The following is a 72,089-nucleotide window of genomic DNA, read 5'->3' as shown; positions in this document are numbered from 1 at the left end:
ATCCTCAACATCGCCTACATCCTCAGAACCTGGACGTACATCAATGCCCTACACGATATTCCAGAAGCCCTTTGACACAAGAACATGTTGCATCATGTAAGCCTACATAGGATAATTGTCCCCATCCAATGTATCCTCAGCAGCAAACATCTTGAACACATCTGTGTTGTTAGCCATGGAAAATGTACGCACTTGATGTGAAAACTGCCCGAAATGAGGAGAAACTGAGTGAGACTAGCACGTGCTATATAGCACAACCCGCAGTAGACTGTATGGGACCTTTACGCAGTAATTGGCATAGAGAAAAATTCTGCACTAGACAAAATTGCCTGTGCAGACCTAGCTGTAGTGGAAATGAAGGTCGAAATGAGCCCGAATAAGAAATCTGAGCAGATTGAGCTCTACGAGGCCTAGCCAAATTTTTGTCGACTTGCGAACGCTCGCCAAAGCTCACAAAAATTGGAGAAAGTGAGTAGGCGTGTGTTGGAGCTGCTGGCGACTAAGCCCGGGAGGACGCAACCTGCTCTGATACCAATTGTTGGAATAAGGGTTGCAAAGAAACGCACACAGTTGGAGAAGACGAAGGAAGCTCAAGGCACACAACTGAGAGTGTATTACTTAGTGTGCAATGGAAAGATGGATAGCCCTAGAGTGATGGGCGTATATACAATGCATGGGGGAAAAAAACCTCCTAAAGAGGGAAAAAGTGCCCCGGCGGTCCTCGTGTGTTCACACACATCACTACCACATGTATATGGTAACACGCCATGATGGACGTCTGCAACATAGCTTTTTGTACTAACATAATGTCAATATGCAAGGAAGTGACTCGGGATGGGGGGCACTGAGACTTAATGAGAGTATCAATCTCACCAAAGTGAGCTCAGAGGGCTATAATTCATACTACGACAAAAGCAAATCAACCACTTCCTAATCAGAAAATCAGTTTATGTTCGATCTCACCGCTCTAGGTCATCATGCCTTTTCGGCATCCAAACGAATTTGGAATGCAACGAAACTTAAGGAGAGGTATTACAACACCTAAGGATACAATCCTACCAAGTTCTGCAATCATCCGGGAAGGTACAAAAATCACGATCCATCACAAAGAAATGTGTAGAAAATTGAAGCAGAAGTACACGGAAAGGTCCTCTTTAAGCATAGAAACACTTATCCAAGGTCAAAACATAAAAAAACAACCATTAAAGACCTCAAATCAATGCATTTAGCTCACAAAAAAGACTTAGTGAACCACAACAGAATCGAGAATGATTACACTTAGATTGTAGAGCAAGAGACAAGGAATACAATGTACTATTTGAAATTGAATTCTGATTACAAGAGAAGGAGAAAAGCAGATTACAAGTTGTAGCAGCAAGAATCTCTCACAGTCGACGTCCAATGCTTATTCAAGCTAATGATTATGTGTTTTTTTTAAAACTAAGGGTTTTCACTTAAGAACTAAGTGGACTTCCCCACAGCCATACGGCCATTTACAAGGTGTGTAGACACAGAGAGGCTAAGAGGGCATGACAAAATATATTACAGTTGAGAATCCTCATTAGCAGAATTACATCGCTTCTTTTGAAAAAATGAGCAAATACAACAAGGTTTAGTGTACATCCACCTTTTACGTGTCAGTCCGCTGTGTCCACCAAACGTTCCCCCCTTCCTATTCATTGCACGTCCTTGTGCATTTGTCTTTGACTAGCTTCTAGTAGTTCATGAGTCTCTTTTGTATCGGCCCAGTGAGGTGCCTGAACTTTTGTGCCCTTGCCTCAATCTCCACTTTTGTCGCTAGCTCTCTGAAGGGATTATTGCTGAGAGTGCACTGATAGGCTATGTGTCGGGCTGGCAGATCTTTGGTCATGGCATTAAATATGGAGTAGTCTACCTCAAAGAATCTTGTCATGAATGCCTCCTTGAAGATCTGCATGTAGTGGGAGGGCAGGAACTTGACTCTCGCATATAATCCCATGATGACATTTTTGCTTGGGATTTCTGTCTCCATATTCCAGCTGAGCCCTCTTGTGCCTTCCACAAAACTTGTCAGGGATGCTCCATTGCCTCTATATCATTGAGCACCATTATGTAGGTGATTAGCATCTTGGCAATTTTCACGCGCATCTGGCATGCGAGATCTGGTATCTCCTTATCATGTTGATGACCCCCTTAAGCGTCTGAACCATATACCTTTTTGATGGGGGATTGTTATTGATTGGCTTTGTTATGACGGGGTAATTCAACACTATAGGTCTTTTGCTTTGCCATGAGTAAAAGCTTTCCTAGGATCGTCGTCTATTGATGGGACAGTAAGTTGGGTCGATCCTGAGATGCGGCGGATCATTCTTAGAGTATGTTTCATCTATTGGTCACTGCTCAAACCATTTCTTTTGCCAGAGGGATTGAGTGTCAATGATAGTCTGAATTTATAGTGCAGTGATAGGAACATCCCTGTAATTCCCTCTTTTGTTTGGCTCAAGGGCAGGTAGCATTTTCTGTTTCCATAATAGGGCCTCCTGTCACATCAGTGGTAGGGCGATCATCTCATGCCTGAGGTTTTTCACCACTTCATTTGGAGTGATCATGAGCAGGGCTACTGACTCCAACACTTTGAGCTCATATTGCAGATACTCCTTGTGTGAAGGGTCTTTGACTTGTGAGATCCAGCACCGGATTTGTTCTTTTATTGTATCCGGAATGGATGTCGTGGTTGAATATTTAGATTCTGTGTTGCTTTTCATGTGCTTGTACTTGGCATATTCGTTTGGTGAGCTTCGAAAGTGAATGCTCAAGTCCTCCTGTTTGCTCAAAATCCACTGAGGCTATTTGTTCATGTTGTGCTTGTGTTACCCTTAGAGCATCCAAATCTCCCTATGCCTTTGCCAACTGCTTTCTCAAATTTTCAATCTCTTCGTCTTTTGCTTTCTACAATGCTCTACGCCCCGTTGTCATGATTTGTCTGTTGTATTTCTCTTGAGCAAGGGCCTCGTTTAGATCTTGGACCTCTTTGTTCAGTGAGGCCGATCTAGCTGTCATGCTTGAGGAGCTTGGCTTCTCCTACAAGGTTAAAAGCTTGGTCAGAGTCTTACTAACCACCGCATAGGACTCTCGCAGCTTTTCACTCTGCTCTCTTTCTCTGACCAGCTCTTCCTCTAGTCGTTGTTGCTCAACCTGTAGAGTAGTGTTGGCCTCATTAAACTGCTGGACTTTCGTGTAGTAATAGGCAACGTTCTCTTGTTCCCTTTGTAACTCTGACTGAAGTTGCAACTGGACTTTTTGCAACTCCTTTATTTTGTTTTGTAACTGCAGTGTGTTTTCAGCTGCTTGCGCTGCCTCTTTCTTGGTGTCCTCCAGCTCTAGTTTGCGCAAGTTATAGAGAGCTCTTTGACATTGGAACTGGAGCTTGATTTGGTCTAAATGTGCATCAATGTCGAACAACCTGATCATTTACCACCGCTTGCGAGCGAGGTGATCTTGGCTTTCTCTGACTTGTTTGGCAATGATCCGAGGTTCCAACCTCATCCATCGTTCTTTCCTTTGTTTTCAGTACTTCAACGGTATCCAAAGCTGTAGTGGTTTCCAACAGTGCTGTCTCTTTTTCTTGATCTGCCTTCTTTTGTGACGTCACTTTGTTTGCCACTTGTTCTGGAAGATCTACAACTTCTTCTCTTTTTTTTTGTTCTAGTCTTTGAAGGTAACTCTTTGTCTTTTGGTGATTCAAAATCATATTCTCGCTGGTCAAGCGTGTCCTACTCACCCTTCTCTTCTTGGTTTTCATCTTTTTCCTTGGCCTTGGTAGATTTGTTGGATGATTCAAGATCATCGACGTGTGGCCGCTTTGTATCCTCTCTTTCTCTTTGCTCCATTTTTCATTTGAGCTCACTTTGAATCCGTTGCGGCATTTCATTGGCAATGTTCAGATTCTCCTCCGCTTCAAGTCTTTTGCATTGCTTGATCCGTCCTAGGGCTGCTGATTTTCTGCACAATAAAGGTACATCTTCTTCTTCTTCTTCTTCTTTTTCATCATCCAATTTTATTCCCTTTCTTCTTTCTTCCTCGTGTTTCTATTCGTGGATTTTCTTTCTTTGCGCATGTGCTTCTTCCATTGTTCTTTTGGCTTGGGTTACTGGGATATCATGAGTTTATTCCGATATCTACGCTGTCTTCGAGGATTTTGGTTTGGAAAATCATAGTAGATCACTTCTCGATCCTTCCGTTTGATGTCTAGATCTGAACTACTAGAAAGCTCGTCGTCTGCGCTGTCCTCTAATAGCTTATCTATGGATTCCTGGAATGTTTCCTCATAAGTTTGATCAAGGTCCCAAGTACTAAGACCTCATCCACTATGCGTCGGTAATCTGCAACCCCTTCCCTATCAGGGACTTCCTATTTTGATTTTGGATTTTGGATGACACTCATCATCTGGAATGGAATGACAACATATCCTTCCTTATCACAGAATTTGGTCAGGGTCACCTCATTCCTGCACACATCAAGAGTGGCCAGTATCTGCTGTCATCCAAAGGGTTCAAACCTCTCTTCTGAAAATGGCTTTGGTACATATGCACATATGCCTCGTCTTGTGTTGACCTATCATGAATGCAATCCTCTTTTTTCAAACTATCACCCTCAGAAGCTTCACTTGTCCAATTGTGAGCTTTGTTTTGTAGCCAAGCTGGCATTTCTCCTTCTTGGTCAGTTGTGGAGTTTAGTTCTTCCCCTGGGGTTCGTTCCACATCTCTATAACTATGGTTAGCGACACTGATTTTTGTAGTGACATCCTTGTTTCTTAGGTAGATATGGTCATAACCCCAATCTTGTATCATTTTGAGCTAACACATAATTGGTCTGCTCAAAATGATATTGAAATTGTTGCTCTCATTGAAATTCATAATAGCAAAGGTGTGTTCATATGTGATTCTGCAAGAGATGACTACAATTTGCTCCAAAATGCCAATAGGTCTCTCTAGGTACCCATCCGCTAGTTGAAGTTTCATTCTAGTTTTTAAGAGAGCAGGCTTCCCTCATTTTTCCCACATTGCTTTGGTGGCTATGGCAATTCCGGATCCACTATCCAATATTGCTACCGATTTTACCTCCTTGTGCTCCACAGGCAAGGTCGTGTTTCCTTTTTCACCTTTGCAATAGTCTCCTACCTTGTTCACTGGCACTGGCTCATGTTTAGTTTGTTTCGAGGTTTGGTTGTTTATTGTTTTTGGAGAAAAATTTGGTGGCAGAATTACCATCCCTATTTTCTCCAATTTTTTTTCTACCTCTTCCCAAAGATGAGGTCTTATTTGTAGTAACTCAGTAGAGTTAGCATACAACGGATAGGGGACGACATCAGCTCATGAAGAGTTTTGGTATCCATCATCTTAGAATTAGCCTTCCATTGAGATGGTACTTTCTTTACCTCTGATATGGTTTCATGGTTGCCAATAAATGAAGGTAACGTCTTCAACAACTGAGGGTTGATGTCTTCTGATATCTCCGTACCTGCATCACCATACTGTGATTGGATATCATTTGGGTAGAACTCATGCTCGACGTAAATCTCCATGATCGGTGCTGACTGAAGCATTGCGCTTCCATCTTTTCTGTTTTGGATATGTACCCACAAATCTTGTGGCGATTGCTCCTCCACCTCAGGAATTGGCACAGGTGCTTGCGAATACCTTCCATCTGTTGTATTGGTTGCCATCCTCGTATCCAAGGGTGTTTCCTTTACAAAATCTTTTTGATCTTCCTCTTCGATCCCTCTCTCCTTTAACTCTTGAATTTTTTCGCAGATTAACACTCAACTTTTAGTGAAGTCGGAACTGGTGGTTCCACAAGGGCTTGAGCGGATTGGATGAGCTCCTTGCACATCTTTAACCTCTCTTTTTCATACCCTGGGTGAGGGTACGTTAGCCACCTATCCTCCTGGGTTTGGTCAGGATTTAACCTAGCATTGTAAGCTTTTAAGATCGCGTCCAAGGGTTCAAAGACCTTGTTCACCAAGACAGATCCTCCCGACGGTATTCTTGATGGCTTTGTTACATCGCCTTTTTCCTTAAGGTCTCTTTCCATCCTCAATTGTTCCTATGTTTCCAGTAATTTGGTTTCCAAAGCCATTTTTTATTTCTCTCTTTTGGCTTTTATCTTGTCTTGTTTTGCCTTCCAGGATTTCCTAGGGGTTTTGACAAACAAATTTTTTATCTCTGTTTGGCTGGCTGGGGCGTTCCTTGAAGCCTCATGTGCTTGGGCTCTCATTACCGAATTTGTCAGAATGGTTGGTTCTATTTTCCATCCACTTGAGCTTGGCACGATTCCAATTTTGTTCAAGGTTTCTTTCCCTTTGTTATCAGGGTTTTTTGGACAATGTGGAATGAGATGGTCATTTGTACACCCCTCACAGAACCCAGAAAGTTTGATTCTTTCTCCTTTGTGTGGAAAAATCCTTGCCCAATGATCACCGCCGCATTCATAGCATGGTCCTACAGGGGGTGGAGAAGCTTGTGGTTCCCCCATTGGTCGTCTTGTTCTACGAGGATATTTCCCAGGTTTGTCGTTCTGGTTTGCCATGAACATAAGCATAATTTCATCAACCAAGTAATGGTTTTTTGTTGGTTGTGCTATGTATGAGGAATCTGGTATCTCTTCAGGAACCATCCATGAATTTGTCCATCCGAAGCATATGCATTTCCGTCAAACCCCCCCTCATAGGTATTGTCTAAATCTTCTTGGTATGAAACTACCTAGACCATACTTTGATCAGAAGGTGCTTCTATGGTATCTTGGAGGGGGTGGTAATTGTTGCCCTCCATGTGGACCGTATTGTCTCTCTCTAACATAGTTTCTATTATAGAAACATTCGTGGGTTTCATGGTTTGTCCATTTTTGTTCAGTAGCACACCATTTCAATACACGTGGTACATTTACTCGTGGCCTCTATTGAAGGTTGCACCACTGAGTTGGATGATCTCCTTCACAGATGTCACATTTTTGGGTGGGCATTTGTTGTGTGTTTGGGTTCGTCTTGTTTCCTTGATTCATCCTTCTGATCACTTCCTCGATCATTTGATCAACATCCGACCCAGTTGGGTTTTGCCAGCCCAGTTTCATTGTGAACTCACTAGTGGTTGAAGAGGTGCTACTCATCCCTTGGTCTGTGTCTTCTATGTTTGGGTTCGTCTTGTTTCCTTGGTTCATCCTTGTGATCACTTCCTCGATCATTTGATCAACATCCGACACAGTTGGGTTTTGCCCGCCCAGTTTCATTGTGGACTCACTAGTGGTTGAAGAGGTGCTACTCATCCCTTGGTCTGTGTCTTCTATCAGCTCTTCATATGCCTTGTAAATGTCTACCAGATACAACGCCTCTTTCATGACTTGCTCAAAAGTAAAACATGCCTTTAAGTGCAAGTCTTTATTGAGAGTGTCATTTCACAATCCTTTTATGAAAAGGACTGACAGTCTGTCATCCTGAGATAGTTCTCTAGCAGGGCATCTTTCTATGTATTGCTTGAATCGAAGCGAGGCTTCCTTCACCTTTTCCTTCTCCTTTTGTTTAAACACATAAACCTGGGAGGTAGTATTATGCTTAATTCCTCTCTTTAAGAATTCCTCAGTGAATTCTCGGAGAAGCTGCTAAGTACTTGGGAATTCTAGGTTGTTTAAGGGTTGAAACCAGGTCAAAGAAGTTCCTTCTAGAGTCAACCCAAAACCTTCATATTGAGTATGGAAATCAGCTACATGTTCCGCCCTCAAGACTTGTTTGAAGATTGAAACATGAGCATACAAATCTCCCGACCCACTATACTTTTTGGGTACACACTTCACCACTTGAGATGGTCACATGCGTATGGATTCCGCAACCATCCTCACCACCCCTTGTGTGGTCTCTCTAGGTTCATATTCTCCTCTTGGCATTGTAATTGGTATCCTATCCGCCATACGTTCATCAAGTCCATCTCGTGTAAAAGTCGGAGGGATTCTAATTGTGTAAGTCACGTCAGGTGTCGCACTGCCCCTCTACGTATTCATAGAAGCCCTAGACCCCGTTAATCCCATAGGCCCCGTGTTCGAAAACCGTTGATGTCCAAAAGAATCTTCCACTTTGGTTCTTACTGGACTTATATTCCCAGTTTCTGGTGTGTGAGTAGTCATGGTTTTCACTTCTTCTGAATTTACATATAGTATTAGTGGAGTGGTCCCCCAAAATATGTATATCGTTCTAACTCCTTATGGTCCATAGGAGAGAATTTTTGGCCATTCTTATCCATTATGACCACCTGAATACTTCTCCCCTCTATGTAAGTAAAAACGTATAGTTTTTTGCGGTCAGTCTGTTCCTTGATGTGGGGTTCATCACATCTATAATAGAGTGTTTGTTCTCCATTATTGAATTTATATAGCCCCATGTAAGTGTTGTTTCTATTAAGATTCTCTCTCTTATTGGTGCATCTGAGCATCGCGTTTTGCTTATCCATTTTGGGTGGTTCATCTGCTAGCTCTTCATCTACCTTGTCCTTGGTGTGCCAGTCATCCCCCATTTGTCCACAATAAAGGGGTTGTGAATCACTAGGTACATCATTCCCTCTCTGTCAAAGTATCTGCCTCCGTCATAATCCACATCTACAAGGTCCTTGAACTTGTTTGGCTTATTCTCCAACTTAACATAGTAGCGGTCCATTCCATCTTTATAGATTTTGGTCTTAAGCACATTTTCAAATTGAAATTGTAAATACAACAATTTCACGTTAGATGCAGGTTGGGAAGGACCTGTCCCCATGGAAGTTGTTTCCTTAGGGTTCAACTTGTTGGACTCCTCAGTCATTAGGCTGTATGATCTTTCTAACGAGGTGTCAGAAAAGCTTTCCTCTACAATGGCTTCTAAAGGATGCAGTGGTCTTTGATTCACGCTACTTCAGTTGAATCACTGCTCACTTGGTCTATGATGTTGGGATTCCTATTCTGGTACAATCTTTTTGATTGTAAATACATGAAGAATTGATATTGCAAAATCCAAACCAGGTTACCTCATTAGCTATCCTGAATTCCCCTCTCTGATCTTACTTGTTGAGTAGTATTCTCTAGCACTTGCAACCTGTCAAAAAATGCTTGATAGCTGGGGAGTTTACAGCCGTTCGTGTTAGTTCTAGGTCCTATGGTATCAATTTTTTTGGAAATGGACCTCTGGATTGAAAATTAGGTCAATTCTGACCCTTTACCAGAGTACTTGGCAGTTTTGGGCTTTTGATCTGGTTTTTTATATCCAAATTCAGTTTTTGATCGCGATCCATGTACCTCAATGCTAGAATATACTAAAACTTGGCACATAGCCAGTCCTTGGTCTACTGATGCTAGCTATATGGTTTTTTTGTGTGATTTGGAGTTTTTTAGGTCATTCAACATTCAATTTTAGGGTTTGTTCCAGTGGTTTCCCCCTTGATCTATTTCATGCCCTTTGGCCTACCTTTTGACCTTTTTTGATAACAGTTCTTTGGGAGAAAGTACTTTAAAGTGTTATCACTTTTCTACATGTCAAATATCAGCTCAAAGTTCCAAAAAGGTACATGGATCACGATCCATGTTTGACAAGATTTTGGCATGACCTTTTGGTGAGTTTGTGACAGAGGGTGTGGTGATGCCCTTCCCCAAATCTTTTTGAATTTGATCCACTTTTTCCAGGTCAAAAGCAAGATTTTGTGTTTGCTTTGCGATTTTTTGCAAACAGCTCCTTTTTTGGTATTTTGATTAAGTTTTTTTACTTTTTTGTTGTGGCTCCTTTTGGAAAAGTTATTCCCTTAGTTCTCAGGATTGCATTGGTCAAATTCCCTCACAAATGTCTACCAGGAACATGGATCGCGATCCATGTTTGGAAGCATCTGGTCATGATTTTTTGTCATGCTGGTTCCTTGTTTTTAGTTGAACCCAATTCTCACCCCTTTTTGAATTTGGACAAATAAAAGTTTAGTTTTTCCCAGATTTTCTCAATTTTCAAGGTTTTTCTCAGTTTAATCCAGTTTCTTGTTTTGGATGTTCTTTTAGCACTCTATTTCTGACCAAACTCAAGATTCTAATGTCTGAGAGTCTGTTCTAAGCAAAGGAAACAATTTTTGCTTACTTGGTCTGAAAGGAACATGGATCGCGATCCATGTTGGACAAAAAAAATTTGCTGGGTTTAGTTCAACTTTGAACCTCTGACCATCAATTTGCCAAATTTTTTAGAGTTATGATCTTTGACACCAAAATAAGGTTTTGGATAGTTTTTACCCTGATCCTTTTGGCCCTAATTGATGGTGGAAATTGTTACTTAACCTACTCCTATAAATTGAAATGATGCACAAACATAAATGAAATTAACAATTAAAAAACGACAATGAAGTGTATGATGAAACAGTCCTCTTCAAGCATGGGAAAATCGAAGAATGAAATACTCTTTTGTACTTCACTCACAACTTTCTTTGCTCATAAGGAGTAGCATTGGCTAAACTTGGACTCCAGTCTCTACTAAGCACTAAATACGTCTAGCTGCTTTACTGTCTATATGTAAACGGAATGGGTGTCAAAAGCTTTGGAAGGGATTTTTTGTACAACTGAGTCACTCACCACCTAAGGATCGACTTCCCCGGCAGCAGTGCCAATGTTAGCGGGTCGCCGCGATGGACGTCTGCAACATAGCTTTTTGTACTAACATAATGTCAATATGCAAGGAAGTGACTCGAGATGGGGCACAAACACTTAATGAGAGTGTCAATCTCACCAAAGTGAACTCAGAGGGCTATTTATACTATGACAAAAGCAAATCAACCACTTCCTAGTTAGAAAATCAGTCTATGTCCGATCTCACCGCTCTATGTCATCATGCCTTTTCGGCATCCAAACAAATTAGGAATGCAACGAAACTTAAGGAAAGGTATTACAACACCTAAGGGTACAATCCTACCAAGTTCTGCAGTCATCTGGGAAGGTATATAAATCACGATCCATCAGAAAAAATGTGCAAAAAAACTGAAAAAGAACTACACGAAAAGGTCCTCCTTAGGCATAGAAACACTTATCCAAGGTCAAAACATCAAAAAACAACAATTTAAGACCTCAAATCAATGCATTTAACTCACAAACAAGACGTCATGAACCACAACAGAATTGAGAATGATTACACTTAGATTGTAGAGCAAGAGACAAGGAACACAAGGTGCTATTTGGAATTGAATTCTGATTACCAAACAAGGAGAAAAGCGGATTACAAGTTGTAGCAGCAAGAAGCTCTAACAGGTCCAATACTTCTTCAAGCTAATGATTATGTATTTTTTGTTTAAACTAAGGGTTTTGACTTAAGAGCTAAGGGAAATTTCCCACAGCCATACACCCATTTACAAGGTGTGTAGACTCAGAGAGGCTAAGAGGGCATGACAAAATATATTACAATTGAGAATCCTCATTAGCAGAATTACATCGCTTCTTTTGAAAAAATGAAGGAGTACAATGAGGTTTGGTGTACATACATCCCCCTTTTACGTGTCAGTCCAGTGTGTCCCAAACAACCACTATGGATTCAACCTCTTAAACCATGCATGAAATATAGCAAATAACACTTTGTTGATAAAGGGTTTTTGGGAAATCAAGCAATTCCACTATGGATTCCTCTTAAACCATGCATGAAATTAAGAGTTAATGCAAAGCTTCTGCCTGACACTTGCACAGAGGGTCACCAAACCCTGTTACACAATCTACTGCATGACGGCTGCATCGGCTCCTCGCTGGGTGGGGGCCCCTATCAAAGGGCTATTTGTGGGTTATGCTTTGCTCTCTGAACTGGTTCAAAGTTTTATGCTTGCATTGTTGCTCAGGGTGAGGGTTGGCTTCTGGCGGGTGGGTCAAGGTCTACTCCGGGAGGGGGGTGACCGGCTACCCCATCCCTCTCCGTTAGTGTTTGGTGGTGCAGTTTCTCACAAATTTTTTAAGCTGGGGGAGACCTTCCCTCCCTCTTACCTTTGGGAAGGAAACAAAGGCTAGTTGTGCATGTGGGCGGTTCGACAGGGTTCTAGTTCGTGGTAGGTATGGCTTCTTTGGTGGCACCGAACGGCAGTGGGTGCGGCGACGGTGGTTTCCCTAGTGTCTGTTGGTAGTTTTTTCTCTGCGGCAATTCGAAGGTACTTGGTTCATCTTGAGAGCATGTGGTTTTTGATGGTTGTCAACAAGCGATGATGGTGTAGAGACCTTATTTGGCATCTGGGTTTGGGGATGGCAAACATTACAATGGAATGTTCTTTGGACACACTTGATGGTAGTGGCATGGCTTTCGGCTGTGGTGGCAACCAAGCAATGCGGCATGTTTTGACCTCTTCATCGGCGATACTAGTTCTTTCTTCTGCGGCTTTCAGTCTCTCTGGATCTTCGTAGCTATTACTTGGCCAGGGCATGGCAACCCTTGTGGGAGAAGGTATGTCATGGTGGCACCCCATGTGAGTGGTATCATTCTCTATTATAAGCTCTATTGCAATCGGAATTATGCACTTGATGTATCATTTTCAAGGTTCCTTGTAAAAAGCTCACTTATGGACTTGTATTATGGATGTATGTTGTTGTGTGGTTTGCTATTGTCCTCCATGGCTTGGTTGGAGCATGGAGCTGTAGTCAATTTTTGGTGATTTTAATATTATATACACTCACTCTTGTTGATATGAGTTTCGATTAAAAAAAAAACCCATGCACGAACTTTAGTGGCTTAAAATTACATGAAAACTCTTGTATATGTACATATGGTTTTAATTCAAGGTATTCCTTGTACATGTTGTGTGGCCTTTGCTATTCTCTTGTCCATCTCTCTTGATTCTTTCTTGTAAGCTATCTCTAATCATAACATTTTAGTTGTATTTTGGCTTTATTTTGGCACAAATATAAATAAGTGGTAGCCATAAACTAGAGACAAAAAGAGAAGGTCGTAAATCAAATCAACTTGATTCAAAAAGCTACCAAGCCAACATGACTAATGAGCGCTTACACACATATATAAATGTCCTAGCCCCAATAAAGGGAACCAAGGACCTAATTCACCTCACATTAGGTAGCTCAACCCAAATGCTTGACTGCACAAAACCTCCTATAGGGCCATCCAAAGGTTCAACAAAGTCAAGACTCATTGCTATAAATGGCCACATTGTTTTGTATTGCTAATTTACCCAAACTTCAAACATAGAACATAATATGGCAACGGTAGCAGCAACAACATGCACAAGCAGACTCTAAGCCAATGCATGAAGCAAACTTGCTATAAGACTCTATGGAAACTCCCACTTGATGCAAATTTACCTCAAAGTTTCATGTATGGAAAATGACACGTAAAGTGACATACACTTACCATAAACTTAATATTCATCTAATCAATCCAAGATGACTCAACAAATTCCATAAACCATTTCCGGCATAATCAAATTGTAAAAGGAGTGTGTATGCACAATTGCTGTTGGGAGATCAAGAAAGCAGGTGCTAGAAATCTTCAAATTTTTTTTTCGCTCTCTCTCTCTCTTTCGCGCGCGCGCGCGCGCACACACACACACACACACACACACACACACACACACACGCGTACACCCATCAAACCTCTCACCATCTCTTCCTTAACCTAGTACATACACAAGTAGGCAAGGAAACACCATAACCATACATGCACAGAAGAATAGCTATGATAGTGACAGCCTATACGAGAGGAAGATGTTGACACAATAACTACACAACATAGCATAAGAGAAGAGAGAAGGAATCTTGCAAGAGAATGACCTAAAGTGGTAGTGACCAGACTCCACAACACCTCTTGTGGAGTTGAGTATTTAATTTCTTTATTGACTAAGTTGATTAAAGGCCCCTCTTTACACTTGAGTCTATGTGTGGTCCTATCACTTATTGCACGACCTTTTATAGTAGGGTCTTACTAACTTTGTACAACGGAGTCATATGGGTTTATTGAAAAAATAATTATATTACTTATGCAAAATTAAATGATCAACAAGTATCATTGGTTTTATTGTCGACGCCTTCACCTTAGTCCCAAAGTTTCAATCTACACAACATTAACTCACTAAATAAAGACAACAAGTAATTGACCATTATACTCAACTATCCCAATTGTAATGCTAACCACGTACAACATGAGGGTGTCCAATATCATACACGCACATACATACAAGAATAGCTATGGTAGTGATAGTCTGTAAGAGAGAAAGATGTTGACACAATTACTACATATAGCATAACATAAGAGAAGAGAGAAAAAATCTTGCAAGAGGATAGCCTAAAGTGGTTGCCCCCAAACTTCAAAGCACCTTTTGTGGAGTTGGGTATTTAATTTCTTTATTGAATAAGTTGGTGCCAAAAATTAGAGGCCTCTTTTTACACTTGAGTTCATAGGTGGTACCTATCACTTATTGTATGACTCTCCACAAGGTAGGTTCTCACTAATTGTGTACAATAGAGCCATATGGGCTAATTGAAAAAATAACTACAATAATTTTGCAAAAATAAATGTTCGAGAAGTTTTCTATTATTATTATTGATGACTCCTCCCCAGTTCTAGTGTCCCAATCTACACATCATCAACTCACTATTACTGAAAAATAAAAACAATACAGTAATTAAGCATTACATGCTAGCTACCACAACTGCAATTCTAACCTCATATAACAGAAGGGTGCCCAATATCATGAAAATTGCCATTGACAAAATAATCTAAATCAAGGAATATTGCCATATAGAAGCAACATAGACATAAGATGCATACAAGTTTCAATCACCTTCAAATATCAAGTTGATGAAGCAATTACTCACATAGAGTAATTAGAAGAGCGAACACATCAAATATGCATACCGAATATCAAGTTGATGAAGCAATTACTCACATAGAGTATCTAGAAGAGCAAACACATCAAGTATGCATACCAAAATTGAGCATGAATATACCACAAAAAAGCATTTACATGTGTATAGATCAAAGTGTATATCCAAAATTAGCACTTGTATACATAGATGCAAGCAAAAAAAGATCTCAAAGAGAACCACAATGTCTTGTATATTGCTATATATGGGAGCGTAGCAGCCATGCAAATACCCAAAAAGCACTACAAGAAAGAGAGAAAAGTAGGAATCGTACCTTCAATGGCAACTACACACGTAAAGAGAGAGAGAGATAGATAGATAGATAGATAGATCTATTATCGTCCTGGGAGGTCAAATATGACCTATGGGACCAAATGAACATGTCACGTGGTGTGAGTGGAGTTCATAAGTGACTCTCGATGCTCAAAAATGGCTGAAATGAGCGTCGCAATAGAGAGTCCACATCGTGGTTGGGAGAGGAAGGTATGTAGGGAGAGATCATGGCTGAATATATGGGGAAAAGAGGACCTAATGTGGTCAAAAGCTGAGCACTCAAGTAGTGTGTGGTACTCACTCTCTCGCACTTGACGAGGGCATAAGGTGCAAAGTCGATGACACTCCTCGCCAGTGCCCCAACGTCCTGTCTCGCAGCGTAGAGAATGGGAGCTAAGACGAATGGAGGCAATGGTGCGGATCGCACTCAACGGGATGGGCTCAAGGATGTAGGAATGGGTTCGGTTACCTCGTTCCGAGAAGAAGAGAGATTTGTAGTTTGGGGCAACGTGTGTGGTGTAATGGCTGAAGCGAGAACCTCCGGATTTCTCCCAAGCCGTGATACATTGGCGTTGTAAGAAGGCCTCATTAACTTGGGAGTCGATCGACGCATCCTTGACCAAGTGACATGCATCCCATCTTCCAAACCATTTCTTGATATCAAGCATCCACCCCGAACTTAGTATTTTGCTCTTGCATGTCTTTTGAACCATTTGACTTGCTTCATATGCGATTCTAGGAAGTCGATGCAAAGGGCTACGTTGTGTCTTACGCATGTACTCCACAACCCTTTGCATGCCCAAGACCTCAATGGGAAGCAATCCGGACTCAAGAAGTAAGAGCATGTAGGGTGTTTGTGTCTTGACTTGGAGAAAGTTGGTGAGAAAACGCTTTTGGACATTCTCAAACTCTTTCCAAGTAGACTTCCCGATGCTTCCACCCCACACCTCCACTCCATAAAGAAGCACCGGTGTCACCAATGTGTCAAAGAGGTACTTTTTGAGAGCCCAACACTTGATCTCTCCTGCATTGCACATGTTCTCAAATGCATAATAGGCCCTCTTTCCGGCTTCCAAGCGACGCATTGCACAATCCTTCCATTTATGATTGGATGGAACCTCAAGGCCAAGGTACTTGAAGTGATCTACCACTTCAAGTTTCTCATTGTTATATACAATGTATGGATTTTCATCATTGAGGGTCTTTACAAGCATAACCTTGGTTTTGGATCCATTCACGATCAGCCCGCTATGTAGGCAAAAGCGTTCCAAGACACTCATAAGCTTTTGTGCATCTTCTAAGGTATGTGCCAAGAGCACTACATCATCGGCATAAAGCAAAAGCATGATCACTGCATTTCCAATCTTAACCTCTTCTATGCCTTCTTGCTGCATAAAGTCAAGAACCATGCATTCCAATTCATCAATGAGTAGCCCAAAGAGGGTTGGGGAAAGTGGGCATCCTTGTTTGACACCAATAGTGCTTGCAAAAAATTCTGAAATTCCATCTCCCATACGTAATCGACATATCACTTTTTGGTAGATGCGAAAGACTGCATGCATAAATTCTCTCGGCACTTGAAGGCTTTGCATACGTCTCCAAAGATTTCCTCGCGGTACCATGTCAAAAGCTTTCTTGAAATCCACAAAGCAACAATACAACTTTTTTCCTTTCAATCGAGACACTTCCATAAGAACTCGAAGAGTGACAAGGTGATCAATAGTGCTATGATGCTTTCAAAAACCTGCTTGGCCAAGTGCACGTTTGCCATTCTTTTCAGCCCATTCACTTATCTTCATCTCCATGATACATCCAAATAACTTTGCCATTAAAGAACCAACCATTATAGTGCGATAGTTGTTCACATTGTTTACATCTCCTCCTTTGTGCAAAGGTTTGATCCAATTTGCACTCCAATCATGAGGCATGCCATACTGAAGTGCAAGGTTAAACATATCGCATATCCAATATCGTGTTTTCTTGCTTGTCCATTTAATCATTTCAGCCTTGACACCTTGAAGGTCACCTGCCTTACGAGTAGCAAGTTTCTCAAGCGCGCGGCATACATCTTCAATGGTAAAGAAGGGAGACATAAACGGAAGGGAGCTACAACACTCCATCTTATCAACATTGGGTTGCTCATAGAGATTCTTACAATGCATATACATATTCTCAAGAGTCGAGTCACCAAAGCTCTCAACGCGCTTGCCTTTTAGATTTTGCCAAAACTTGCCACATGCATGTGCTTTCTCTTGTGCTAAAAGAAGTTGTTTTTCGACTTCCCACCTTCTCCTCTTCTTTTGAACAAGTGCTTTGTATGTGTGTGAACTTTCCAAGTAAACTTCTTTGTCTTTGATTGCATCCAATCTTAGCAAGTGTTTTTGGGCTTGACTACATTCCATGTCAAACCATTTCTTCTTGGTGCTACCCTTCTTAGACCTTTTGCAAGACATGTGTTTCACCGAAAAGCATTCCTTCGCACAAGAGAAAATTACTTCTTTGAAAACTTTCCACTTGCATTCTAATGTTGGGCTCTCTTGATGCTCTATCATGCTTAACATTTGGTCCACCATATCAGCATATATAAGTGCTCGTTTGAAGTCTAGACGTAGGTACAAATGATTCACATCATGATTGGAAGCTACATGCTTGGGCCGTTTACCACACTTGAGGTCAATACATAACATCCTATGATCCGATTCTGGATTCCATTCACCAAGTGTAAAGCTTTGTATGCATTCTAGAGTGGCTTCCGAGAACAACATATAGTCAATCACGCTAGCACCGTTGTGCTTTCTACATGTAAAGTCATTGGTGCCTTGCCATAGAGATACACCATTTGCAATGAGCATTCCGGTACTATTGCACATATGTAGAAGTAACTTTCCATAGTGATCCACTTCTTTTGCATCATTAGAACTTCGATTATACATGTATGAGTCATCCATTCTTCTTGAGACATGCGGCATGTCTACTTGTTGTGTGTCGTGTTGTAGCATATTTGTGCGAGCATTCATGTCTCCAAAAACAATGACTTCACCTTGATCTTTGTAATGAGAGGAGAGAGAGGAGAGAGAGGAGAAAGAAATAAAGAGCACGACATACACATATTTTAGAGAGAACTATATGCATGTACAAGAGAGAGTAGATGAGGGACTGAGAGGAAAAGAGCACACGAGCACTAGGGAAATGGACACTCCCCCCTATATGGATCCCTCAATGAACCCATGTGAGCCTATTCATTAGTATGAGAAGGATTACAAAAATAAAGAGAAGAAGAAGAAGAAGAAGAAGAAGAGAATTTTAACGTTGTAGGAAACTATCCCAAGAGACCTTAAAGATCTATCCGACGAGGAAAGTTGAACTCAAGACCTGTTATTCAAGAGGGAAATAGCATAACCAATCTACCACACTTGGGTGATAGAAATGTTATACCGTTTTCCTCTTCTTATTAGCACACCCACACCCACAAGCATACACCCGATAAGAAGAGAATTTTAACGCCGTAGGAAACTATCCTAAGAGACCTTAAAGATCTATCTGACAAGGAGAGTTGAACTCAAGACGTGTTATTCAAAAGGGAAATGGTATAACCAATCTACCACAGGAGAGAGAGAGAGAGAGAGAGAGAGAGAGAGAGAGAGAGAGAGAGAGAGAGAGAGAGAGAGAGAGAGAGAGAGAGATTGATCAGAGGTGTCTTTCTTACGAATAGCACAACGTTCTCCATATGTATTTAACATAATTCGTTAGATCTTGATAGATAATCCAGAAGTTTTGATAGAAACTGTACCTTTGCCGACAATCTCACAAGTTTCATCATCTCCCAAGTATACATACCCAAAATTATTCTTTTCCACCTATGAATCCTACATTAAATTTATATTAGTGTACCATATATAGATATCATAATACCCTCCTCATTAAGAAAGCCATTGTCCTCGGGTTTCAACTTGCAAGCCATAACTTGTCAAAAACATAAAAGCATCTGGCAAAGAACATGCACACTCAGCTTAGGGGGTGCTCCTAAAAAAATTAGTGTATAACATTCGTTTAAAAAGAGGGATATTTAATTCATAAAATGGATTCTATTTTAAATTAGTTCACTATTGGAAAGTTTCTTAATTGAAAATTTCAAAAATTCCATAACTTTAACAAAAAGGGATCACTTTATTGCTTCACAATATACAAGTATAGGGGTTTTTTCAGTATGACTTAAATACACTTGACATAAATGGTTTCTTATTAGTACACCCCTTGAGACACTCGTTTTAAGAGCACCCACCATTCAACCTCCGAGGTTGGCACGATTGGCTCTGGGAGAGCTGCAACCATGCATGAACCCTCAACATCGAGGATACTATTCAAGCACCTTACCATCTATTCAAGAGTTAAGTTCTACCGTCAAGAAAGAAGAACGTTTGGCCTTGACTTATGCCTATTCAAGAATAAAGTTCTACACTAAGATTGTAAGAATTTTGTTTCTTTGGAAACCAGCTTTATAGAGAGGCTTTGTGCTGATGTAAGATCCCCCCCCCCTCTCCTCCGTTTATAAGTGACACGCCCAAAGTAGAGGGATCTACGATGGGGGTTTAATCCACCGTTAATCCCATTTACATGGGATAAAAAAATAGGCTCCCCACCGTCGACGCTCGCGACTCGAACCTAAGACCTGTCTCTACACGCTCCCACATCTTCAAACCAGCCCCCGCCTACCGTGCGTCGTTGCACATATGGCGATGACACGTGTATAAAACCTTGCCCCCCCTTGTTGCATCTATCCGACGCTCCAAAACGCACGTATCGCCGATAAAATGCCCCGGCCGTCGATCTCACGACTCTCGCCCCGTGTCACTTATAAATGTGCCCCCCCTCCCCCCCCCCCCCCCCCCCGGCCCCCTTCTCCTTTTCTCGTTTTCACATTCAAAACTAAGCCCTTGTTATCAATGCTCGCCAAAAACCGAGGTCATGCCCGTTGCATATTAAATGCCCCTTTCAAAGAAAATGCATCCATCTCTATCACATAAGCAATCGTGTCAAATCACACTTGTACATGTCTTGTGACTATTGCCATCCTTTCATTCATGAAGAAAAAGGATTCCCGAAAGACCTTTCTTCTCACCAATGGGTAAATGAAATGAGTATAACAAGTGAAAGGGTCCCGACGGCTTTCAAAAACAATAAGAAAGTGATACATTTGTTAGGTTGAATTAAACTGGTATCAGTGTTTGGGAAAGGATTGCCTCAGCTTAGTTTTGAGCCGATTGAAAATCGAGACTAGCAGCTGCAAACCATGGTAAACGACAAAAAAGCCGATGAAATATGAAAGAGTCGTCCAAAAATTTAGCAAATCTCAAAAATTTTGCTAATATGAGGAGGGAACTCGATCAGTAACCGCTTAATAAAAGAGACTTTTTCGAACGTTAACACTGACTAGAATCAAGCTATAAAATGCAAGAAATATAAAGCCATGTGAAGTTGTGAAATAAAAAGAACTAATTGATATGTGTGTGTGTGTATAGAATTTATTAAAATTATGCAAGGTGAAGCTTCACCTTAGCATTCTAAAACAATAAATGCAAAAAAAACATATATGCGTGTATGTGTGTGTGTAAAATTTACTAAAATTATGCAAGGTGAAGCTTCACTTTAGCATTCTAAAACAATAAAATGCAAGAAAAGTAAAGACATGTCAGCATGTGAATGAAAGGTGTGAAAACAATGAAAGTCTTCCTAACCCAACACAACACTAAGGGTTTCTTTTAAAAACAACACTAAGGGTTTCTTTTAAAAAGTCAATAAAACACATTTAGTGAGATCCTTTTAAAATCGATAAGATAGACTCTAGTATGAATACTATAAATTAAATAGGCCCTCCAAACATTTGAACTTTTGAAGCACACTCTTTAAGATTTTTATTATTTTTCGTTTTTTGCAAATCTCACATCCGAGCCATGCGCAAAAAATAAATAAATACAGCCAGGTCATGGCCCTTGGGAGGCCAGCCCCTTCCACTAATGATCTCGCTGCCACCAGAATCGAAGCCTGCTACATGCCACAGAACCATGGGGAACATGCATCCCCCAGGAGAGGTGTGAGGGATGCATCTCCCACTGCAAAAATCAGGGCGGTAGAAGAGACGCAGGACAAATAGTGTGAGAAGGCCGGTCGCCCCCCACCGGGGTAGAACCCCCCCTGACAGGCATCGCCTCCCTGTAGTTGTTCAAGCCGCCCTACCCGAGCACGGTCTCCTGTCGCAGGCAGCCCCCTTGCACCTCTTCGCTCCATGACCCTCGCAGGCAAGGAAACGCGAGGAGCAGAGCGGCCGCGTCCCCCCCAGCCCGAACGATAGCTAGCTCACTCTAAGATTTATATAGGGTCATAGTTCGCTTGATGATGAGGGATTCGGCTTGGATTTTTACGTTGGATGCATAAGTGTGTCTGTGTTCGAAACCCCACCTAGATAGCTTGATGGTAACTTATTTAAGTAATGTCGAGTTTTGCCCATGTTGATGTAAGAAGTGCAAAACAAAAAATTCGTGTGGGTCTAAATGGAAGAGCAATGTATAGTAGTAAATACATGGATATGTATAGTGTTCTCCCTCGTTCCCCCCAGGATTTCACCTCAAAATGTTTAGTAGAATGTGAGTCCACTCAAAACCGTTTTATAAACTTTATACAGCGTATTACATGTACAAGCGAATAATTTTTTTTTCAATGAATTACATGTACAAGCGGGGTTTGAACACACCTGCTATAGGTATGTTTAAAAGGTGAACCCTTCCCTCGAGATGATGGAGAAACATAAAAAGGAAAAAACAAAACCTTAAGGCCATGTGGACATAATTCACACTCTATGTTGATGCCATTTTATATTATTGCAAATGAAATATTTGCTTCACAATCACAACCTATTAACAAGAAATGTCAACAAAAGCTTAAAAATCCTCCAATGCTTATATTATTGAGAGGCTTTCCATGTCGTTATGGTTGAGATTGGAAGTGAGAAGTGAGAGAAGCTTGGATGGGAGGTCAAAAGTCCAACTGATGATTGCATTTGTGAACTAACCAAGGAGCCAATGCTTCAATTATCTGATGCAATGCAAACGATCAGTTTCATTGATGTTGATACCAATTTCTCATGAAAAAAAGAGCTTATATTTGTCTTTTTCAAATGAGCATGCACAAAGGAAGTTTAGATACTTTGATGTATCCTATTCCAAAAGGAAATGCTAATTTTTGTGTCTTATGTGGATACATTGCCAATAATAATATTATTTGTAGCAATTAGGAACATAATATATCAAAACTAAATCTTATAAACTTAAATATTCTTTGCTTATGCCATGAGTTGTATACATATTGTAGATTTAAGTGTTATATACCATTTAGTATGTGTCATATACTAATGTATCAAAATATCATTGATCACCGTTGGATACCCCACTAGGATAGAACTATTTATCCCTAGTTTACCACTGGTTATCGAGGGGATCCGACGGCAGAGCCCATCCACAATCCACAACACCTAATCTCAGCTGCGTGTATATGATTCTCCAGGAAAGTGAAATCATGTCTACACATTAACAAGGAAACTATTCTTTATATTGGCAAAGACTAATTACATACTGATGCTGATGATTCTTTTTGACATGGTGTCTGAGCAATTCAAATGTATCCCACCCAGCGTAGTTACCTTCTATCTTCGTAGTCCACAATCAGGAGTTGGATTTTGGGTCCTCAGATTAACAAATAGGACACAACTGAAAAGCAAGTGCGAGGACAAGGGTCTTGTGGACAGGCAAGGCCACCCCAACCAACCTCTATGTAGCCTCCATACACAGCCACTTGTCTATGCATGCCTACCCTTGTCCTCACAACAAGTTTAGAGGTGATCCAAACCACAAAACAGTTTTAAGTCAAAATCCGTCAAAAATCCATCAAAGCCTTAAGGAATCAACAGGTTTGGGCACGAGAGTGCTAGCCTTGAGACAAAATAAGTGGATCATTCAGCAACCACTATTGTCACCAGTAGGGGAGGCCTCTTGTATGAGTAGTCTTTCCAAATCTTAACAAATCTTCTTTAGAGAGCTTGTGTTTTCCAGCCTCCAATCTTTGATAATGTCAAGTCTCTCTTGAGGTTTCGTACAGGTAAAATTATTTTAATTGAAGAACATTTAAGGATAGGCATCCTCCATATCAAGTACCAGCCTCAAACAAACATTAGACCAGCTCTTCCAAACCAGCATTAATGAATACTATTTCTAAACAAGACAGGACACCGGGTAATTGACGTAAGCCCAGAGTCAAAGCTTGCCTGCAAAAAAAATAAGCAATTTACAAAACCAAACTCCAGCAATTACAAAATATGCAGGCAGGCCTTGGAATCAAATTGGCTAGTCAAATACAATTGTTTTCTTGCCACCACCATACTGGATAATTCGAAGTTCACAGTAGTACTTTATGGCTTTTACAAGGCAAGCTTTCTCTAGATATTCAGATTTGCTTGCAAAACTTTCAAGACCATCTCGATGGGAGACTCTTTCCACCTGCAATACAAACGCCTTCAGACCATATTATTGCAAAACAGTAACCTTAGACTGTAAAAAAATCAAATCTCATCAAATACTATTCACAACTTGAATGTGGTGTACCATTTGCTCAATGATGGGCCCACCATCCAGTTCCTCTATCACAAAATGACTTGTTGCTCCAATCAGTTTCACCCCAGCCTCATAAGCCTGTGGAGAAAGGGAGTCATAAGTCATGATTTCTTTCATACCACAAACATTGAAGCATTTAAGATCACCTGCTTATAAGGATTTGCCCCCTTGAAAGAAGGCAAAAGCCCATGATGAATGTTGATGATATCCTTTCCATAAAGTTTCAGAAACTCCGGTGATAAGATCTGACTAAGCAAAAAGCAAGTTGATTGTAACACAGATGGGCATTTGAAAGTTACAGAAAAGCAATTCATACTCCTTGTGCCCCATCAGGTGGTCTTTAGTGGAGTCCTCGTCAGTACTGCACCTTTTCAAAAGGCAGAGACGCAAAACAAAAACTTATCATTTCTAAATAGCCTGATTGACATGCCAAGCCGGGGCAAAACACCCACCTTTGTCCACCTAATATACCACAAAGGTTTGAATGAACTTCTTGTAGAAGCCCTAAGAAATTTACAAGGAATTGCCATCTATCCCGAACAGACCTACCAATCGCCTGTACATTGTAGTCCCCTCTCTCTTTCCTCTTGCTGCCTAAAATTCAACTGTACCCACACTTAACATGCTTGCTTGAAAGCTGTGACAATATCCTTCAAGATGTGTCCGGTGAAAGAGAGATCCACGGTGGAATGACAACTACTGAACTAAGCAACAGGTTGCCTGTGTCCATGCCAATTCAAAACAAGTAACATGTTCTGAAGGCATAGTCACAGGGAATGGCCATTTTTGAGGTCCCGGTTGCCCATTCTGCCTTCCATTTTCCCATTCGTGTCCCTATTCCATGTGACAATTATGACTGGGAATGGCATTCCTGCCCATTCCAGTTCTGAGATCCCCGTTTCCGTTTTGCATTCCATCCAACTTTAAGGTAGTATAAATAATTATGTGCTGCATAAGTGCCCTCTCAAGGACTGAAATAAAATAAAATTACAAAGCCCTACCTGCATGTAGTGAGCCAACACCAAAAAATCTGTTTGAGCAACCAGGTTAAGTATTTCCTTCTCCTGCCCCTTATCCTTGTTTGCAGCAACAAAATGGTAGGGAATTTTGTGCCTTGTCAAAAAGCGAATAACATGGGTGTCTTCTTCTCGTACATGATTACTGCCAAAACAAAAGAAATAACCTTGATACATCACCAGCTACTCCCAAGAGAAAAGAATGCATCTTAAAATGTGCATAGGTTAGGGGCAAGATAAAGAGCTCACCTTATCACACACATTATCTGAACCGGAACTTTCCCTTCTTGCCACAAATGTAACAAGTCTACTAAGCAATGGTCCTGAAATTTTGCAGTATATCATATATAGTGAGGTTGGAAGTGTGCTTCTTTTGACAAGTAGGCATCATTACGTTACCTTCCAAGAAACAAGAATCGCTATCTTTAGAGGAGGATCTGATTCCAGTACTCGAACAATCGAATGCTTTGCAGCAAAATCTTTCTTCAACTTCATAAAATCTTCATCCATTACATCTCGTGGCCACTTTGAGGGATCAAAGACAAACTCACTGACATATGTGTTAGAATCCGGATTAGACAGTTACATCACAAAGTAGCTCGGCAATAATTTTCAGGGAAACAAAGAAAACCATAAACTATATCCAGATCCCTTATGGCTGGTTTTGCACCTTGTAATTAAAGAAAGGTTGAAACATGAGGTTCAAAATGGTAGAGAGAGAGACATACGTTCTTGCAAAGAAGGCAGGCTCATGGACAAGATCAGAATTGACATGTACATCAACATCCAATATGCTTGCACCACGTCGTGCCATACATGCCGCAATTTTAGCTGTGATGCCCACCTGATCCTGTGCCCACAATCTTTACAGGTTGATCATTGTGCAGTGTTTCAGAACTTGACTCCATTTAGTGAAAGTAAGTACCGGACACTCGAATGCATGAATGCCATGGAGCCGCTTGTGGGGGGGGCTGATGAATGGAGCAGGAGATTTGGTGAGCACGCTATTGCTTTGGTGGCGAACATGACCAAGAACACTTCTTGCAGTAATGCGCAGTAGATACGAGGCCCCGAGCTTCTGCATAGCTTAACTGTCCAATGAACAGTCAATTCCTTGCCTACAAAGAGGAGATGATTTTTTACAGTCCAGTGAATTTTAAGGGTGTGTAATCATTCCAAATCAGACTCTGCCTTTTCTCTCCCCTTTAATGCATTTTTGTCAAATGTTACAACAGCTTGTCCTATACAAGATCGCCACGGTGCAGAGAAAGAGGCACACACTTCTTCAGATGCCGTACCCCCTCCTTCCCTGATGGAGCCTGGTGGCATACTCCCTGTCACCCCCCTATGGATAGTTCTAATAGAGATGAGATTCCTCTAACTGTGTTGATGACACAGTATGAGAGGAGCTTTCCAATTCTTGTATTTGATAGAGTTGTTCATGTTAGGAGGTCTGAGAGGTTGAAAAACAAGGTCTAGCCTTGGTTTACTCATTGCAGATGATATGCTAGAGCATTCCTCTATATGTGCTTTTTACCTTGGGGTATGCACCCTCAATATATTTAATAATAGCAGATGTTTCCTTGTTAAAAGAATATGTGAGAGAGAGAGAGAGAGAGAGAGAGAGAGAGAGAGAGATGATCATGACCTTGGTCTTCCCAAGGTTCACTGTTAGTCCTCTATGTGTACAAGACTCATCCAAGGCGCTCAAATGGCTTTGTAAGCCCTCTGATGACTTTGAAATCAAAACATGATAGGCGAATTCGAATTTCTCAGTCTGGACGCGACTAAAAGTCTCTCTGGTGTCAAGCTCGCGCTCACCAAAAACTCATCTCTTGGAAACTCCTCAAGTTGTCATTGTATGCATCCTAAACAATCCTATAACTCTCGTTCCTTGTGGAAAAGAGCTTGTCACCTCTCTGACGTCATTGGTCTACAAGCCTGAGGGACATAGTGATGCATGTTGCCAAATCCTGCATCGCTTGGAGGTTTCCAGTTACAACTAAAGGCTCCCTAGACCGCAACTTGCATCGTTTAGAGGTCCCAAGTATAACTAGACGATCCAAGACCAGAGTTTGCGTCACCAAAGGTTATCAAGTAGCAGTGAAACCAGTATCAAAACCATAATCAAACAAATTCAATCGGCCGCACCAAGACAAGTTTAAAACAAATATAATCTATCCAAACAATTTTCAAACAATATTCTCAATCAATGCTTAATAAAAAGTATCAAAGCAAAACTAAAATCATTCGGGGTTGGTTTGTATCATTCGAATTCGAAGGACGACTCACTTACCATCCTGGATCAGAGTGCCGCATCTATTCCAAATCTGAACAATATTGTCGTGCTAAGGCATGCCCTAAAGAGAGTTGCAATGCCCTAACTTCATAATGTGAAAGCCTGCCTTTCCATGGTACCCTTGAATGGTGAGAGAAAGGGCACCAATCAGTGGTACAACTTTCCTAGTATCCCCTGTAGCTAACTCGGCCTCAATGGCTCCTGCAAACTGATCGTACTCAAAGTCCATCTGCTTGAGGAACTCTGGGTAGATAAAATTCTTGGTGGCTCTTGGATTGAAGGAGATAAGGGATTTGTGTGTCACGTGACACATCCCAACCCTATGTGTCCGTGGACAAGCTACACCACAGCAGGGTTCAGTCAGTTCAATTGAGTCTAGATTAGCAGTGATCTGGCACTTTTGTGAGTCTATTCGTAGACAGTGCATGCCCAGTCACTTAGCATAGATGCATATCCTCCGGTTGCACACAACATGATCATCGGAATTCCCATCAAAATCCATTAGCATCAGTTAGGGGAATTTTCCAGTGCATTTAGCCTATTTTCCTATTTATTGGGATTTTTGCTTATTATTTTTAAGTGACTTTCCAACAAAAGTAGGTAGGGCAATTTTGCTAAGTTTCTGTATAAGCAAACCCAACTAAATGGCAGAAGAGGCAGCAGGAGCATCCTGCTCAACAAGCAACTTCTCAGCAAGACCAACCCCCGCGACTACTCTGGCGTTTTCTCCACAGAAGACCTAGCCTTTTTGCATCAGATCAGCCTTGGCGATTGGTGCACAGCAGATCAGCCCCGGCGTCATCACAACACAACAGATCAGCCTAGCGTTTTTGCATTTGCAGAACCCCAGCGACACAAGGACCAATTTCAGCCCTGACGTTTTTGGATTTCAGCAGCAAATTAAGACTGGCATCATTCACCTAAAGTGTAGCAGATTCAGCCCGTAAAGACCATCAGTTTTCAGCCCTAAGAAACCTCATTTTTCAGCCAAGAAAACGCAACGAAAACAGTCATTTTCAGCCACCGAAACAGTCCCCGAATTCAGCGATTAGAAGATCTCAGATTTCAGCCATCAAGTCATTGTCGTCATCACCGTCGTCGTCATCGGCATAGTCCCATTGCATTAGTCCATTGCATTCGCATTGTACACCTTTGTGCAATCAAAGTAGACCACTCTCGCCGACGAGAGTGGGGCCTTCGGAGGAGGGTTTTACAAACTCTCGGTGTCGTATCTCTTCTCTCTCCTTCTCTCAGTCTCATTCACTTGCACGCACAATATCCACTCACTTTGTTCGTGATCACAGCACTCTACAAGACGGAAAGCTCTCTCTTTCCCTAAAGAACTAAAACGAACCCTGAGCAATAAAGATCACTAATCTTGAGAAAATACAACATTCATTCCGCTGCACCTTACATTGTGGCCATGAGACTTTCCATAAGCTCATTATAATTCTTTGGAAGCATCCAATACAAAGATGTTGCAAATATAAGAAATAAGTCCTACTACAATTTTGGCTTTCTTGGCAGGAGGTTCCTTTGGAGTCTTATCACCTTTATTGGGACAGATATAGGAGGTGTGTCCAGTCTGAAAACATTTGAAGCATTTGCCTTATTGCCGCAAAGTTTCTCGTTGACGGATGGTCAAACAATAGAATGCAAGAAAAGTAAAGACATGTCAAGATACGGTACCATTTTGTTCGTGAGAAGACCAAGGATGGCTCTATTCGACTAGAGTATATTCCAACGTCAAATAGCCCTGCTGATATCTTCACCAAACCTCTTCCACATGCAATATTATCCTCTCATGCCATCTCCCTTGGAGTTATTTCCTGTCCAAGAGCTGAGAGGGGGTGTTAGAGTTCAGATTCCTGTTTGGTGGTGGCTCTAGTATCTCCCAAGAGCTAATTAGAGAATGAGGGCTGTTTTGTGGTAGTGGCCGATTATTTTTTAAGTAGGCATACCTTTTCTTGGCGATGCACTCCACGGTGTTATCCACACGGTAGGCTGGCATGAGGCGGTACCCCCATTCCTAGGGTTTCCCAGGGTCAAACTCTCAAGTGTTCTGCAGTTCTTCTACTAATAATGTGTCCCGGCTCAATTTTAGCGAGTTCACATATTTACTAGCAGTTATTGGTCATTTTTAGAATCCTGGAGTTTTTTATTCTTGGTAGGGCAATTTGCTTATTACCCTATACATGCAGTGCCCCTCCCAGGCTCCCCCCCCCTTTTACTTTTGGCATGTTGTATCAATGAGCACTGCTTCCAGCGTTTGGGCACACCTTTCTCTAGCGTTTGTGTGCCGCCTCTCTCTCTCTCTCTCTCTCTCTCTCTCTCTCTCTCTCTCGCATTTTTGTTGTGCACCATCGATCTCTCTCTCTCTCCCATTGTTTTTGCCAACGATCTCATTCTCTTTATCTAGCGCTCCACTTCTCCTCCACTTTGAGCCCCTATATGCACATGTGCACTTGCAAATTGCTACTCGTGCCCGTTCGGTGGGGGGTACACGATTGGAATTCGTCTACGAGGAGATATGCTATGATAGATCAGAGATCCATTGGTTGCATGTTCATGAGAGGAGAGGTTCTTGCGGTTGAAGACCAGATCATCACCTGATTCACCCTTTTCCACTCCACCTTTGACACTTTTGCCCTTCACTTTGCTCATCTTCAAATTCAGATTCCTTTGCATATTCTAACATAAGGTCTTTAAGCCAGTGAGGAGTGTGGTATTGGGTGGAAATACTAGTCAATCTTCGCTGAGTTTTCATATAGTGCACTAAACCCATGTGATGTTACCTATCTCTTTTTATTAATTTAACATTAGGACTATACACGTGAATCAATGTTATTTCTTCACAATCAATGCTTACTTTGCATGCAATAATTCTACCACCTGCTCATCAAAGATCACATTGTTAGGGAATAAAGGCCTAAGTGCCTTGTACTTACTAACTTATAAGTTAAAAGACTTATAAGTGAGGGGGCCCAAGTGTGAATGGCCCCCTAGTCACTTACTCATATACTCAAAGGTGAAGCCCAAATAATACATAGCGTGGCTTTTCCCAAAAATCCAACGAGCTCTCTCTCTCTCACGTTTTTCTCTGCGCAAGCTTCTTCTGCGCCACTCTCCCCTTCTCCTTCACTCTCATTCCATAGAACAGCAAGTGGGCTCTCTTTCCTGCTCCCCCACACATGGTATCAGAGCTTTAGGGTTTCCAAGAGAGCCATCTTCGCAACACAGATCAGAATTCTGTTTTTGCTCGCTGCGGGAAGGATATTCAACCGTTTTCGATCAACTCTGTCGCGAAGGGATCCTCTCACCGTGTAAAATCGACCTCCGGTGACAGTTTCCCCCAAATTAGGGTTTCAAAAACTGGCGAACAGCAGCCTATTTCTGCTGAAATTGACCAATTTCGGGGTCAATTTGATGCAATTTCATTAGGGCAAGTCTCACAGGTCAATCTTACAGGTGTTTCCACCAACGAGGTTCTGAAAATTCAGCAAAACAGGTGTTTACAGGTCTGATTTTTGCCCTAAAACAGGGAATTTCAGCAAGCAAATGATGTATACACCTTGTGGAAACCTTTGGTAAGGGTTTGGCAGTGAATGTACGCCGTTTTGGGGTGATTTCGCGTGAAATTTGCTCGCTGTTTTTCTGTAACAGCAAGCTGTTTTTTGCCCGATTGCGCACATTTGGGCGTGTTTAGGTCGGCAAAACAGGGTTTCAGTGTTTGCAATCACTCAGAATGGCTTCTAGCAGTGAAAGTGGCAATTTGTTGCACATTCGCAAGCTTGAAGGTGCCCATAACTTTGCTATATGGAAGAAGCAATGTTATAATGTGATGTTGCAGAAGAAACAGGCGAAACCTATTAAGTTATAGGGTGTGAAACCGGTTGATATGGAGGTTGAAGAATGGGAAGAAGTGGACGAGTTGGCTCGCTCCACGATCATGCTTTCGGTGTCTGACAATTTACTCTTCAATGTAGAGAATGAGCAGACAGCATGGGGTATGTGGAAGCGTTTAGACGAGTTGTATGCACAGCAGAGTGCTGCCAGTAAAGTGTATTGGCTTAAGAAGCTTATGGATCTCCGCATGAAGGAGGGTACGCACATGTCAGTGCACCTCAATGAATTCAATTCTATTTTCAGCTAACTGACAGAGCTGAAATTCACGATTGATGAGGAGTTCAAAGCTACTTTTCTGCTATGCACATTGCCCGAGAGTTGGGATGTATTCCGGACAGCTCTTAGTAACTCAAGTGCGTCACTTAAGTATGCAGATGTAGAGAGTTCTCTCTTGATGGAAGAGATGAACAGGAAGAACACCACAGGTGGGTCTTCTAATGCATTGCACTTGAGAGGCAGGTCTCAACAGAGGGAGAAATCTGACAGTAAGGACATGGCACGCAGCAAATCTCGTAGGAAAGATGTTGTGTGTCATCATTGTGGAAAGAAAGGGCATTATAAACGGGAATGCTATGAGTGGAAGAAAGAGAAGAACAAGGGTGCTGAAACTGATGCAAAGGACAAGGGAAATGCCAAGAAGAGCACTGTGTTAATTGAGGAAATCAATGTTGCTAGTAGTTGTGACAGTGACAACAGCACTGATGTACTCAATGCCTCTTCTGTGGATGCACATACCCTTGCTATGGGTTCTGATGTGGACATGCATACTTGGATTCTTGATTCAGGTGCCTCCTTTCATGTAACACCTCATAGGGATTGGTTTACACAGTACTCAGGTGAGGTGCAGGACACTGTTTATTTGGGAGACAACTATGCATGTGACATTGCAGGTATTGGCAGTGTCCAGTTTTCTTTTGCTGATGGTATGACTTTTGTTTTGCACAAAGTGCGTCATGTGCCACAACTCAAGAAGAGTTTGATTAGTACAGGGCAGCTAGATGATGCAGGCTATCACACCACTTTTGGTGATAGTAAGTGGAAAATTTGTAAAGGGGCCCGGATTGTAGCCAAGGGTTGTAAATCGGACACTTTGTATCCTTTGCATGTATCTAGTGTGCGTGACCATGTTGTCGCCGTAACCGAGCAGCCAAGTGTTTCTTTGGGGCATGGCCGGTTGGGACACATGAGTAAAAGAGGAATGGAAACTCTGTCTCGTTGTGGTTATTTGCCGTGTTTGAGGTATGCTGATTTTTCTCATTGTGAGCACTGTATTTACGGTAAGCACAGTCAAACACCGCACAAAAGGTCACTTTCTTTGAAGTCTAACAGGTTAGACTTAGTGCATTCCGATGTATGTGAAATGCCACAGTTGTCCTTAGGGGGAAAGAAATATTTTGTCTCGTTTATCGATGATGCTACACGTAAGGTGTGGGTGTATCCAATACGTGCTAAAAGCGATGTTTTGGATACTTTCAAGAAGTTTCTTGCGTTTGTTGAGAATCAAACTGACAAGAAGCTTAGGTCTTTGCGCTCAGACAATGGGGGGGAGTATGTATCAAAAGCATTTATTGACTTTTGTGCTACTAAAGGTATTAAAAGAGAGCTCACGGCTCCTTTTAATCCCTCTCAGAATGGAGTTGCAGAGAGGTTGAACCGGACTATCCAAGAGAAAGTTCGGAGTATGCTGTCACATGCTGCATTACCTCATGGTTTTTGAGCAGAAGCTGTGCAAACAGCTATTCACTTGATTAATCGCTCACCTAGCAAGGCTTTGGGTGGAAAGGTGCCTGAGGAGGTGTGGTCTAGCAAGACACCCTCATATGCACATTTAAGAGTGTTTGGTTGTGAGGCCTATGTTCACATCCAGAGTGAACTGCGCACCAAACTAGAACCAAAGTCTCATAAATGCATTTTCCTAGGATATGGTGAGGATGGTGAAATGGGGTATAGATTATGGGATCCCGCATTACGGAAAATCATACGCAGCAATGATGTCATCTTCAATGAGAATTGCATGCACAAACAGCCCACAAAGGTCGAGGAAGTGCGCCGGGTTGTTTTTCGTGAAGATGTTACATATGGACAGCCAAGAAGGCCCAATGTTCAGCAGCCTTTACATGCTGAAAATGGTGCTGAAAATCAGCCATTAGCTGCTGAAAATCAGCCCCAACAAGTTGCCATTGATGCACCACAGGTAGGGGAACAGGTTGATGCTCCTAGACCGCCCGTTGTTGCGATGCAACCGGCTGAACAGCCTGCTGTTTTTGATGGTTTACAGGCTGAAAATCCACCTGTTATGGATCATTGGGTACGTAGGTCTACTCGGGTGACAAGGCCCTCCGATAGATATGAACCGTCTTTGGACTATGTCATGCTTACTGATTGTGGTGAGCCGTCTTGCTATAAAGAGGCTATGCAACGGGAAGACAGTAAGAAATGGTTCAAAGCAATGGTTTCGGAAATGCAGTCTTTGGAGAAAAACCATACATGGGACTTGGTTGATTTGCCTAAAGGGCATAAGGCTCTGCCATGTAAATGGGTTTACAAGACCAAGGTCACATCTGATGCTTCTTCTAAGTACAAGGCACGTTTGGTTGCTAAAGGGTACAAGCAAAAGCATGGTGTGGATTTTGATGAGATTTTTTCTCCTGTAGTAAAGCTTGCCACATTACGTTTTGTTTTAGGCCTGGTTGCTTCTGAAGATATGGAGTTAAAGCAAATGGATGTCAAAACAGCGTTTTTGCATGGCGATTTGCTTGAGATGATCTATATGATGCAGCCAGAAGGTTTTGTGTCAAAGGGGCAAGAGAAGAAAGTATGTAGACTCTTGAAGAGCTTGTATGGTTTGAAACAGTCTCCACGTGCATGGTATCACAAGTTTGATACATTCATGAGGTCTCAAGGATACAAAAGAAGTAATTCTGATCACTGTTTGTATATCAAAACGGCAAGTGATGGATCTCTTCTATTGCTGATTTTGTATGTTGATGACATGCTTATTGCGGGTAAAAATGTCACGGAGTTGGATGCATTACAGCAAAGCTTGAAGAATCGCTTTGACATGAAGGATCTTGGTGATGCTAATCATATTTTGGGCATGCGTATCTCTCGAGATAGACCCAACAGGCGTCTGTATCTATCTCAACGAGATTATGTTATGGGTGCTACATCGTTTTCATATGGATGGGGGAAAGGCACTTGGTACTCCGCTGCCTCCATATGTAAAACTGACTGCACATGACTGCCCAAACACAGATGATATGCGGGCTGAAATGGCCAAGATTCCTTATGCATCAGCCGTTGGCAGTTTGATGTATGCTATGGTTGCTACACGTCCGGACATTGCATTTGCGGTAGGAGTAGTAAGCAGGTACATGAGCAATCCTGGCAAAAAGCATTGGGAAGCAGTGAAGTGTATCTTGAGATACTTGAAAGGCACTAAAGACTTGTGCATTTGTTTTGGGAAGAGTGAGACATCTGTGCATGGCTTTACAGATGCAGATTTTGCTGGACATCCAGATTGCAGGAAGTCTACCTCTGGATATGTGTTTACATTCACAGGAGGTACAGTTTCTTGGATTTCTAGACTGCAAAAATGTGTTGCTTTGTCTACCACTGAGGCTGAGTATGTGGCTGCCACTGAGGCATGCAAAGAAGCTTTGTGGCTCATGCGTTTGGTAGAAGAGCTAGGCATTAAGTCACCGGTTCCTGTGCTACACTGTGATAGTCAGAGTGCTATTATGCTTGCAAGGAATCCTGTTTTTCATGCCAAGACAAAGCACATAGAGGTGAAGTATCATTTTATCAGGAGTGTGCTTGATGACAAGAGCATTACACTTGTCAAGGTGCACACAGATGACAACCCTGCAGATCTTTTGACCAAGAGTCTTCTAGCAGAGCGGTTTGCATATTGCCGACAGATGATGGGTGTTGGATGAGTAAGTGCATGATCAGCTGATGTATTATAGTTAGTTGATTCTTTGATCTCCCAAGGTACATTGCCTTTAGGTGGGAGGTTGTTAGGGAATAAAGGCCTAAGTGCCTTGTACTTACTAACTTATAAGTTAAAAGACTTATAAGTGAGGGGGCCCAAGTGTGAATGGCCCCCTAGTCACTTACTCATATACTCAAAGGTGAAGCCCAAATAATACATAGCGTGGCTTTTCCCAAAAATCCAACGAGCTCTCTCTCTCTCACGTTTTTCTCTGCGCAAGCTTCTTCTGCGCCACTCTTCCCTTCTCCTTCACTCTCATTCCATAGAACAGCAAGTGGGCTCTCTTTCCTGCTCCCCCACACACATCACAGCTCATCACAATCTCCTTACTATCTAGATCATGAAGTCCATAGTCCTTGGAAAGAATATTGTAGCCAACTTGAAGTCGAGCTTTCCCCGTTGCTTCTTCAGAACGTCGACATAGGCATCGCTCCCCAAAATCCAAAAATGGAAGACTGCTATTAGGCTTTCTACCAGAGTAAGCCTCAAATAGGGTCTGTCAAAGGGAGACGTTTGAGAGTATCAACAGCTGTAGCAACAGCCTCGGCCCCAAAAGACTTAGGCAGATCTCGATGCTCGAGCATAGGTCGCACTATCTCCACTACCATACTATTCTTCCGCTCCACTACTTCATCTTCGGAGGGTGATCCACTATTCGCAAGCTCTTGCTCGGTGCCATGGTCCACACAAAATTGTACAGAGGTATTGGAGGAAAACTCTCCATCCTCATCTGCATGACACTCTTCAAATGCTTGCCAGATTCCTGCTTCCCAAGTGTATGCCACTTGCACTGACATAAGGCGGAAGCCTATGTAAGGTGCAGCGGAATGAATGTTTGCGCTTTGCTCAAGATGAGTGCTCCGAACTGTGCTCAAGGTTTCTTTTTGTTCTTAGGGAAGGGAGAGCCTTCCGTTCTTAATGAGAGAATGCTATGATCATAAACAAGTGAATGGACACTGTGCGTGCAAGTGTATGAGACTGAGAGATGAAGAGAGAAGAGAAATACGACACCAAGACGGTTGTAAAACCCTCCTCCAAAGGCCCCACTCTCGTCGGCGAGAGTGGTCTACTATCGATTGCACAAACTGGCACAAACTGAATGCATGTGACTGATGCAAGTCTAGGCTAGATGGATGACGACGACGGGGATAGCGAGACCGACCTAAGGGCTGAAATCTGCAATCTTTTATCTGCTGTCCAAAAATGCTATGGGCTGAAATCTTGTTGCCGAAAACGCTAAGGAAAACGCTGATTCTGCTTGTCTTTAGGGCTGAAAATCTGCATCTACTGTAGGCTGAATACTGAGGTTTCTTGGGCTGAATCTGCTACTCTTTCAGGGCTGAAATGATGGTCTTTCGTTGCTGAAAATTGCCATGTCTACTGTTGCAAATCTGGAAACGCTAATCCTCATGAAAAACGCCAGGGCTGCAATCTAGAAATGCTAGGTTTGGGGGTATGTGGCGATGATATCCTGATGCAAAAACGCCAAGGACTGGGACCTGCTTGGCGATGATGCAAATACTGAAAACGCAAGCTAATGCTGATAAAGAAAACGCTAGATGCTGAGTCTTGCTTGGAGGGGAGAACCGCCAAGGTCTTGCTTGAGAAGTTGCCTGCTGAGCTTGGCTCCTGTTGCCTCTTCTGCCAAATAATGCTAGCTTTAGTTTTGCTTATATACAAACTTACTCAATTTGCCCTACCTACTTTCCAACAAAAGTCACTTAAAAATAATAAGTGAAAAATGTCAAAAATAGGTAAAATAGGCTAAATGCATTGGAAAATTCCCTTGAAGGATTCTGATGGGAATGCTTATGATCATGATGTGTGCAACCAGAGGATATGCATCTACACTAAGTGACTGGGCATGCACGGTCTACGAATAGACTCACAAAAGTGTCAGATCACTTCTAAATCTAGACTGACTGGACTGACTGAACCCTGTTATGCTGTAGCTTGTCCACGAACACATAGGGTTGGATGTGTCACGTGACATCCCCTCCTTTTCAAAGTGAGGTACTGGTACCGAACTGTATGGCGTCGAGGGAGATCGCCAATAGCATCCGGAATCCTGGAAGGGACTCTTCCTCGGCCCACTCTGATGTGTGGGTCGTGCGATACTTGAACTTCATACAGGTCTGCAACGCTTGCTTCTTTGGGCCGCGCCGAAAGCGACACAAAGTCTCCTGTGGCTCCTTTGATTCTTCAACTTCGTCTAGAGTCATGCTTTTTCCATCTTCAAGAATCTCCATGGCTGAAAATTCATGAAACCATTTCCAATACAAAACCATGAACATACCTATTCCATGTAAAGTGAATGGAGAAAATCTTGTCTTTCCCAAAGACTGTGCATGCAATGTAGATGAACAAATAGACGGAGTGCCAAACCGTTCACCACATACACGCAAACAATGAGATCGAATCTTTTCTTTCGGATCTAAATCAATCAACTGCGGCAATTTACCATTTTTTTTGCAAAAACGCCAAGGACTGGGACCTGTTTGGCGATGATGCAAATGCTAAAAACGCAAGCTGATGCTGATGAAGAAAACGCTAGATGCTAAGTCTTGCTTGGAGGGGAGAACCGCCAAGGTCTTGCTTGAGAAGTTGCTTGCTGAGCTTGGCTCCTGTTGCCTCTTCTGCCAAATAATGCTAGCTTTAGTTTTTCTTATATACAAACTTACTCAATTTGCCCTACCTACTTTCCAACAAAAGTCACTTAAAAATAATAAGTGAAAAATGTCAAAAATAGGTAAAATAGGCTAAATGCACTGGAAAATTCCCTGAAGGATTCTGATGGGAATGCTTATGATCATGCTGTGTGCAACCAGAGGATATGCATCTACACTAAGTGACTGGGCATGCACGGTCTACGAATAGACTCACAAAACTGCCAGATCACTTCTAAATCTAGACTGACTCGATTGACTGAACCCTGTTATGCTGTAGCTTGTCCATGGACACATGGGGTTGGATGTGTCACGTGACAGCCTAACTCTGGAACATAAAGAATCTTGGAGGAATGCAGCCCTCCTTCGTCGTCTGGGATCAACTCCATAGTGTCCTCGCTTTGAATAGGAATCACCAATTTATCGCCAATAAAGACGAAAACCACAATAGTGGACAACAACACCTTCAAAGGTGTCATGCGTCGCAAAGCACTAATATCAAGAATCCAATCTCGAGAGTCTTGCACTGCAAGCACTGTCTCAACCTTTGATATCAAGGAGAAGTCTGAAGGAAATCATCTCCAAATGGACGAAGGTTGGGGCCGGACTGCAATCAGAAGAAGAGGACTCTCCAACCCGCTTTGGACACTTTTGCAAACAATGGCCTTTCTTGCCATAGTTATTGCAATGCCGCTCAACTTTCACAGCTTCTTTTTCAACATCCGTCTTGTTGGTGTTGTTAATGTTTCTTTTCTTATTTCCTTGCTTCTTCTTCTCGTTATTAGAGGAGCTTCGGAGCCCGACTTCCTCCTCGCATTCAAATGCTCCTCTTTGGTCCAATACATTCAAAACAATCACTATGATAAACCACTGCAACTTGCAAGGCGATAAATCATTGCAACAATTACTGACCTTACCAAAATAGCAAACACTTCAACTTGAAAGAGAGAATTTCACTTTGTAGATAAGAGACACGGAGTGGTAGAGTTCCACTCTCAGAGCATTGGCCCCCTAGGTCAAGCGCCTCTTTTGGTACTTTGTTTTATATTCATAATCTCAAAGTACAATTGCCGAGAGATCTACAACTCTAAGAACGATCCTGATCTGATGATAGCAACTCTTATGTTAAACAAGTAGAACCCTGTAATCTATCAAGTATCATGATCTAGTATCATGATCCTGGGTACTAGAAACCTGTACTTGATGATATGAGCGATCCTGATCTGATGATAGCAATTCTTAAGTTAAAGAAGTAGAACCCTGTAATCTATCAAGTACCATGATCCTGGGTACTGGAAACTTGTTCTTGATGGTAATCTTATTAAGAGCACATTTTGCCTTGGCTTCGAGGTCCATCTGTTGTTGCATTCACAGCCTACATCAACACAAGATTTGCTACGTTTTCACACAATCCTCTATGTGGGCTCTCAATTGCGATGCTCATTTCCACAATTTTTGTGCATTGAGTCACTTATCAGCTCCACATACACCATATGATAGGTTTCTTTTGGTCCGATAGGTCATCTTTGACCTCTAAGAATGATAATGGAATCTCTCTCTCTCTCTCTCTCTCTCAAAGCATCCATTTTAGCAAAAATGACAAAGCTATACCTATTACTATGTACTGAGAGCTCATGTGGATGCCTCATCTGGTCGATCTGTCTCATACGCCATTTGTGGCTTCTAGTATACATTAATAAATCTCCTTGGCACTCAGCCCCTCCCCTCAGCTTCAGCCCCTTCGGGGCGCGAGTTCCCTCTCGTGGGTGCCTCTCCTTGCGTCGACACTTTCTCCTCCCTGTAGCACAGCCCAAACAGCGGGCAACAGGTGGTATCCCAACAAGTAAGTGCGTTAGAGCCAACAATGATAACTGTCTGCAGACTGAAGTATGCAAGAACAGCAAAACACTTACTTTAAGACCAGCAAACAGATGAAGAAAGCTACTTAAACTTCCTCCTTTGATAATAAGCTACACAGAAAGAATGACATACCATGTTATTGATCATGAAAAAGAAGGGAGGATGCTGCTGTGTAAATCTTCATGGTGCTGCAGCTGAAGGCATAGGCTGTTCAAAAAGATTGCATTGCTTCAGAGCGGACAGATAGGAAAAGGTTATCTGCAGTATGCGTTTGTGAAACAGCATTTTAGAGTGAAAGATGGAGACTACTCAAAACGAAAAGCAGATAAGTTAGCGAAAGAGTGGTTACAAAGAAGCTGGTGCCTGCGTCACATCGGTGCACTTTTGACGTCATGATGTCCAAAGCCTCCAGCCTTCAAAGCCTTGAGAGTTGGTATTCCCAAACGTGAGTACTACAACATCAATGGCTAGGAAATGATCTTCCTTGCACTACCTAACGTCGCAGCTGCTGTTTCTTTAGAAAAATGTCTTTCGTGAGAATCTTGAGGAGATTCAAGGGAAAGCTTTTGAAATATAAATTCATGTACTCAAATCAACAGTGGAGGGCCTATGGAGGAGCGTTGTAAGCCAAAATGGGGAACTAAAGTTTGCATGAGAGGGGAACTTCAGTATGAGGAGGATCTCTCTCTCTCTCTCTCTCTCTCTCTCTCTCTCTCTCACACACACACACACACACACACACAGCCAAGGCGACTGGTGGAAAAGTGAGCAACGACCACAGCTATGGGCGGGTTGTGCATCATTAGGTTTGAATTGGGCAAAGTAATTTCTATGTGATGTGGCGGGGTTGGGTGTGTGACAAGGTTGTGTTATGAGCGCATATCAAGCTAGCAGAGAGTGAGAAAGGATGCTCACAATATATAAGAGCTTGAAACTTGATCACAACTTTAATCTTGATTACAAGACTTAATACTTGATTAAGAGAACTTGATTACAAACTTGGATTACAAATCTGCCTCAGAAGCTTGGTATTGTTGGAGGGTTAAATTTCCAATAGTCTTCATCATGCTTGAATTCAAAGAAGCTCTGCAAATTTTTTTCTTGCCTTCTCTCAAATAGGCGATTATCACACAATTGCTTGGGCAGCGAGTTCCCTGAGTGTATCTACCTTTGGCATAGTGAGCAAGAGATCTTTGACAACATCCTTCAACCCCCAACATAATTGGCCAATAAAATAATCCTCATGCCATGTTAGGTCACCTGTGAGTTGTCAAAATTCTGATGCATACACGGAAGCAAGTCGGGAACCTTGGGGTAGATTCCTAATCTTTGTTTCAGCTACTCTTGCTTTGTATGTTTCTCCAAATGTGACAGAGAATTCTTGTACAAAGGCCTCAAAGTTATGTAGCAATGCAGATTCTTTCTCAAGCAAGGGGGCAAACCAACAGAGAGCAGTACCTGAGAGAAGAGTTCCTATGAGGCCAACTTGGGAGGCATCATTTGAATATCGATCTAGTTGAATGTGTATAAATAATCGTACTTGCTGAGTTTTCCTGGAAGACGTTGGGCTCCTTCCAATGGATGTTGCCAAAAGCTGAAGGACCTTTGGCTTGACACTTGAATTTGTGTTGTAGGCCTTGCACAACTAGGCCCAAAGCTTGTGGTTTCCCTGCTTGTAGCTTTGTATTATTTTCAGGAAGCTTTTGGATTTGCTGTTGGTGGATATTTTGTAAAGAAGCAACAATACCTTTTGACTACAAAGGGGTTTTCTTGAGGTGGTATTTGTTAAATATGGCTAATGGCATTCCAAGCGTTTCTAAAATGGCCGTCATTTTTTATCGGTCATTAATGTTTTGCATTCAAACAATGCACTTGCCTTTGGAAGGAGCTTGAGAAACAAAAGAGAAAGTGAAATGGTAGTACCGAGGATATTAGGACTATGAGTCAATACCCCTATTAGGGGTCTAGGCCAGAAAACTAAGTTAAGCTTCTAATAAACTAATACTGGTGTCAATCTCCCGGTCTCAACTAGACAAGTCAAATTATAACGTTGTGCCTATGTGTGTGTGTTTGAATGTTGTTTAATGCAAATTATTCACAATTTGAACCAAAGATTCAAAACAAGACTTGACAAAGGCAAATGGAACACACTTCACTATACTTTCCAATGTCACTTATGCTTTGGTAGTCACTAGTTTTTCCCCTATGCACTATTCTTGCCTCCCCCTCTTCTTCGTCATCTTCTTGTACTCCAAATGACACTCGTCATTGCTCCTTCTAACCTTCCAATTTCAACAATATGAGGTTGACTTAACCATTGGACATGTCAAATCTAGTTTGTGTGTGTGTGTGTGTGTGTGTGTGTGTGTGCACGGGCGCATCCGCATGCGTACACATGCTTGAGAGGATTTGTGCATTTGTATGTTACTAATGGCTCTTCTTGGTGTGTTTTGTAGGTGTATGCTCTCCATTGGTGTTGGAGTTAGGATTGCATTGGTGTTGGAGTTAGGATTGCAGGAATGCACACATAGCTTGGAGATGGAGAAGAAGCTCAAGGCACACAACAGAGAGTGTATTGATAAGTGCGCAAATACAAAATATGATAGCCCTAGAGTGATTAGGGAAAAAACCTCCTAGTGATGGTCTTAAGTGTGTTCACACACATCACTACCATATACATGGCAAAAAAAACCCCTTGAGTGATGTGATGAACAAGGGCTGACACGTGGAGTATAGGGAAGTGCCATGCCCTATGTCAATGATCAATCCACAAAGGGAAGCAAGCCCAAAGATTTGTGAAAAGCTTCGAACTTTGAAAGGTTGTCTTGTGTCGACACATAAGCCAACCTGATCTCTCCAATTGAGAGCTCTCCCGGACAAAATGATAATGCACCTCAATATGCTTTGTGTGAGCATGAAAGATTGGGTTCCTTGTAACTGTTAATGTGCTCGGGTTATCATTTAGATAAGAGAGCCCAATTCCCAAATCAGCTATAAGGTGTCTCAACAACACACTCTCAACCATAGTCATGAAAGTTGCCATGTACTTAGTCTCATAACTAGAGTTGGCCACGATATGTTACTTCTTGCTCAACCAAGATATGCATGAACTATTGAGCATGAAACAAAAACCACTTATGGAGACTTCTGTGTCATAGAAACTAGCCCAATTCGAGTTAGAAAAAGTGTGCTAATTTGGCGATAATGATCCCCCCCTTGGGATAAACTGGCCCAAGACGTATAGGTGCCACTTAACTGCTTGCCAATGCTTAGACACTAGGCTATGCATAAATCTACTCATTTGTGAGACTACAAACTAAATATTTGACCTTGTAATGCATACATAGACGAGGCAATCAACATCTATCTGGTAGAGGGTAACATCTACAGGATCTCTACATCTGATTAACGAAGTTTGAACATACTTTGTGTGTAATGGAAATGGCCCATGAACTTTGAGAGTAGCGGAATTTGGGACTTAGATAAAGCACTTTTGTGAGATTACTTTGTGAGCATAGAGGGTAAACTTAATTGATAGTAGCAACATAAACATGGTACTTAGTTAACTTGGCATGAACAATACTTTTACACAAGAGAGAGTTTAGAGAACACGATGACAGTTGAGGACTGGATTCATACGGAGCCGGTCCCCCCTCCTATAGGCATTTGTGTTATAGTTTCTCCCATAAAGAGAGACTTGGTACAATACAATCTTTGTGTTCCTTGTGACCTTGGTAATGCAATGAAGATGGAAAGCTTCATGCATCACAAGCATAACATAAACTTTGTAGAAAGCATTAACTATCCCAAGCCTCAGTCCCAAGGCCTCAAAAACCTTCGAAGGTGGAGAGAGCTAGCAGGGAATGAGGGTAGGGAGGAGGAAGAAGAAACATTCCATAGGAGAAAGAAAATAGTCCCTATCATCACTCTTCTTGCTAGCATACATAATAGCATAGTAATGAAGATAGAGAAGATGGCAAGCTTAAGAATTGAAGCATGGCTCTTGGTTGGATTTGCATTCCATAGCCAAGAGTGTTAGTGTAGGCTCTCACTCCTCACGAGCTTGGAGAAGGAGGTGGAGTTCCTCTACTTTCACCAATTGAGAATACCTCAAAAAATAAGTGTGTGAGAGGTGCATACCTCCCCAGCACACCCCTTGCTTTCTTGAGGCGAGTTCTACCTTTTTCTCATGCGTCAAGCTCATTGGACCCCTCTTCCCCTAGCCAATCACATGCAACATGCATTTCAAGTACATGGGTATCCTCCTTACCCCTTAGAGAGAGAGAGCTTGAAAATATCTAGATATTTGTTGGATGGAACTAGAAGCTCATTGGACCCCTCTTAAGCTCAACCAATAGCATTCAAGCACACCATGTGTCTAAGCATAGGGAGAGTCTAACATGTGTCCCATGTGCCCCTTCAGAAGAGGGGTGCCCTTTGGGTGAGTGGGAGGTTAAGTCAAAGATTTCCCTAACTTTGGGGCTTTCCCCCTCCTTTGTAGGGTCTCTTTTTGACTCAAGCGCCTTACCCCCCATGCATGGGAAGCTTCTCAAGCACCTTCCTCATTAAGCATGACAAGCACCTTAGTCATCAAGTATGACAAGCACCTCAAGCACCTTAGTCATCAAGCACAACAAGCACCTCAATCTTAGGTTGGGTTTCCACCTTAAGCTAGCTTGCCTAAGGTCAAAGGACTTTTAACACTAACCATTGGAGGTCTTTAATGAAGCTAACCTTAAGGTCTATTAAGTTCCATTAGCTAGCCTTGCTCTTTGACATGCCATCGGTCATTTGGACCCCTTTACCATTAGCCCCGTGTTGAAATAGTTCCGTAAGCACATGTCTATATTCTAACCCTTATTCCTATTTATTATCCCATATTAAATGATCAGTTCAATATGAAAAAATCATTTGGGTTGGTTAGATATTAGATTTTATGACATTACCTCTCTCTTGAAATCATAGTCGTCCTTTATAAGGTAGAAGAGATAAAGCCTTAGTCATTAGTCAATTTTTTCTTAGCGGGTAGAGGATCCCTTTTTACCCTTCGACATCATTCCAAGATGGATGACTAAACCATTTGGTGCTTGGGAGACATAGCTGCCACAAGCATGTCTACTCTTTAGTCCATTTCATCCTCCCAAATAGAGTGACAAATTCTACTTGGTGTTTGAGAGACATCGTCATCACAAACATGATTCTAAGTATGCATACTACTTAAATTTGTGCATGATAAAAAGAGAATTAGTCTTATAAGACAAAAACATTGATCTTTTAAAAGAAACATGTACATTTGCTTAGTTTAATGTAGCATTGTAAGCATTGACAAGGTTCATACTATCCTTAAGCTCGATTCCTTGCATCCATATAGCATCTTCAAAAGGATAATTTTTGAACTTAATAAGATACCATTGCATAATCTTACCATGTCGTAGTACCTTGTCTTCATGCCGAAGGATTCGGGTTGTAGCACCTCTTCTTGGTCTTCGATTTTGGCAGGGTCTTCAATAATTGGTTCACTTGGTAGCTCTCCTTTGTAGGGCTTAAGTAGGCTCACATGAAAAGCATTGTGTGTGAGCCAATGGTTGGGCAACTTGAGTTGATAAGCCACCTCATTGATTGGCTTCAAAATTTGAAAAGGACCATAGCATCTTTTTGCTAGTTTAGTATAATACTTTTGATGGCCCATAGGATTTTTTCCCGTCGTTTGCCTCAATCGAGCCTTAGAAAACTTAAGTAAGACCCAATCATTTTCTTTGAACGTTAAGGCCCTTCATTGCTTGTTAGCAACAACTTTTTGCCTTTGTTGAGAGATGGATATAGCCTCCTTAATCTTTTGAAAAGATTTTTGCAAGTCACGGCTATTCTCATCGGCAATGAAGATCTTTCCATGTACTTTAAGTAGCAAGGGACTTTTAGGTCTTCCCTCTATGCTTTCAAAAGGTGCTTTTTCCGTAGAAGTATGGATAGTATTATTATACGCATACTCGACAAGAGGTAAGTACTTTTTCCATTGTGAGCATTGATCTACTTCTATAACATAGGTCTTTAGTAGATCAAGAATCGTAATATTGGCTATCTCACTTTGGCCATCCGTTTGTGGGTGATAGGCCGAAGAGAAATTCAATCGTGTACCTAGATTTTCAAAGAGTCATTCTAGGATCTCTATCTGACACGATGGATGTTGGCAATCCATGGTGTTTGAAAATCTGGGATATGAAGAGAGTTGCCATTTGGTGTGCCTTAATAGTCTTCTTGATAGGAATAAAGTGTGCTTGCTTGCTAAACCTATCGACTATTGTCCATATTCTTGTATTCCCATTGGATAGACTTGGGTAATCCAAAGATAAAATCCATGGATATACTCTCCCATGGTGAATTAGGGATTGGCAATGGTTGGAGTAATCCAATTTTACTTCCCTCTATCATACTTGGTCTTTTGGCATACCACACATTTTGAAACATACTCTTGTATGTGCACTTTCATGGTAGGCCAATAAAAGCACGTCTCTACTCCTCAAAGAGTAGGTTGAATGTCTCTATGCCCTGCATAGGGAGGAGCATGGGATTCATACATGACTTTCTCACTAAGGGAGTGGGTAACACATAGCCTATTTCCATGGAGATGATAACCATCCTGCAAGGTGAATGGTTCCTCTTTCTTCCCCAAAACAAGGACTGACATTATGTCTTTAAAGTCAGGGTCAGTAGCATACTCATCTATCATAGAAGATAGATCATCGTGAGTTGCTATAGACACAGTATTAATTTTTGGTCGTCGTGAAAGTGCATCGGCCACTTGATTGTGCTTACCAGCAATGTGAGAAATGTGGAAATTAAGTTACGAAAGAAAATTTTCCCAACTCATTTGTTTGTCGAAAAGCTTTGTTTGCGTCATGAAGTACTTGCAGCTTTGATGATCTGTTCGTAAAACGAATGGAGTCCCCAATAGATAGTGCTTCCATGTGTCTAAGGCGTGTAGAATAGCTAACAACTCTTTCTCATAAATGCCTAAGATCGATTCATCCGTATTGAGCCTTTGGCTCTCGTATGCTATGGCATGCCCTTCTTGAAGCAAGACTGCAAGGCAATCACCACAAGCATCACATTGGACTTTAAATGGCTTTGAGAGATCTGGAAGCATAAGGAATGGTTGGGAGGTAGGCTTCTCTTTGAGGTTGTCAAAAGCATTTTGCTCCTTAGCAGTCTATGAATACTTAACGTTCTTCTTTGTTAAGGCATGTAATGGTCTTGCTATTTGAGAGAATTTTTCTATGAAGCGTCTATAATATGCACACACACCAATATAGCTTCTTAGCTCATGTAGATTCCTTGGATTAGGCCATGCTTTTGTTACCTCCAACTTTGATGGATCCATACGGATACCATCTTGAGAGATAATATGACCTAAGTATTGAATCTCTTGAAGGAAAAATTTGCTATTTCTTTTGATTGAGAAAAAGCTTGTTCTCCCTTAATGCTTGAAAAATCACTTGGAGTGCTGCTTGTGTTCCTCCAAGGACTTGGAGTAGATGATGATATCATCAAAGAACACTCTAGTGAATTTGCGATAGGGTCTAAAATTTTTCTCCATTAATCGATTGAATGTAGCTGGTGCATTAATCAAGCCAAAAGGCATGACTAGATATTCATAAAGGCCAAACGTTGTACGAAACGCGGTCTTTAGGATATCTTCATTCACTATCCTTATTTGATGGTAGCCACTTTTAAGGCCAATCCTACTGAAGTAGGTAGAGCCTTGTAGCTTATCAAATAGATCTTCTACCCGAGGTACGAGAAATCTGTTTTTGATAGTGATATGGTTTAGTGCGCGATAGTTCACACACATGCGGTATATACCATCTTTCTTTTGCACTAAAAAGGGAGAGGAGCTAGGCCTCACCATCCCTTTGTCTACCAATTCTTGTACTTGCCTCATGATCTCCTCTTGTTGAGCTTGGGAAACTCGATAAGGAGGCTTGTTAGGCGGTGAGCTTCCTGATAGGAGCTTAGTTCGATGGTCATCATCCCCTCGTTATGGAGATAAGTTTATAGGGATATCATCGATGAACACATCTTGGAATCCTTTTAGAAAGTTCACTACTAGAGATCACTTGAATACAGATGCCAATTTACCGACGCCCGTGCATTGGGAATATTGAAGGGAGTCCATTTTTCTAATAAAATTTACTTCTTGTTTTTCGACACGCATATCGATGCTGATTCCGACGTCGATACCGAGGCCTATATAAGCGCACATACCGACGCCTGTTGTAAAAAATCCGCGGACTCTCTTTTCCTGCGCATTTTTGAAATCAAACTCTCTCTCTCATTTCTTCATTTTGCGGACAGATCTGCACTTCTATGCCATTGCAATTTGAGAAAACAAAGCACACTCCTCCGTGCTTGCACTAGGTGAGACGATTCTGCATTTTTCTTGGTTGTGTGTATTTGTGTGTGTGTGTGTGTGTAACACAATGTGTGTGTATATGTATGTTTTTGCAGGTTTGGAAGCTACTTTGCAACCGTTTTGTGCACACATACGGTGTGTGTGAGTGCACTAACTTTCATTGCTCTCTCTCTCTCTCTTAGACACACACATAAACTTTAATTTTTGTTTAATTTTGCATTCTTTTGTGATTTAAATTAAATAATGTTGTTGATTAAGTTTATGTGTTTTGCTTTGAATTGTTAGTTAAATTAAAGAATGTTGTTAATTATATTTAGTAGTTTTGTGAATTTAAGTTTAGGTTTAAAGTTAATTAGTTTAATGCTTTTTTATACCAAAAAATACTATAGTAAAAAGAAATTAAAAAAGCTTTAGATAAATTAAAAAAAGTATGAAAAAAGACTAGAAAAAGAAATTAAACATACAAAAAGGAAAAAAAAGAGAGTAAAAAAGAAAAAATTAAACAAAGAAAAAATTAAACAAAGAAAAAAAGAGAGAGAAAGTAGAGATAGATAGAGGGAGAGAGAAGGAGAGGTAGAGAGGGACAGAGAGGAAAAGAGAGAGAATAGAGAAAGAGAGAGATAGAGGGAGGGAGGGAAGATAAAGGTAGAGAGAAAGACAAGTAGAGAGGTAGAGAGAGGGAGGAAAAGAGACAGAGATAGAGAGAAAGAGAGATAGATAGAGGGAGAGAGAAAGAGAGGTAGAGAGGGAGAGGGAGGGAAAGAGAGAGATAGAGGGAGGGAGGGAAAAATAGAGGTAGAGAGAAAGACAGGTAGATAGAGGGAGGAAAAGAGGGAGAGAAATACATAGAGGTAGCGAGGGAGAGGGAGAGAAATAGAGAGATAGAGGGAGAGAAAGAGAGAGATAGAGAGATAGAGAGAGGGAAAGAGAGGTACAAAGGTAGGGAGAAAGAGAGATAGATATAGAAAGAGAGAGAAAGAGAGGTAGAGAGGGAGAGAGAGGGAAAGAGAGAGAGAATAGAGATAGAGAAAGGAAAAGAGAATAGAGAGATAGATAGAGAGAGAGAGAGAGAGAGAGAGAGAGAGAGAGAGAGAGAGAGAGAGAGAGAGAGATAGACAGGTAGAGATAGAGCAAATCGAAAAGAGAGAAATAGAGAGGTAGAGGGAGGGAAAGAGAGAGATAGAGGGAGGGAAAGAGAGAGATAGAGAGAGAAGAGAGATAGAGGGAGAAAAAGAGAGAGAGAATAGAGAAAGAGAAAATCGAAAGAAGAAACGGCAAAAACATAAACCATTTTTGAAATCCCTTCGCGTTTGTTTACGAAAAAAACTCAAATGGACTTCGGAAACGTCTTGTGCGCTTGCCCAAACCATTCATAGTTGATTATGTAAGCTTTAGGCAAAGTCAATAGCGCGTATGGCAAGCCGTAGGCAAAATCGCAGGAAGATACGTCAAATACACAAGCCGTTTCTGAAGTCCGTTTGCGTTTTTCTACGGAAAAACGCAAACGGACTTCGAAAACGGCTTGTGCGCTTGTCCAAACCATCCATAGTTAATTACGTAAGCTTTAGGCAATGTCAAGAGCGCGTATGGCAAGCCGTAGGCAAAATCGCAAGAAGAAACGCCAAACACACAAGCCATTTTTGAAGTCCGGTTGCGTTTTTCTACGAAAAAATGCGAACGGACTTTGGAAATGGCTTCAACACTTGCCCAAACCATACATAGTTGATTAGGTAAGCTTTAGCCAATATCAATAGCGTGTATGGCAAGCCGTAGGCAAAAACGCAAGAAGAAACATCAAATACACAAGTCGTTTATGAAGTCCGTTTGCGTTCGCAAACGACTTCGAAAACAGCTTCAACACTTGCACAAACCATCCATAGTTGATTAGGTAAGATCTACGCAAAGTCAGTAGCGCATCGTAAGAAGAAACGTCAAATACACAAGTCGTTTTTGAAGTCCGTTTGCGTTTTTCTACGGAAAAACGCAAACGGACTTCGGAAACGGCTTCAACACTTGCCCAAACCATCCATAGTTGATTATGTAATCTTTACCCAAAGTCAATAGTGCGTATGGCAAGCCATAGGCTAAACCACAAGAAGAAACGCCAAATACACAAGCCGTTTCTGAAGTCCGATTGCGTTTTTCTACGAAAAAACGCAAACAGATTTTGAAAACGGCTTCAACACTTGTCCAAACCATCCATAGTTGATTAGGTAAGCTTTAGGCAATGTCAATAACGCGTATGGCAAGCCGTAGGCAAAACTGAAAGAAGAAACGTCAAATACACAAGCCGTTTCTGAAGTCCGTTTGCGTTTTTCTACGGAGAAACACAAATGGACTTCGGAAACGGCTTCAACACTTGCTCAAACCATCCATAGTTGATTAGGTAAGCTTTAGGCAAATTCAATAGCACGTATGGCAAGCCGTAGACAAAATCGCAAGAAGAAACGCCAAACACACAAGCCATTTCTGAAGTCGTTTGTGTTTTTCTACGAAAAAACGTAAACGAACTTTGGAAACGGCTTGTTCGCTTGCTCAAACCATCCATAGTTGATTAGGTAAGCATTAGACAATGTCAAGAGTGCGTATAGCAAGCCGTAGGCAAAATCGCAAGAAGAAACGCTAAACACACAAGCCGTTTCTGAAGTTTGGTTGCGTTTTTCTACGGAAAAACGCAAACGAACTTTGGAAACGGCTTCAACACTTGTCCAAATCATCCATAGTTGATTAGGCAAGCTTTAGGCAATGTCAATAGCGCGTATGGCAAGCCATAGGCAAAACCTCAAGAAGAAACGTCAAATACACAAGCCGTTTTTGAAGTCCGTTTGCGTTTTTCTACAGAGAAACACAAACGGACTTCGAAAATGGCTTCAACACTTGCCCAAACCATCCATAGTTGATTAGGTAAGCTTTAGGCAAAGTCAATAGCGCGTATGGAAAGCCATAGGCAAAATCGCAAGAAGAAACGTCAAACACACAAGCCGTTTTTGAAGTCCGTTTGTGTTTTTCTACGGAAGAACGCAAACGGACTTTGGCAACGGCTTGTGCGCTTAAGCAAACCATCCATAGTTGATTAGGTAAGCTTTAAACAATGTCAAGAGCGTGTATGGAAAGCCGTAGGTAAAATCACTAGAAGAAATGACAAACACAGAAGCCATTTCTGAAGTCCGCTTGCATTTTTCTACGGAAAAATACAAACGAACTTCGGAAACGGCTTCAACACTTGCCCAAACCATCCATAGTTGATTAGGTAAGCTTTAGTCAAAGTCAATAGCGCATATGGCAAGCCGTAGACAAAACCGCAAGAAGAAACACCAAATATACAAGCTATGTCTGAAGTCCGTTCGCGTTATTTTAAGGACCCACAAATATAGGCTTTGACCAATAAAGACATGATTATAACCCGATGGTCCTGATCTCCGTGCACCTCTAGACCGAGGTGTGCGGGGATCGGGCATGACTAGAGAATGGGAGGTAGTTTACACTGTCTATAGATACAAGGTCAAAGAGATTCTGTGCTCCTTACAGCTTTAGATTAGTGTGCTCCTTACTATTAATTTATTGTATCATCAACATATCAATTATGGACGATAGGATGGCTTGTCCTTGTGTGCGATGCAAGCACCAGATCTTTCAAAAACGAAAGATATGTAAACAACACATACACAACAAAGGTCTCTTTCCTATAGAGCAACTACAAGACTTGTGTTTTTGATCTCATGGTCAGGAGGCAGTCGATCAACCCCCACAAATAGATATTGTTCCAAATTCATCACAGAGAAGACGAATGTCAAACGAGCCACCACCAGTGGAGTCTACCCCACCAACAGAGAATGCCACAATCCAAGAAGCTGAGATGGATCAAATGTTGGATGCATTTTTTGATATGGATCTGGTTATTGAAAACCAAGGTGGAGAAAACATTCAAAGAAACAATGTCGATCAACTTCAGTCATCACATCCACACCGACGACATGAGAGTGACGTTGAGCCAGAAGGTAAGATGATGCGGACTCTTGCACGGAAGCCGCTTTACAGTGGTGCAAACATTTCAGTTCTTCGTACATCTTTGGCATTGCTTAATCTGCAGTCTATTTATGGATGGTCTGACACGAGTGTCACAGAGCTTTTTAGGTAAATATACTGTATACTTAGCATGGACACAAAATACAAACCAATAATCATGGCTTTTGATGTGTTGATGTATTGACAGGTTACTCAATGAGCAAATTTTGCCGGAAGGCAATCACATGCCCCCTACCCGACCTACTGTCAAAAAGCTTCTTACCAGCTTGGGCATGGATTATCATAAAATCCATGCATGTCCTAAGGATTGTATACTCTTTCGAAATGAGTATGCAGACCACGTACAGTGTCCCAAGTGTGGATCAAACATGTATAGAGAGGATACACAAGGAAAATCTATCCCTTCAAAGGTTTTGAGACACTTTGCTATCATTCCAAGAATAAAGAGCATGTTCACAAGCAAGTCTATAGCATCTTTTGATGACATGACATACCAACACTAGATCCACGGATGATGTGATGCGGTTGCCTGCTGACTCTCGTGCATGGAAGCACATAGAAGAACAATGGCCTACATTTGCGGAAGAGCCTTGTTCACTCCGTTTTGGGTTAGCAATGGATGGAATAAACCCATTTGGATTACACAGTTCATCATGGAGCACATGGCCTATTTGCTTGGTGAATTATAATCTTCCTCCATGGCTAGCTATCAAGAAGGGCCATCTGCTACTGTCACTCATTGTCCCAGGAAAGTACAAGGCAAAGAATATGGACGTCTATCTGGCACCACTTATAGAAGAGGTTCAAATAGACAGGGATTGATGTGGTTGACATGTCCCAACCGATTGGATGATGACATGCCCATGTGCAAGCATTCTCATGTGGACCATGCACGATTGGCCAGGTTTTGGTGAGTGTTCAAGTTATTATGATGAAACCTTCACCTATATACAAATCTTAGTCATCGCTAATTATGTCCTGCTAATTTCTTTCTTTACTGTCTCCAGGCTTGAGCTATCCTGGAAATCATGCATGTCCAAAATGTGGTCCTCGACTTGGATTTTGCCGCTCTGCTTACCTAGGCAAGACAGTCTACGAAGAGCATGGTTGATTTTTGCCTGAAGGACATGAGCTACGTGGACCAAACATATGTAAATACAACTTGCATCCACTGAAGGCGAGTGATTGGAAGAACATGTGGCTACAAAGTGGAGATTTTAGCCCAGCTGGCATGAAGAGACTATCTATTTTTCATGAACTTCCGTACTAGATGATTTGCTTATCAATCATCTGCTCGACCCAATGCACATTTTTAAGGGAGAGATCATATGGAAGACCATTACTGAAAAAAGGGAGAGCAAAGCTCAAAGAGATGATCTACAAGCTGTGGGTCAAATGCCAGAGATGTGGCCTCGACTTAAACCCAATGGAGCATTTGCTATTCCAAAACGTCCATGGGTTTTGAGTCGTGCAGAGGAGCAACAAGTGAAGAAGACCATATCTTCTTTCCAAACTTCTACAGGGTGTATGCGATGTTTGAAAACGGCTTTCACTAGAGATGACAATCTTAGTGGTCTTAAGTCGCATGGTTGGCACAAATTTTTACAGTTTATCTTACTAATTTCCATAAAAGATTGTCTGACAGATGACATTAGATGTACAATTTATAAAATTAGTGAGCTAGTGCATTGGATCTCATCAAAAGAGATAAGAAAAGACAGCATAGATGCAGCTCGCTTAAATGCAATCGAAGCAGCGTGTATGGTGGAGAAGTATTTTCCAACTAACATTCTTACCATCCAAATGCATTTACTTGTGCATGTGGTCGATGAAGTTGCAATTGCTGGAACAGTCAATAGCAGATGGACGTTCTTCTTGGAGAGATTCATGAAGATTTTAAAAGGGTTCGTTCGTCAAAGAGCTCGTCCTGAGGGTAGCATGGCTGAAGGATGGCTTGTGCAAGAGTCTCTAGTTTTCATCAGTGAGTTCTTGGGTTCAATTGATCCAGAGATGCCTTGATTGTGGACTACTGAGACCAACACCAAGGTTACAGGGGACGAGCCGCAAGGGCAAGGTATCATCAGAAAGATGGATCTCAGAATGCGAGAAAAGATTATGAGATTCTGTCTACTCAACTCAGAGGCAATGCAAAAGTGGTTAGAGAAGTACGAAGAGAAAAGAAACGATGTATGATAGAACATCTGCAGTTCAAGCACAATTGTGCCACTAGAAACCTGACTTATCCTGATCATCTTCAGAAGTTGCCAGACTTTCCTACTGGTTGATGGTTAGATGCAGCAATTTTGGAGGCAAAGAGTAATGGAGTGTCCATTACTGAAGAAGAAGAGGAGATGTCAAGGGGTTGCGACTGGCATGTAAATATTCTTACAACATCTTTTATAAATCCATACGGCCTACATTGCTTTAGTAATATTGAAACTGTGTAATTTATGTGCTTGTAGTATCACATATATGGAGCTTTGTGGTCCCATGGAAGACACTTTAGAGTGCAACGGATAGACGAACGAAGGGTGACCTTTGATAGTGGGGTTAGTGAAAGCTTTGTCCAAGAAAGTCGGACTAGTGCCAGAGATGAAAACACACAGATTGGTTAGCTTGAATACTTTGGCTACATCCAAGACATCTTAAAGATTAGCTTCAAAAAGTTTGATACTTTTATCTTTGATGTCAAGTGGTTCAGAGTTATTACTAGTGGGCCTAATGCAATTGTACGCAAAGATAAAAGTGGATTAATTCAAGTGAACTCCAAGCGGGTGTGGACATATGCGCGGGATTCATTTGTACTTTTGCAGCATTGTGAACAAGTTGTGTTCACAATAGATCCACTATGGAATGAGAAGGATGAAGAAAACTTGTCTAAACCACGTTGGCTGTTTGTCATTCAAGTTGCTCCACGGAGCAGACAAGTGTATGAAGGATTGGATATAGAGGTTGAACAGGTTCATGACCAAGGTGCACGACAGACAGATGAGGATTTCGAAATAGAGGTCAACGACCAACAAATGCCAGAACGAGAACATCGAGACGATCTCTTAAATGCGGAGCTAAATGTGGAGAGCGATAACGAAGTGGAGTTTGATAATGAAGATGCGGAAGTACAGATTGACAAAGATATTTTTGGAGCATCAGCTCTCATAGAAGATGAGAGAATGGCCAGTGAATTTTATTAGGATGTAATTTGTATTGCACACTTACAACATCAATTATTAGATATTGTGATTTGTGTTACACTTTTGTTTTTATGTTATTTGTATTGCTTAAGTTGTTGTATAGTGAATTGACATATTTTTGTTGTTTTATCAATTTAAGTTTTGCAGCAATGGCCAATGACGATTATACATACTCTCTAGACTTTAGTTTTCTAGTCACTCCGGCTGGCATGTCACTCGAGCAGATGGGTAGCTTCTCGCAGTTTACACCTGAGCAGATTGCTCAGGCACAGGCTCGTTGGGGTGCATGTCGCTCCAGACCTAGTACAATTGGTCCTACACCTAGGACTAGTGTGCCTCCTACACCTTTGACTAGTGTGTCCCCGAGTCCGATCAGCACTACACCTCCGTCGAGTGTACCGGTTACATCGACGAGCCGTTCTTCTTCGAGACGGTCTAGGTGTCATTTGGGTGTCTCTTCTTCTAGCGGTGGTTGTTGTGGTAGCGGTGCTACCGATGCTTCCACACCATCGAGAGCGTGTCCACCTGTCTCTTCAGTAGATAGTTTACCAGCGGGCACACCATGTACACCTTGGGGATCACATGAGCATGATCCTAGCAAGGTGTATACGACCAGAGATGGAGCTGTTGTTATGGATACGGCCAAAAGGCCATGCGACAGAGGATACGACAGCTCTGTACAATGCAGTTTGGCCACTCTGTGATGGAGCATTGGGATGCTCAGGATCAAGAGAGGAAAAACTACATTGTTGAGGCCATTCATAGAGAGTACCGCTCGGCAGAGGGTACGATCCAGTTTTGAATGACTGGATCTTGAGCGTGGCGATTGTCACCATGTCACACCGTCGGTCAGAGGCCAGAGACAAGTATAGGAACAATGACCCGAAGCCGGCATGGTTGGACGTAGAGGAGTGGGCAGCGATTGCATGGGAGACGGTGGACCATCCTGAAAAATTTCAGCAGCAGAGAGATGCAGCCAGAGTACGTTTGGAGTCTGCTGGATCATCACACCTTGGGAGTGGAGGCTACGACACTCTTAGACATGAGTTTGTAAGTATCATAAAAATGCTTTAAATAAATAGATGTATATGTATTATTTTCATATTTATTTATGGTTAAGTGTTTGGTTTTGCAAGAACTTCCTATGAAGCGTTTTCCTACACGTCGAGAGGAGAAGTATGGGTACAAGCATGGGCTTGTGGCTCTCTTGACCCAGCTTCAGGAGGAGGGAGAGGCCGTCGACTGGGAGGCCTTGCCTTGAGGGGCATAGACTTCATAGTTGTTTTTTGGTAGTTTTTATGTTATTCATGATTGTATATACTCTGATATTTACACTTATAGTTAGATGTTGTTACTTCTTGTTATATGTTCATGGTCAATTAGCAGCTGATATGGTTATGGTCATGTAAATCAAATTATGGTATGGCTTGTTGGTTATGGTTTTGGCTTGTTGGTGCAATGAGGTTTTGGTATGGTCATGATTTAGGGTTGACAAATATTTGGTTATGGGATATCTTTTTCGTTGCGCATTTGTAATAAGATTATGGTATAAATGCTTATGGTTTTGATAGAGAAGTTCTTATGTTTATGGTTTCTCTTATGTGGTTTTGTAATGTTGAATTGGTATTAGATTATCAGTTTTTGAATTCGCCCTTTAGCGAAAAACGCAGGGGTGGAATGCCGTAGATTTTGCACTCCTCTTTTGAGCAGAGAGAGCTGGTTTATGCTGCTTCACTACATGTAGCAGCAACATCCAATCCTCTCTGCACATAAGTGGAGTGCAATTGCTTCTGCACTTCTCCTTTGGGCAGAGAGTGCTGGTTTATGCTGCTTCAGTACATGCGGCAGCATTCACTACTTCTCTCTGTCCAAAAATAAAAAAGATGGAGTGCGGTTGCTTTTGCATTCCTCCTTTGGGCAGAGAGGGTTGGTTTGTGCTGTTGATGTACATGCAGCAGCAGCAACCAGTCCTCTCTACCCAAAAAAATTTGCAGGTTTTGACGTAGGTACCAGCGTCGTTACTGCCATCGGTACTATTTGTGTAATACTGGTCGGTACAGCCGTTGAAATAGGCTTCTAAACAATCGTCTAAATAAATATCAGTACACGGTTTTTATTTTTAGCGCATATTTTGACGTGTATACCGATGTTTTTTAAGACGCGTATACAGATAGTTAAAATATCGACGCCTATATCGGCGTATCCGTTCCGATGCTTAACTAACAAATATACCAAGGCAACTCACTTTAAAAACAAGTGCATTTTTGTTGGTACGCGCGCCGGTATTTGCGCGACATATTGTAGTGGTTAGACAAGCCTAACTCTTCTTGATTCCTACCATTCACATTTGATGAGCTCTTCATTGATTTATCAAGAGCAAGAGGATTTACAAGTCGTATAGTACAACCATAATCATTAGCATCTACATACGTATTCTTTCCCCTGTAGGTGAAGTAGATTCTCCTTTTAGGGAACTTCATGTTGGCAGCCATGCGGTTGAACCATGGTGCCCCTCGGATAGCATCCTCATATTGGAGAGGAGAGATAAAGAAGTCTTCTTTGTCGACATAGCTTTGGATATGAAGCCTCAACTTCCCAATCAAGGGAGTACGGAGGCTTGTTGTCCCTTGAAAGTGGCATCGGCAGTTACAACATCTCCCATCTTGAAAGCTTGAATGCCCAACTTGGTGGCCAACACCGTTGATATGAACTTGTGAGTAGATCCAGGGTCAAACAAGATGAAGGAATCATGCTCCCTTACGTTTCCCCAAGCATAGGAGAGAGGTGATCCTTTGCAATGAGCATCCTCTTTTGGAGCTTCGATAGTGGAAGCTCTAGGAGTCTCATTGCGAGCATTTCTTTTGAGGCAAAAATGATAACCATGTCCTTTCTCCCCACACTTAAAACATTTGTGGTCCTTGTGAAAAGTTTCAAGATCTTCAGGAGAGAGTTTATTTTTACCTTTGTAAACTCCTTTCTCCTTGGACCAATTGTTGTTGTTGTTGTTGTTGGAATGGCCTTGGGAAGAATTTTGGGCATTGGTTTTCCCCTTTGCATCACTTTTGTGTTTATTTTCCATGGGCTTGACATTCCATCTAGCCCCTTGTTGGAAATTGATGCGCGAAGAAACCATAGTGTGGTGGATTACTTTGGTGATAGAGTTAGGCCATTGAGAGTTGACATACTCGGCCATCTCTTCAGGTAATCCCACACAGAATTGTTGCTTTTCTCGGTGACTCCTCGGTGAAGTCTATCTTTTGAAAGGCAGTAGCCTTGAGATGTAAATCCAAAAACTTGTCCACATATTTATGGATAGACTCATGAGAGAGAAGCCTCAAACTCTGCCATTTGGTCAACACTTTGTCCTTTGCATTGCTTGCAAGGAATTGCTTCATGATGGTAACTCGTAGAGTTTTCAATCTCCTTGGGACTTTGCCACGAAGGCTAGCCCACCATTGACGAGTCAATTTTTGGAAGTGCATAGCTACATGGCATAGCTTGGAGGACTCCATGAATCCCTTGTCTCTAATGACCACATCAAATTGTTGGATGAAGGCCAATACTTTGTCGATAGCACCAAAGGTGCCATCATACGTGAGAAAAGAGATACTCTTTACTCCCTCTTTGACCTTCTTGAGCTTTTGTGACCTTTGCCATGTAGGGTAAGATTTGCAATGTCCTCCCCTCTTGTATTCTCTTGGAGAATAGCCATAGCTTTCATTGGAAGAGAAGGAAGGTGAAGAACAAGGAGAAGAGGGTGAGCTCTTTCTTGCCCTTTTCTTCCTTTGTTTCCTCTCTTCCCTTTCGGAGTGACGGGGAGAAGGACTATGGGTTAACTGTTTTCTCTTGGGAGGAGTTATGGATCATTTAGTCCGCCGTCTGCATGGAGCCACATCTTTGGAGAAAATTAGGGATTCATAAATTTCTGGTTCTTTGGATTCCTCCTCTCCTATGGGAGAGAGTCTTCTTTTAGGGGTCTCATCAAGAGGCCTCCTAAGCTCTCTCTCCTCTTGGAGAGGAAAGAAAATCCCATAAGCACGAAGTTGTTGAGTAACTTCGGCTTGCAAAGTGGGGTTGCCCATAGCTTGTTGCGACCTAGTAACAAGATAATTAACAAACATGGGGGCATCATCATTAGCACCTTCATGTGCAAAATCAAAGTTATCAATGTTCATTCTACTCTCTTGGTTATTGTCAGCCATGTTAATTAAACTTATGTGTTTACTTAGTGTATGCTTTGGCAATTCAAAACCTCCTCTTAGCCTTTGAAAATAGGCACTTAAGTATCTACACCCACGGCTCGAATTGGTTAATTATAGAGAGTAGTGGAGTGGGTCTAACATAGCAGAGTTTCTGAGGGGTAGCTCCTTTTGAACTTCTTATGGCTCAATAATGGTAAAGTTGTAGGCTCCATTATTAAGACCAAAGCTCCATAGGTGTGCACCATATCCCACATAGTGGGCTCAACAAAATTGATAATAGATCCCAATCCCACTTACCCTAATATAATTAACAAAATCAACCATTAGTAGGCTACTTAAGGACCTCTCTTCTGAAGCAAGAAAAGAGAAACCATATGCTCTGATACCAATGTAATGGAAATGGCCTATGAAATTTGAGAGTAACGGAATTAGGGAATTAGATAAAGCACTTTTGTGAGATTAATTTGTGAGCATAGCGGGTGAACTTAATTGATGGTAGAAACATAAACATGGTACTTGTAAACTTGGCATGAACAATACTTTTGAAAAGAGAGAGTTTAGGGAACACGACAACAATTGAGGACTGGATTCATACGGAGTAGGTCCCCCCTCCAATAGGCATTTGTATTATAGTTTCTCCCATCAAGAGAGACTTGGTACAATACAATCTTTGTGTTCCTTGTGACCTTGGTGATGTAATGAAGATGGAAAGATTCATGCATCACAAGCATAACATAAACTTTGTAGAAAGCATTAACTATCCCAAGCCTCAGTCCCAAGGCCTCAAAAACTTTTGAAGGTGGAGAGAGCTAGCGGGAATGAGGGTACGGAAGAGGAAGAAGAAACATTCCATAGGAGAAAAGAAAATAGTCCCTCACTCATCATCACTCTTCTTGCTAGCATACATAATAGCAAAGTAATGAAGATGGAGAAGATGGAAAGCTTAAGCATTGAAGCATGGCTCTTGGTTGGATTTTCATTCCATAGCCAAAAGTGTTGGTGTAGGCTCTCACTTCTCACAAGCTTGGAGAAGGAGGTGGAGTTCCTCAACTTTCACCAAGTGAGAATACCTCAAAACATGAGTGTGTGAGCGGTGTATACCCCCCTAGCACACCCCTTGCTTGCTTGGGGCAAGTTCTACCTTTTTCTCATGCCTGAAGCTCCTCTCCCCCTAGCCAATCACATGCAGCATGCATTTCAAGTACATGGGTAGTCTATGGACAAGTGTCCTTCTTACCCCTTAGAGAGAGAGAGACCTTGAAAATATCTAGATATTTGTTGGATGGAACTAGAAGCTCATTGGACCCCTCTTTAGCCCAACCAATAGCATTCAAGCACACCATGTGGCTAAGAATAGGAAGAGTCTGACATGTGTCCCATGTTCCCCTTGAGAAAAGGGGTGCCCTTTGGGCGAGTGGGAGGTTAAATCAAAGATTCCCCTAACTTTGGGGCTTTCCCCCTCCTTTGTAGGGTCTCTTTTTGACTCAAGCACCTTACCCCCCATGCATGGGAAGCTTCTCAAGCACCTTCCTCATCAAGCATGACAATCACCTTAGTCATCAAGCATGACAAGCACCTCAAGCACCTTAATGATCAAGCACGACAAGAACCTTAGTCATCAAGCACGACAAGCACGGCAAGCACCTCAAGCTTAGGTCGGGTTCCCACCTCAAGCTCAACCCTAGCTTGCTTAAGGTCAAAGGACTTTTAAGCACCTTAGTCATCAAGCATGACAAGCACCTCAAGCACCTTAGTGATCAAGCACCTCAAGCACCTTAGTCATCAAGCACGACAAGCACATCAAGCTTAGGTCGGGTTCCCACCTCAAGCTCAGCCCTAGCTTGCCTAAGGTCAAAGGACTTTTAACACTAACCAGGTCTTTAATGAAGCTAACCTTAAGGTCTGTTAGGCTCCATTAGCTAGCCTTGCTGTTTGACAGACCCCTTTACCATTGGCCCTGTGTTGAGATAGATCCGTAAGCACATGTCTATATTCTAACCCTTGTTCCTGTTTATTATCCCATATTAATTGATCAGTTTAATATGAGAAAATCATTTGGGTTGGTTAGATATTAGATTTTATGACATTGTGTGATATAATGCAATATCCTCATCACATTGCAATCAAACTCCCAATAATGATGCAAAAGCCCCAAATTTGGTAAAATGTGGCATTAGAATCAGCCTTAAATTCAATAATATGTGTTACATTTGGACCAATGAGCAGTAAATCATCCACATACACAATAATGATAAGATATACGTCATCGACATGTTTGACACACAGAGTGCTCTTAGTTGGAATATTTTGAAAGAAAAGTGCAATCAAATGATAATTCATTTTCTCATACCAAGCACGAGAATATTTCTTTAAACCATACAATGCTTTATTACTTCTATACAATTTCTTCCTATCCTTTCTTGACAAAGCCATGGGGCTAAACTACATGCACTTCCTCATACAAGTCACCATTCCAGAAAGTGGTTTTTATGTTCGATTGATGTATATCCCATCCCAAGTAAGCTGCCAATGCACACATGAGACAAACAATAGTCATACAACAAGTTGGAGAAAAATTTTCTTCATAATCAATACCCTTTTGTTAAGCGTTTCATTTTGCAACAAGCTTTGCCTGGTAGCAAACAATACTACCACCCGGCTTATGTTTCAACTTATAAACCCACTTTATACCAATGGCCTTCTTTTTAGGATGATGCAAGTCACGTAAAGACCAAGTATTTTTCTTCACAATTGTATCACATTTAGCTTGCATAGCAGGCATCCAATTCTTTGAGTTTTATGCTTAATCAGATGTAAGATGCTCATCCTTGTCACACATACTTGAGGGGATGGATTTTGAGCGAGCTTTTTTTCCCACCACTCCTACCGCTCATTTCCACCAAATGGCCCTTCCTTTGCACCACTACAACCCTCTTGCTCCTCTTTGTTGCACCACCCACTTCCAAACCCCTCTCTCTGGAAAACTCCAACTGTCCTCTCTCTTTCCTCTCTCTCTTTGTGCATCCATTTTCATTCTCACACAATCTCTTTTGATTTTTTCTCCCTCCTTCTCCTCTTCTTTTCTCTTTTCCTCTCTCTCTCTCTCTCTCTCTCTCTCTCTCTCTCTCTCTCTCTCTCTCTCTCTCTCTCTCTCTCTCTCTCTCTCTCTCTCTCTTTGTGACTCACTTTTCATCTCTCACACAATCTCTCTTGATTTTTTCTCCATCCTTCTCCTTTCCCCCCCCTCTTCTCTCTCTTTCTCTCTCTCTCTCTCTCTCTCTCTCTCTCTCTCTCTCTCTCTCTCTCTCTCTTGTTATCATACACATGTGGTAGTGATGTGTGTGAACACACTAAGACCGTCGAGGCATTTTTTCCTCTTTAGGAGGTATTTTCCTCCGTGCATTGTATATACACCCATCACTCTAGGGCTATCTATCTTTCCATTGCACACTAAGGAATACACTCTCTATTGTGTGCCTTGAGCTTCCTTCATCTTCTCCAAGCTGTGTGCGTTTCTCTGCAACCCTAATTTCAACAATTGGTATTAGAGTAGGTTGCATCCTCCTGGGCTTAGTTGCCAGCTGCTCCAACACACGTCTGCTTACTTTCTCCAATTTCAATGAGGTTTGGTGAGCGTTCGCAGGTTGACAAATATTTTGGGATAACTCGTAGAGCTCAGTTTGCTCAGATTTTTGATTCGGACTCATTTTGGCCTCCGTTTCCACTACTGGCAGGTCTGCACAGGCAATTTCATCATTTTGTGTAGAATTTTTGTCAGTGTTGTTTTCTACATAACAGGTGCCTTACAGTCTTCCACGGTTTGTGCTATATAGCACATGTTGTTCCCGTTCCATTTCTCCTCTTTTTGGAAAGTTTTCACATCAAATGCAACATTTACCATGACTGACAACAACACACATGTGTTCAAGATGTTTGCTGCTGAGGACAGGTTGGATGGGGACAATTACCCTATGTGGACTTCTATGATGCAACACGTTCTTGTGTCAAAGGGCGTCTACAATATTGTGTAGGGCATTGATGTATGTCCTGGTTCTGAGGATATAGGCGATGTTGAGGATGTTGCACGTCTTGCTGCAAGGATTGCTGCTATTAGAGTTGTTTTGCCTACGGTAGAACAAGCTCGTTGGGATGTAAAGGATGCGCAGGCTCATGCATTGATTGTGTTTTCTGTGAAGCACACCATTGTTCCTCACATTCGTTCAACAAAATCTGCAAAACAGGCTTGGGATATTCTAGCAGGTCTTTATGCAAGCCACAATTGAGGCTAAAATTTCTTTGCTACGTAAAGAGCTGGAGTCGAAGATTATGCATGAGGAAGATGGTATGGAAACTTTTCTTTGCTGGTGTCAAGGATATTAGTGAGCAACTTATTTTGCAGGTGAAGTCATTTTAGACAGTTCCCTTGTGCAGACTGTTCTTGATGCCTTACCAGATTCTTACCAAACTTTTGCTAGTACTTGGAGACTTATGACCCAAGATTATCGAGAAGTTATCAAGTTTGATGCATTATGCACAGATGCAACAATTTCATCACCAAAACTGAGATTATGCACTGTATATCTGTCATCCACAAATTTGACTACAAGTCCAAGTCTAGCAAGTGCAGATACCGACACAAGATTCTTTCACATTTGTTGATGCACCCTCCGTTCCGATCGAGGGGGGAGTATATGTCTCATGAATTCAATGCATTTTTGGCTAGTCGTGGGATAAAACACCAATGTACAGTGCCTTATAAACCTCAACAAAATGGTGTTGCTGAGAGGAAAAATAGGTCACTTACGGAAATGGCGTGATGTATGGTTAAAAGTCAAGCTTTGCCGCATTGTTTTTGGCTTGAGGCCATCATGTGTGCCACTTATGTACTAAATAGGTGTCCTACAAAAGCTTTATAGTCTATTACTCCATATGAAGCATGGCATGATAGAGAGACTTCTATTGAGCACATGCGTGTTTTTGGCTGTTTGGCATATGCTTTGGTGCCACAAACACATCGCAGAAAATTTGATGATAAGGCTATTAAATGTATTTTTGTTGGTTATAGTGCCGAAAGCAAAGGTTATAGGTTGTATCATTTGCAAACAAAGCGTATTCTGGTTTCATGGGATGTAGTGTTTGTGGAAGATTCAGCCCTTGGTGTCATGTACTAGAGACAGTAATGTAAGCTCACATGACATTTGTGGTACTTTGTTGCCTCTTTTCAGTGGTGGACGTTCGAATGTAAATTCCAATGAGGAAAATGTACAGCCTATGGGGGTTTCTGAAAATGTTACAGTTCAGCCTATTACTGATACAAATGTACATGATGTACTTGATGAGGAAAGGGCTGAAAATGAGTAGGCTAGAGGTATGCCAAAATGGTTGGTGCATACATTGGGTGACAGTAAATTGGATGCACCTTTGTCTCGTCATACTTGTTCAGGCTCTCGCCATGCATCTTATGCATCAGATTGTTATGCTTTGACTGTGTCTAGCTTACATGATGTTGAGGAGCCTCTGTCTTTTGATGAAGCACAAAATTGAGAAAACTGGATGGCTGCCATGCAATCAGAATATGATGCACTTAGAGAAAATGTCACATGGACTTTATGTGATTTGCCTCTTGGCAAAAAGGCCATTGGTACGAAGTGGGTTTACAAGTTGAAACACAAGCCGGATGGTGAGATCGATCACCATAAGGCTCGCCTTGTTGCAAAGGGTTATGCACAGCAAAAAGGCATAGATTATGAAGAGACTTTTTCTCCCACTTGTCGTATGACTACTGTGCATTTTCTATGTGCATTGGCAGCTCATTCTGGTTGGGATGTACATCAATCAGACATTGTCACTGCTTTCTTGAATGGTGACATAATTGAGGAAGTTTATGTAATGCAGCCTTGCGGTTTTGTCAAGAAAGGACAAGAGGACAAAGTGTGCAAATGTAACAAGGCTTTGTTTGAAGCAATCTCCTCGTGCTTGGTATGAGAAAGCTGACACTCATTTGGTCAAACAAGGTTTTTGTAACAGTCCAACAAAAAGCACATTGTATGTAAAGCGTGAGGATGATGTACTTCTCATTGTGGTTCTTTGTGCAGATGATTTGTTGATCACTGGAGCAAATGAGAGACATAGCCCCAAATCTTTCAAGATGAAAGATTTGGGGCTGTTGCATCATTACTTGGGTATATAGTTTAAGGAGTGTGATGGTGGTATTGCCTTATGTAAGACAAGTTACATAGAGACATTGCTAAGTAACTTTGGACTTGAGGATTGCAAACCTATTGCCACTCCCATGGAAATAGGTTTGAAATTGAGTCTTCATGACGCTGGTGATCCTGCTGATGTCACTCTTTACCAAACTAATGTTGGATGCCTCATTTATGCATGCAATATGAGGCTAGATATTCACTTTGCACTCTCACAGGTCAGCAGATTTATGCATAGCCCAGGGTCTAAGCATTGGCAGGCTGTCAAGAGGATTTTTCGCTACCTTAGTGGCACTTTACATCTTGGCTTGTTTTATCCCAAGGGGGGATCATTGCCGCCATACTTACATGCTTTTTCGGACTCAGATTGGCTGGTTGTTTTGACACGCAAGAGTCCACAAGTGGTTTTTGTTTCATGCTTGGCAGTCCATGTATATCATGGTTGAGCAAGAAGCAACCTACTGTGGACACTTCGAGTTGTGAGGTTGAGTACAGGGCAGTCTTCACACAGTTACGATTGAGTGTGTATGGCTCAGACGCCTTATGGCTGATTTGGGTGTTGGACAGGACACTGCCAACACTATCTACACTGACAGCCAGAGTGTATTGGGAATTGCAAGGAACCCAGTTTTTCATGCTCGCACAAATCACATTGAGGTGCATTACCACTATGTCAGGGAGAGGCTCTCAGCAGGAGAGATCAGCTTGGCTTATGTGCCAACACATGACAACCTTGCAGATCGTTTCACAAAGGCATTGTCTCGTGAGAAGCTCAAACCTTTTTGCAAAGATTTGGGCTTACTCCCCTTTGTGGACTGATCATGTCCTCAGGGCATGGCACTTCCCTTTACTCATGTGCCAACTCTTGTTCACCGCATCACTCCAGGGGGGATTTGTTATCATATACATGTGGTAGTGATGTGTGTGAACACATTAGGAGAGCCAGGGCATTTTTTCCCTCTTTAGGAGGTTTTTCCCCCGTGCATTGTATAAACACCCTCCACTCTAGGCTATCTATCTTTCCATTGCACACTAAGGAGTACACTCTCTATTGTGTGCCTTGATCTTCCTTTGTCTTCTACAAGCTGTGTGTGTTTCTTTGCAAACCTAATTCCAACACATCTCTCTCTCTCTCTCTCTCTCTCTCTCTCTCTCTCTCTCTCTCTCTCTCTCTCTCTCTCTCTCTCTCTCTCTCTCTCTTTCCTCCCCTGCCCCTATCCCTATCCTTTTCTCACACTAACTCTCTTGATTTCTCTTCCATTAGGAAAAGTTTGGGCTCAAATTTGGGCCTTGTAAGAAACGCCATGTCAATGTAGAGAGAGATAATGGGAAATACGTTTTCTCCTTTTTCATACATGTTTTCTAAAAATCCCAATATCTTTTACAAGATACGTTATATTAAAAAACCAAAAAGTAATCCAATCATAGTAGCACTTTTCTATCTGTCGGCTGCTAAGAATTCAATGCCAAATATCTCAATCTTCTACATTTTTGAAACCTAAGCTCTGCTTCTCAGCTCATTCTTCCCCGCCATTCCCTCTTGCATGCTCTCACACATGAACATTGAAATTCTTTGCTTCATTTCCCACACCTCCTTTTGCAGATAATTTTATTTAGTCATGTCTCAATCGACTCTTATAGCTTCTCCATGAAGAACTTCTACAAGGAATCGGAGAGATGCATGTTAAAGCCATATTTAGTACTTTTCTTACCTTTGGTTAAGTGTTTTCAGATTCATTCATTATTTAGTCAATTTGTGATGAAAAAGGGGGGAATCTCTTCAAATCAGGGAATGGGGGTTATCTTGAGAAGGTGTAACGTTTTGACGTGTCATATGAATGCAAAAGAAGAGATTGAAGCCCCGTGTACTATGCTTTCATGGTATTCTTGAGTTAACAGTGTTCAATTATCGAGAAGTAGCCTGTGTATTTTTTGATTCTGTTTCGGTGCCTGAATAGTATGAATCCTTGAATGCTGTGTGTGTAATGTACTTGAAGTTGAAATATGTAATGGAATGGTACATTCCCATGACCCCAATAATACTTGGCAATCCTGCTGATTGTGGAGAGTATTCAGTTCGCCATTCGGACAATGGGATTTATTGGGGCTAATGGAGAATGAACCTGGCAAGTTTCTGAAGGAGTTTTGTGATTGGACAACTGATGAGAAGAAAGGGATAACTACAACAATACTTTTTTGGAAGAATACTTTGATTCAATTCCGCAAGACCTAAAGTTGGATATTGCTTTGAGAATCCATAAGTATTGGGGCTTCTGTGTATTACCTTTTGGGGCCTGGAATGCTTCCAATTACCTGACTTTCTCCTGTAGAAGACATGTTATTGAATATTTAACGGCCCAAAGAAGTAGAAAAGGGAGAAGAAATGCATGAGTGGGCCAGGAGACCAGCCACCAATTTCTACATATGGTACCAGATTTCAAAAGAGAAGATGGTATTCTTGGTTGGATGCCCAAATGCAGAGATCAGGGGGAGATTCAGAAATCAATATTCGTGAGGTAGGAGTGATCATAGGGTTGCCACCAATAGTTGAGGGGACAAAGTCACAAGAATCCATCCATATAAGTGAAAGGCAAGAGCAAGTTGCAGGAGGGAAATTTTCACCTAGGCCATAAGAGTAAGGAGAAACCCCATAAGCTCCTATTAGAGCAAATTATCGATTAGTTGGAATTTAGGCAGTTCATCGATTCTTGAAAGCAAGGTGACAGTTGAGTTTCCAGCAACCCCAATTTCACTTACCTCCATATCCATCAATCACATTTAACCCATTAGGGAATCAATCACTCCCTCAACCACAAGTGATGGCTCAACCAACACCCAACCATAAAGTAGGGGCAACAAAGTTCAGTGGTTGGGAAAATATCCCAGGATGCTGACAGTCATGTGGGTCAATTTGAGAGTAGGTGGTCTGCAAGTGGGTATGATGTGTTACACAATGATGCAATTAAAAAAGAACATTTTGTAGCAACTTTGCAAGGGAAGGCTATGGCCTGGTTTATACAGTATGGTAGTGCATTCTCCGCAAACTATGAAAATTTGAAAAGCAGATTTTTGGCTAGATTCAGGGCAGAGAAAACACCTGGAGATGTCCTGAAGAAAATCCAGAGAATCAAACAAAAAGATTAACTGGTGGAGGATTATGCAAAACAATTTAAGAATCTGATGAACTGATTACAAGCTAACCAAAGACCATCTTGGGAGCAATTGGGCGATCACTTTTGTAGAGGACTCAAGAAGCAACTTAAAAGTGCAGTTGCAGGGCATGCACCTCTCCCACATAACTTTGGGAATTTGGTAGATGCAACAATGAGAGCTGAAAGAGGGTATGGGACTAGTGAACAAAAGAAGGGAAAGAATAAGAAATCCAAGCAGGATTCAGATTTTGAAGAGGAAAATTCAAATGAAGATGATAATGAAGATTCAGAAACAAATTTAGATGAAGAATCAAAAACTGATGATGAGGATGATGAGGTATGGATTGAAAAGAAGAGAAAGAAATCAAAAAAAGGGAAGGAAGCAAAGGCGAGGAAGTCAAAGAGTAAAGGAAAGAAGAAGAATGGGAAATCATATCTTGAAGATTCTTCAAACATTAACAAACTAATTTGGAAAAGTTGAAAGACCTTCAACCCTCAATACTTCCAAATTCCTCCAAGTCACCATTTTGTCAGGCATGTCAAAGATGTGGACATGATTATGATAGTTGTTATTATAATCCTTACTTCAAGGGAAGGAGGCCAGCACATATCCTTGCCAAAATGGAGTCAGGGACAAATGTAGTAGCACCACAACCTTTCAGACCCAAATTTCAAAATTCAGGTCAATTGAGATCATTTCAGCAAGGGAGCTAGCAAAACATACAAATGTACCCACACCAAAGTAACCCATCTCAACCTTGCACATACTGTGGAATATTGGGGCACAGGCAGGGACCTGCATGTGACTTGTGGTGTAAGCACAAAAATGAGAGAGGCGTTCCAATAGTGAATGATATACCTGCAAATTCAGGAGCTGGTGCATCTACAAATGGCAGGATGAAATCACCTGCTCAAGTTAATGCAGTACTCTAGAAAGATATTATATCAGGAGGGGAGCATTACTAGATTCAGTTAGTGGAAGAAAGTTCCAAGCACCACCTTCAAAAAGTCCACTGAATAGTACCAGAAGGGGAAGGTAACACTTTACATTGTTTTCAGTGTGATTGTCCTACATGTATTAAAATTGCGAGAGTGCTAGAGCAACCCCGAAAAGTTGAGACTTTAGCAATCACTAGATCAAAGGGAAAGTTGAAGGAAAATCAGGAAGACCAAGAGAAGGAGATTAAAGGACCTATTGATTCCTCTCCCAACTAAGGGTTTGACTTTTAAAAGTTAAGGGAGCTTTCCCATGGCCATCCGGCCTCTTACAAGGGTGTAGACTCAGAGAGGTAGAGAGGGTATTGCCTAATTACATCATAATTACAAATCATCATAGGCTGAATTACATGGATTTCTTCAAAAAATCGAGTAGTGTTTACAAGGTTTGGTGTGCATACACATGTATCCACCGTATCCACCAAACAGCAGGTAGGACATCTCCCATCTCATAGGCTTGGATGCCTAGCTTGGTGACCAACTTTGTGGATATGAAATTGTGAGTAGGACTAGGGTCAAAGAGAATGCAAGCATCATGTTCTCTTACCTTTCCCCAAGCATGGCATAGAGGAGATCCTTTGTGATGAGAATCCTCTTCTTGAATTTTGACCAAGGTAGCTCTAGGAGGCTTATTACATGTATTCTTGTGGGGGCAAGCACAATAGGCATGAACTTGCTCCCCAGACTTGAAACAACGGTTATCTTTCCCTTCTCCTTAGCTTTGTTGTTGTTGGAATTACCTTTGGGATACTTTTGGACATTGTCCTTCCCCTTAGGCTCGTTACGATCCTTTTTTTTGTGGGCTTAAGATTTCTCTTAGCCCCTTGTTGGAAATTGATTTGTGAAGCCACAATAGTATGGTGTATGACCGCAGAGATGGTGCGTGGAATTTGGGAGTTAACTTACTCCACCATATTCTCAGTTAAACCCGCACAAAATTGTTGTTTTTGGTCTCCACAATCCATCTTTTTGAAGATAGTGGCTTTGAGATGTAAATCCCAAAACGTGTCTACATATTTGTTAGTAGATTTTGTAGGGAGAGAGCTTCAAGCTTTGCCATTCGGTGAGTACTTTGTCTTTGGCATCGGTAGCCAAAAACTGCTTCATAATGGAAGCTCTTAAATCTTTCCACGTTCATGGAGTTTCACCGTTTGCTCGTAGGCTAGACCACCATTTTTGTCAGACTTTTGATAATGCATAGCTACATGATGTAGCTTAGAGGATTCCGTGAAGCCCTCATCTCCAAATGCCACATTGATTTGTTTGATGAAGGCCAAGACTTTGTCCGTAGCACCAAAGGTGCCATCATAGGTAAGGAAAGAGATGGTCTTTCCTCCCTCTTTGAACTATTTGAGCTCGGATCACCTCTTCCACGCATCATAGGATTTCCCATGGCCTCCTTTTTTAGGTGGTTCAAGAGATGCACCGTCACTTTCTTCAGAAGAGGAAGAGTATGAGGAGGATGGAGAAGAGGGTGATCTCTTTCTCGCCTTTTTCTTCCATTGTTCCTCCTTATCTGCACCATCACTTTCTTGAGAAGAGGAAGAGGATGAAGAAGATGGAGAAGAGGGTGACCTCTTTCTTGCCTTTTTCTTCTCTTGTTTTCTCTCGTCCCTCTTTGAATTATGGTGTAGAGAAGTGTGTGATGTTCTTCTCCATTTAAGGGGTGTTGGAGAGCGTTTTCCCAATCGTCTTCATGGGCCATCTCCACCGAGGTGGCAGGAGAGTCACTTCTTTCGCGTTCTTTCACTGGGGGCTCTACCATTGAAACTTGAGTTCTCCTTTTGGGAAGGAGATGCATCATCAATTAGTATATTTTTGAGCCCTTCATACGGATCCTCTTCTTCTTCTCTTATTGGAGAGAGGCCTCTTTTGGAAGTCTCACAAGGAGGCTTCCTAGGTACTCTCTCTTCTTGGCGGGGAGTTTGGAGAATACCATGGGTGCACAATTGTTGTAGCACTTCACCTTCGAGGGATGGGTTGCCCAAGGCTTGTCGTAGCCTAGAAACAAGATAGTTCACAAGAATCAAGGCATCATTAGTTGCTCTTTCATTAGCAAAAGCAAAGCTATCAACAACATTAATTTCACTCTGTTTATTATTGTCAGCCATTATAACAAGTTTTAGGTGTAAAATTTTTAAGTGTACTTTGGCACTTCAAGCCCTAGTTGCGACTCCTCTTAGCCGTTTAGAAAAGCACTCAAGCTCCTGTACCCGCAGCTTGAATATCATTAATTGCAAGGAATTGAAGAGAGGGTCTTTCACCACCAAAACAACACCAGCTCCTGTCAAACCTTCTATTAGCTCAATAGTGGTTAAGCCATAGGCAAGCCCTATAGGAATCCACTATTAAGACCATAGCTCTCGACGG

The 72,089-nt window shown here is 41.7% G+C and overlaps 1 protein-coding gene and 1 pseudogene across 6 annotated transcripts; one reads left to right on the top strand and one right to left on the bottom strand.

Moving 5' to 3' along the window:
- Positions 1 to 23,359: 23,359 nt before the first annotated feature.
- On the bottom strand, positions 23,360 to 39,904 carry LOC147456973 (formyltetrahydrofolate deformylase 1, mitochondrial-like). Of its 6 annotated transcripts, XM_086512033.1 has the most exons (11): positions 39,886 to 39,904; positions 39,669 to 39,794; positions 39,288 to 39,474; positions 25,737 to 25,929; positions 25,540 to 25,661; positions 25,211 to 25,361; positions 25,061 to 25,134; positions 24,797 to 24,956; positions 23,942 to 24,040; positions 23,787 to 23,873; positions 23,360 to 23,681 (listed from the first exon to the last, which is right to left on the bottom strand). In XM_086512033.1, exons 4-11 carry the CDS (start codon positions 25,893 to 25,895, stop codon positions 23,529 to 23,531), a joined length of 1,005 nt encoding a protein of 334 aa, XP_086368159.1. In that variant the 5' UTR covers positions 25,896 to 25,929; positions 39,288 to 39,474; positions 39,669 to 39,794; positions 39,886 to 39,904; the 3' UTR covers positions 23,360 to 23,528. The 6 variants fall into 6 exon arrangements, with proteins under 6 accessions (XP_086368159.1, XP_086368162.1, XP_086368160.1 ...); XM_086512036.1 differs by lacking the exon at positions 39,288 to 39,474 and having other exon boundaries at positions 39,886 to 39,903; XM_086512034.1 differs by lacking the exon at positions 39,886 to 39,904 and having other exon boundaries at positions 25,737 to 25,902; positions 39,669 to 39,852.
- A 14,156-nt stretch (positions 39,905 to 54,060) lies between these two features.
- Positions 54,061 to 55,163, top strand: LOC147456972 (uncharacterized; annotated as a pseudogene).
- The last annotated feature ends 16,926 nt before the right edge of the window (positions 55,164 to 72,089 follow it).

Source organism: Adiantum capillus-veneris, chromosome 5 (assembly GCF_014529385.1).
Source record: "Adiantum capillus-veneris isolate H3 chromosome 5, ASM1452938v2, whole genome shotgun sequence".
NCBI classification, from domain to species: domain Eukaryota; kingdom Viridiplantae; phylum Streptophyta; class Polypodiopsida; order Polypodiales; family Pteridaceae; genus Adiantum; species Adiantum capillus-veneris.
Note: the sequence above shows the minus strand (reverse complement) of the source record. Positions and strands in the feature narration are given on the sequence as shown.

Excerpts from the sequence above, each read along its gene's own strand:
- LOC147456973 (XM_086512033.1), bottom strand. The coding sequence starts at position 25,895 with ATGCAGAAGCTCGGGGCCTCGTATCTACTGCGCATTACTGCAAGAAGT. Across the intron at positions 25,662-25,736 it reads TTCATGCATTCGAGTGTCCG|GATCAGGTGGGCATCACAGC; the intron begins GTACTTACTTTC and ends TTGTGGGCACAG. Across the intron at positions 23,874-23,941 it reads GGGCAAATCCTTATAAGCAG|GCTTATGAGGCTGGGGTGAA; the intron begins GTGATCTTAAAT and ends CTTTCTCCACAG.